Source organism: Telopea speciosissima, chromosome 8 (assembly GCF_018873765.1).
Source record: "Telopea speciosissima isolate NSW1024214 ecotype Mountain lineage chromosome 8, Tspe_v1, whole genome shotgun sequence".
Lineage (NCBI taxonomy): Eukaryota > Viridiplantae > Streptophyta > Magnoliopsida > Proteales > Proteaceae > Telopea > Telopea speciosissima.
The window spans coordinates 39,447,363-39,519,451 of NC_057923.1; the positions used below are offsets into that span (position 1 = coordinate 39,447,363).

At 41.2% G+C, this 72,089-nt stretch overlaps 2 protein-coding genes and 1 long non-coding RNA gene across 6 annotated transcripts; 1 reads left to right on the forward strand and 2 right to left on the reverse strand.

The window, feature by feature from the left end:
• Positions 1–9,113: 9,113 nt before the first annotated feature.
• On the reverse strand, positions 9,114–31,617 carry LOC122671611 (topless-related protein 4-like). 4 transcript variants are annotated; one of them, XM_043868940.1, is made up of 25 exons: positions 31,134–31,617; positions 30,816–30,995; positions 30,590–30,703; positions 30,315–30,473; positions 30,027–30,198; positions 29,818–29,935; positions 29,204–29,319; positions 28,888–29,056; positions 28,617–28,726; positions 28,446–28,515; positions 28,206–28,279; positions 27,934–28,029; positions 27,760–27,855; positions 27,485–27,612; positions 27,118–27,352; positions 26,847–27,011; positions 26,684–26,776; positions 26,330–26,479; positions 14,728–14,838; positions 14,463–14,642; positions 14,252–14,380; positions 14,073–14,168; positions 10,656–10,844; positions 9,819–9,985; positions 9,114–9,736 (listed from the first exon to the last, which is right to left on the reverse strand). In XM_043868940.1, exons 1-25 carry the CDS (start codon positions 31,211–31,213, stop codon positions 9,538–9,540), a joined length of 3,396 nt encoding a protein of 1,131 aa, XP_043724875.1. In that variant the 5' UTR covers positions 31,214–31,617; the 3' UTR covers positions 9,114–9,537. The 4 variants fall into 4 exon arrangements, with proteins under 4 accessions (XP_043724875.1, XP_043724874.1, XP_043724873.1 ...); XM_043868939.1 differs by having other exon boundaries at positions 29,204–29,322; XM_043868938.1 differs by having other exon boundaries at positions 29,818–29,938.
• Positions 31,618–40,321: 8,704 nt separating this feature from the next.
• LOC122671612 lies at positions 40,322–40,750 on the reverse strand. Its single transcript, XR_006334369.1, has 3 exons — positions 40,738–40,750; positions 40,516–40,529; positions 40,322–40,332 (listed from the first exon to the last, which is right to left on the reverse strand). It is a non-coding gene; the product is annotated as an uncharacterized LOC122671612 (long non-coding RNA).
• Positions 40,751–65,299: 24,549 nt separating this feature from the next.
• LOC122670765 (cystinosin homolog) lies at positions 65,300–66,460 on the forward strand. Its single transcript, XM_043867745.1, has 3 exons — positions 65,300–65,417; positions 65,516–65,640; positions 66,366–66,460. Exons 1-3 carry the CDS (start codon positions 65,328–65,330, stop codon positions 66,424–66,426), a joined length of 276 nt encoding a protein of 91 aa, XP_043723680.1. The 5' UTR covers positions 65,300–65,327; the 3' UTR covers positions 66,427–66,460.
• The last annotated feature ends 5,629 nt before the right edge of the window (positions 66,461–72,089 follow it).

The window sequence follows — 72,089 nt, forward strand, 5'->3', positions numbered from 1 at the left end:
CAGCCTGACAGCATTCTGGTCGATTGGACTGGTTGATCCAGATCGACCAGAGTAGATGGACCAGTCTTGGTAGTTGCAGAAAACTGAAGAATTTTAGGGGTTCTCATGTGGTTCCACCCTAAATGTCCTAGTGGAACAATAATAAAGGTTTCCAAATGATCATTCTATGCTTTGGCTCTAAGGATCAACTCCGGTTGATTGGACTGGCCCAACCGAATCGACCAGAGTGGATCAACTAGTCACAAAGATTACAGCAAGGCTGAAGGGATCATGGTGGATGTATGAAGTTTATCCTAACTGTCCTCAAAGACAATTTTCAGGGTCTCAAACGAAATTCTGGCTTCAAGGACCAACTCTGGTCGGTAGGACTGGTCCATCCAGATCGATCAGAGTGGCTCAATCAGACCATGCACAACACAGAAATTTGAAAGGTTTCTGGGAAATTTTGCATGGTTCCATTCACAAGTTCAGGGATGATGATCTATTAACTTAAACAGCATAAATTATGGTATAATTAACTCTAAATGGTGGGGGTTTGATGATCCATCTTGTGATCCATCATGCATGTATGAGATTTGAGTTCCTAGCATGTCATTTCTGACATGCAAGGGTTTAGGTGACCCAAACATAATCTAAAACAGAACTTAACATAATTCCATGTTTAGGAAGAGTTGAGATGAGAATTTAGAGTAGGATGGATCATGCAAGAAGGGATTGGGTTCCAATTCCTTGAGTCCTAAACCAATCTACATGTAGACATGGAAGATAGATAACTTCATAGCTTTAATTTGGTCTAGAATCCATAAGCTTAGAATTTGGTTTTGAGGTTTCCATAAGCTTGATTCTAGGCCAAGGTTTCTAGGCTTTAATTTGGTCTAGAATCCATAGCTTTAATTCTAAAAAACCAAACAAGTCCTCGTGATTGTTGTAGATATCCATAAGCTTTGTATTGAGAGTGACAGTCTATTGGTTATTAACTTAATCATCACTTCAGGTCTATTCCAAAGAGGATTTCTAATATTATTTCAGATTTTCAATCCTCATGTAATCGCTTTAGCTAGATTTTTTTCAACACACCTTTAAGAAAGGTAATTTTGTTACAGATTCTCGTGCTTTGGCTAGAGCTGCATCTCAATTCTTTGTAACTTGAGATCTCCATCCTCATGGATTTATATATCTTTTCATGTATTTGGATGCTTGTGGGACGTTCTTCCCCATGATGTTTAATGAAAGTTAATTATTACTAAAAAAAAATTATATGAAGCCCCAAAACCTTTTTTTACAAGTCGAGGCCATTCTACAGCTATCCATGTGGTGAATGATTTTTGGATTCTAGACCTGTTATTTTCCTTTTTCTTTTGGCAGATGAGATGCCCATTGTAAATTGGATCCGTTAATAGAGATTAACAACTCTAAAATTCATCTTAGATGAAAAATCTAATTTTTCCCCTACTGGAGTTTAATAATATAGATTGTTCAAAACCATTTTAAATAATTTCAGAAACTCAACAAATATAATGCATAAACTAGATGGTTAAAGGGATCTGGTCTTTTCTTCTCTAATTTTTGTTGTTGCCAATATATTCTCTCAAAGGGCGCCCCTTGTCTCTTGATTGTTATCCATGCATAGCAGAATTACTAAGCTCATATCCACTCAAGAATTGGTGGCCTCACAAGAGACTTTTTTTGTCACCCCCACCTTACAATGTCTCATGAAACTTTGAAATTGTTTGTGCATAGGATGTGGTAGAGAGTTATTCGAATAGGTGGAGTATTATATGATTGTTTCATAGTTATTTATTCAACATTGTACGTGGGTGAGTCTTAGTAGGAGTAATTATTGAGTCCTAGTAAGGAATTATTCTACTAGTGGGTTGAGTAGTTTTAACTACTGGTACTTGTATTTGTATTGAATAATTAAAGGAGAATAGATAAACTTGAAAGGATAAACAATGCTCTAACGAGTAGGAGTTAAGCTTCCTCAATTAAGCCAAAGACGTCATAGCTTCATCCATAAAGCTATTTATCCATTTTCCCCTATTTTATCTCGTTCCTTTTTTACCCTATTTTCTCTCCTTCTAATTTTATCTTTCCTCCCTACCGTGCATGCATCACTTGGTATCAGAGCTAGGCATGTAAGCTCTTGCATTTATCCAGTTTTTCATGTGTCCTTACTCAAACAAAAAGAGAGGTGCTAACCAGCAAGTTCAAGGGGAATTGCCAACGGTGCAAGACAAAGACGATAACTCTTCTTCCACATCCAAAGGCTGTTTTAGAGGAAATAAAGATTTTACGCCAGCAATTTTCTACGTTTGACCTTTAAAGAGGAAGGAATGTTATGTGCAGAGAGTTATTTGGATAAGTGGAGTATCATATTTATTCAATATTGTATGTGGAGTGAGTCTTAATAAGAGTAGTTATTGAGTCCTAGTGGGAAGATATTCTAATAGTGGCTTAAGTAGTTTTAACAACTTGTAATTTTTATTTATATTGGATAGTTAAAGGAGAATATATAGTTTTGAAGGATAAACAATGCTTTAACGAGTAGGATATAGGCTTCCTCAATTAATCTAAAGACGTCATAGCTTCGTCTCTAAAGCTATTTATCCAATTTCCCCCTATGTTATCATCTTCCTTTTCTACTCTATTTTCTCTCCTAATCTTATCTTCTCTCCCTACTGTGCATGCATCATTATTGTTACGTTCATATGTAGTAGAGAGACCCTATAGGTAGTTATCAACTTATGTTAGTTGTAATATAGGAAGTTATCCAATAATGAGAAAAATGGGTTTAGTTATTAGAAGTAGATAGTTATTATAAATTATCTTGATTGTGTTGTGTAATCTTTAAATAGTTTACAAATGATTAATGAAGAAGACTTTTGTATCCCTAAATTATCTCTAAAAGATATGAGATAGGCTTCCTCACCCAAGCCAGGATGCAAGGCTTTAGGCGACTATTTATCCCATCCATTGTAAGATGTGTTTCGCGTAGGGCATGATAACTTGATCTCATCCTCACCTTCCTTTGGCTTATCATTGGCACTCTAAAGTAATTAGTATTTTTTCCATTAAAAGATATTTGGGGCTAGTTGTGAGGTGAAATGACGAATGGCAAGGAATCGCCATGTGGTCTCTACCTCGTACCCTCTTCGGAGAGAGAAGAGAAAGATGATGAAAGGTGAAAGTGAATGTCGGGAGTCGCCACCTAGAGGAGAGTCTAGGACCCAAAAATGTAATGTAATGGCACTCATGTTATACCCTTTTAGGGACAATTGGTCTGTTGATCCGGGTACGGGTCAAGTTACGGTCCGGGGAAGGTATTAGGCACCCCAGTCCGTCCGGACTTGTCGGTCTTTCTATTGCTAGGCAAAATTGGGTAAGGTCATAATATGCTCTGAAAAGGAATGTAAAGTACAAAAAAAAAAAATTTGTAAGAAAGTAGAATACAAGGGAAAGTGGAGAAACACATACCCGAAGGTTCGACTGCAAGGCAACAGTTTGTATACAGAAAAAGTAAGGAGATGACTCAAAACCTATGGGACCTAGGCATGGTTGACACTAAGCTAAACAGGATAAGATGATGAACATATAGAATCAAATATAGTAGTTCAATGCATGTACATGGGGAGCATGGAAATTGAAAGTAAAACAACATGAAAGCATGTGTGCATAGCGTGTATGCATGATGGAGTCTTAGACTATAGGGGGTGGGGATCATAAGAGGATGCATGCATGAAGTAAAATCTGCATCATTAAAAGAGGATAAATGAATATAAAAAGGAAGAAATAGGGGTGTGATCACCATCTAAAAAGATGGGATCACACTCCTCTTGGAGATGCAAAATGAAGATTAAGAGATTAATATCAAAACTTGATTAAAGTATAAAGAGAAAGGATCTCCTACCTAGTTAAAAGACAACATGACCGAAGATGTAGAGGTTTCCCTTTTGTAACTCAAGAGATTTGTACGTTGAGCAAGTATCACCACTTGTGGTAGTTTCTTTTGTCTCTTTGTAAGAGAACACTTTGTCTAAGCCGAGATCATCGGGTGGATGTCTTGAGGCTTTGAATCTTAAAGCTTCAAGTGGGTATTGTAACACTCAAAAGGTGGGAGAGGCAACAGGCTAAGGCTAAGTGAGGGCCAAAGGCTAAGGACTCAAAGCAAGAGAGTGGGGGATGGAATTGGGGCAAACAAGCACCAAAGAAGGACTGTGTCAAGTTCATGTAACCATCCCTAACATGAGAGGGGTGTGTGCACTCCCAAATTTGTGTAGGGATCCTAGGTTCGATCCGGATCGTCGAAAGGGGTTGTCTTTGCATCAACAATGGGTGTAAAGTCAAGGTAAGAGCCAATGGGGTTTGGGCATATGTTTAGTTACCTTAGGGGATGTTTCTTAGGGCCTAAGGGAAGCCATTATATACATCCAAGGTGCCAAAAATAGGCTTGGTCACGAAAGGAATTGAAATCGAAGCTTAACATGGCAAGTTTTGGCTTCTTGGATTTGCACAGATTCGACAGTGAAATTGCCCGAGTCGAAATCAAAGAGGGGTAAGATCGACATCGAGTAACTATCGATGAACAACACTCGACATCGAGGAAAATGGATCGGCTATCAAATTTTAAATCCTAAATGTCAAAGTAGGATAGACGGTGGGGATGTTTTGCTCGACAGTCAAAGAATAAATCCTTATCCATTGACAAGAAATGTCATCAGGCGAAACAACTTGGAATTACCTCCGCTAAGATTTGGAATCCAAGTGGAATTATTTTAAATTTTATTTGTAACTTGGATGCTCTGAAAAATCAGTTCATAGAAATTTGTCTTGAGGAAAAGATCAAATTTAAGGGGAAATGGATTGTTACATGCACACGTGATGAAAGGACACCATTGACAGTTATCAACTTATGTTAAGTATAGTATGGGGAGTTATTTGATAATGGAAAACATAAGTTTAGTTAATAGAAGTGGGATAGTTATTAGAAGTTATCTTAAGTGTGCTATGTAATCTTTAAATAATTTAAAAATAATTAATGAAAAAGACTTTGAATCCATAAATTATCTCTAAAAGAGATGAAGTAGGCTTCCTCAACCAAGCCAGGACGTAGAGCTTTAACTGTAATGCTAACCCCATGTTTTCCCTTATATCTTTTCTATATCCCCCCTTATTTTCTCTCCTCCCTCTCTTCTGCTCATATCAGAACTACAACTACTTGAGAGAGACCAAAAAAAGAGAGGGGTGGAGGGAGGGGATATGGATCCTCTGTGGACTAGGGTTAAGCAGCCATCGTGTTGAGCTCAACTCATGGGCAGCCACGTGGATTTGATGCAGATACCAATGGTTGGTAGACGGACGCAATTCAAAATTCAAAATTACCGCTCAAAATTCAAAAATGCCGAACCACCATCTACCCAACCATTGGACTTGCATCAAATCCATGTGGACATGTGAGTTGAGTGCAAAACAACGGCCGCTCAACCCCAGGCTGCAAAAGATCCAAATCCAGGGGGAGGAGGAAGAGAATGTGCTTAAAGCATAAGTGAAGACAAGAGAGTCAAACCCGTGATTTCCAGCAACAAAATGCTCTTCCCTCAAAGGCTATTGAAAAAATATAATTGTTGTTTTTTTGGTGAGAAAAAAGAAAACATATAATTAATTAGCAAGATATACATCAGGATTCTTAGTACAAAATGATTGTTTTCCAAAGAGAGTACAAAAATCTATGTGTTGCATTGTCCTCAGAGAGAAACCACTCTCTTTGGATCCATTGATTTGGATGAGATCTCTTTTGGTTCCTGATTATGTTCAATCTACCCCTTATGTTGTTTACAATTTCAATTAGAACGAGGGGGTCATCTGAACGAGTCATTGCTTTTAACTCCAAAAAATTGAACATTTAGGAAGTAGATGTGATGGCCAGGATTCTGTAGGAGTTAGTAGCATCGTTGGGACTTCTTTGTGGTAACACCATAACTCAGATATTAAGTAACAATCAATGTTACTTCTCTGTGGTAACACCATAACTCAGATATTAAGTAACAAGTTTCTCTTACTTGGCTAAATCTTGCTATAATTCCAGCTATCTCTGTCTCCACTTCGTTCTTTAGATTCTCAAAACCTGCAGCTATCAGCAAAACATGTCCTCGAAACAAAATGCAATAAGCCCAAGCAGATGATACTAATGTTGGGTTAGCAACTCCTGCGCATATCAAATATGTAGTGATCATAACAGGGAATGGAGAGATTAACTAAATACTAGTCAATAGATAAGCATGATTCTGAGAGATTAAAATCCATAGAATATTGATGAGGGGGAAATGTTAAGATTACACAACCAGTGGTTCACCTGCTTAAGAACAAACCTAGGATCCGATTTAATAGATCCGACAGATTTTGTTCCAAGAATCCTAAATAAAGTAACAAGTTAAAATTAACACCAGAAAGAACTAAGTAGACTTAAGTTTGTCAAGAGAACCAGATGATAGAAAAGAGTCACAAAAGTTGATTAAAGATGATTGAGAGATGCATTCCACTCGCAGTCCCAGAGGACCAGCAGCCCAACTTCATTTAGACCAATCACAGGTGAAGAAAATATGCCAGATCAACTAAGTATGAATACCACAAAGAGTACAGTGTGGCTCAACCGGAATCCACTTGGACAGGATTGCTTTGACTGGGATTCCTGCATGTAAGACACGCCAAAAAAATAATTTAAATTTAGGATGTAATTTCAATTTCCAAAAGAAACTCCACCATCTAGAGAGAGTACATCTCCATAGTTCTAGATTGTCGGTTATATGAACAGAAGAGATCACATCAATTAAATTAAAAGGGAGGACCGATTGAATTAAGTCAAGATTCCAACACTTATTAACAATCAAGTCACTCACAAGAGAAGATGGAGAAAAATTGGGATGAGAAAAGGATAAGGGAAGGTTCGGCAAAGAAAGGATCCAAGGATCATCCCAAATGAAAATTTGAAGATCCATTACCAACATAAGCTTGAACCATTTGTTTAAGGGTAAGGACGACATGAGCAATGCTATTCGAGGTCCATGACCCTCCTTTTTTTTTTTTTTTTGAGAACTTTTGGGTTAAAGGGTGATAACTGAGGGAACTACCTAGCTTTAAGACCTTTACCTAAATAGAGGTATTATTGTCAGTCAAGAGTTTCCACCCAAGTCTCAGAATGAGAGCCTTGTCATGGGTAGCACCCTTTCACAAACCCAGACCCCTATCACCAAGAGGAGCCCAGCTGATGAGATGAGCTTTTCTAGAATTACCATAATTGCCAATCCAAAAGTTAGAGCAAACAGAGTCAAGATTTTTGCAAATTTCTTTGGGAAAAGGAAACAAGACATAAGATAGGAAGGGATGGCAAAGAACAGATTGAATAAGAACTTTGTAGCCTGCAAACGAAAGGAGGCTCCCTTTCCAGGAAGAGAGACGAGATTTGACTCTTTGGACAATACAATCAAGATCTTTGACTTTGGATCTTGAGGGAAAAAGCCTGGTTCCTAGATAAGGAGAGTGAATCGCCATTTCCTTAATGCCAATTAAGGAGCAGAATCTTCTTCCATCCGAAATAGAGAAAATTTTGCTGAAAAAGATTTCATTCTTATCGAGATTAATATGTTGACCAGATAAATTAGAGAAAATGCCCAAAATACGTTTGATAGTTAGAATATCACTCTTAGTAGCTTCTACAGAAAATAAAAGTGTCATCGGCAAAAAGCAGGTGAGAGATTTCAGGGGCGAATCTAGCAACTTTAATGCCCCTAAACAGATCAAGGTCTCTGTAGGTGAAAAATAATCGGGAAAGAACTTCCATGATCGCCAGAAACAAATAAGGGCTCAAAGGGCACCCTTGGCGTATACCCTTAGAAGGTGTGAAAAAAACCATAAGGGCTACCCTCCAATTTTATCAAGAAAGAGGTGGAAAAAATTAAATTCCCAATCAATGCACACCAAAATTCACCAAAACCAAGGAATTTGAAAATGGTAGTGATCAGGCCCCATTTAACTTTATCATATGTCTTAGACATCAATTTTAATGGCAAAAAAACCAAGCTTTCCTTTCTTGTTGTGAAGGTAATGAAAAATTTCCTAGGCAATAATGATATTATCAAAGATTTGTCGTCCAAGAATAAAGGCAGATTCGAAGGGAGATATGAAAAAAGAAAGGTGAGGTTTCAATCTATTGGTCAGGATTTTGACAAAGATTTTATAAGAAATATTATTGCAAAGAAGAGTATGATTGCAATCAGGAGGGAGAGAGTAAGAAATAAAAAAGCAGTTGACAAAGCAAGAAAGATCAGTAGAGATGAAGTTCCAAAATTTTTAATAAAAATAAGCTTGAAAACCATCAATGCATGGGTCTTTGTAAGAACCCTTTGTAAGAACCCACAGAAAATATAACTTGATAAATCTCCTCCAAGGAAGGGGGAGAGCACAAGCCAGGTCGGACATCACTGGACAAAATAGGATCAAACAGACATTCAATAAAGGCAGGATCGAGAGGTTTGGAAGAGGTAAAGATGGAGGTCACATAACATTGGCAATTTCTTTAATGTCAGAGGTAACGCAACCCTGAGTCATCCATGATAGAAAGAATTTTTCTTTTTCTTAGATTGAACCTAACAAAGGAATGGTAACATTTGACCCTCTCCAGACCCTGCTAAACGTGGGAGTCTTGTGCACTGGGTACAGCAATGAAGTATAATTATTCCCGCGCCCAAAAGAGGAGAGAGGTGGATAACAATGGGTTGCGGTGTAATCAGTAATAACACAAGGGCTTAGGTCTGGTCAATTGTCATCATACCGTCATCTGCCCACAATATTTTCAACGCAAGTTATAGTTCAAACTTATGAAAAACCTGCCGTTGCCTACAAATCAATGATGATTTAAGAGCATCCCCTCATCCAAGATGAACGAATCTCTTGAAATGCACCATTGTTCATGGAAGAAGTAAGGTGATACATCGCGAAAATATGCTGAGATGAAAGAATCTAGTTCTGAAACACGAAACGAAAACCTCATGGTACAAACAACAAAATAGGGGATGTAAAGAAAGAAGAGGGAAAGATCCAATGACACACATTCATCAATGTTGAGAAAAAAAATAAATTATATAAACCAAATATCTATTTCAGTATACATGAGAATAAAAGGCCCCGACGGACCAATTTTCATCCCAAACCTTGATTGGCACTTGAACACGGCAAATTTCCAGATTCAAACCCAGATCCCCAGCCTCCCCTGAACTATATGCCTCAGACACATTTACATCATTTGACAATACTTTTCATTTCCGATCCCATCAGTATAAAGTGGAATCCTACAATGAATAACACTCACTGAAGATGATGTTAACCGAGCTACCTTTCACCTGGCAGCATCCTGTCATAATGTATTCTACATTCTACTGTACCGACATCCTCCAGCTTCCCCCAGCTTCCCCGTAAAACAAAATGGGGACACAGCTTAGTGAGATAATTCAAGCTGTCATTGGTCAATGCCATTAGCCTTCACTGTTACCTTGATGGTCGATCTGAACCAACCATACCAGAAGCAATACTAGGTCCCGCACCATTTTCTGGAGGTGGCATGGTTCCCCATTTTCCTTCTGCCTCCAGCGGCTCTAGAACATAGACTCCACCATCAGTCAGTCCCAACGCGAACTGATTGGGTTCTATAGGATGAGCCGCGACAACAAGTGGATACAACCTCGAGCTGTTAATAACACCATTACATGATTAGGTGGGAAAAATGACACTCATATGTTCATGCAGCCATCAACAGTGAGCATACGTACCTGGGATTAGAAGGCAGATAAGCGGAGGGACTGATCCGACACTTTAATCTGAGTGTAGTGGCAACAAAAACCCCAACACTTCCATCTTCAAAGCTTGAATATATTGACTGGCTATCACAGGAATATGTAGCATGTGTGATAAGACCACCTGGTTCTTTGGGGGACCACTGATGGAAAACAAATTTAATAATCAGATACAAGAAAACCTACTTAAAAAAATACATGTACAAAAAGAAGAAAGAAAAATCGCCATTCCCACATGACATGATCTTTGATGATAATGTAGGCTTCCCATGCAAGGGTTTAAGCCTAGCCTAGTGGTTCTCTTCAATAAACCAATCTGATGTAATGGTTTTTTACCACTTACAGAATAGGTTTTTCTTCGTGATATATTTTTCCTGACACAGAAAAACCTTTCAAATGGTTTTAATACAGCTAGGCATGGCACCATAAACTAACAGGTACCAATTTCCTTCCATGACAATACAAATTCCAGGAAAGTAATATGGGAATTAAAGCTAGCTCCTGCGGATGCTCCATTAAGGTGACAAGAAAATTCCCATAGCAAGTAATGACTCTGGGTTTATATACCTGACCCGGAGCCATGCTTAACAACCAAAATCAGAGCCACCTCGGGAGGGGGGGAGGTATTCATGCAATTGCCTGATATTTTGAGCCATACTATCAGACCTAACACGGGATACATATGCCATGACACATGGACAATGCACAATGTGAGACATTATGATGGCACAAATATTACTGAAAACAATATTAGTGCGAAGGAAACCAACATGAACATCCTAAACTATAAATGTTGAAGTATATTCATCATACCTGCCCAAGGCACTCGAATTTAGATACATCATATATGGCTATCTGTGTTTCATGGACAACGAGTAAGTGTATCTGATCTTGGTGAAATTGGACACGGGTCTCTGCAAGAGGAGATGGCACATGCCCATTTGGAATCTGCAAGAATTTACTAGCTTGCCTCTCCCATTTATCGGTGCTCCAAACACAAATCTGCAAAAGGAATGAAAGATGGATTACTTAAAAATACACACCTGAATTTGCAAATAATTGGTTAATTTCTCTGATTTTCAGTGGAAGAGGGAGGAGGATTGATGCATTAACAAAGCAAATGATTCAACAATTTACAATTTTCAGCTTACATAGAAAAAACATCAGCCCACCACGAAAATAAAAAAAGCTTGCATTTCAACTTCTTTGTACAAAGAGTACAAATTCACCAAACCCATCGAGGCATACAAAATGACTCCCAAGACACAGTTAGGTATTGGCATTAAGCACAAAAGAATTGAATCGTAGTCACACCCATTCAAAAGGAAAGTTACAAAGGTAAAGTAAAAAGGATTTAAGGCAGACAGAATTCACTAATTTTCATTTTTTTTTATTTCTTTTCTTATCATGGGAGGGGAGTTTACGCCAATAACAAATGCAGCACAAGCAAATTCAAAAGGAAAATTATAAAATAGGAGTACACAAATTTCCAAGTGATGTAATGGGCCCTACCAATCTGTCAACAACTCACCTTGCAGAAGGCAAACTTAAATAGATAGTAGTAGAAAACAATATGAGCTTGCATACATACTAAATTTGCTTTCCTCAGGTGTTTTAAGTTACCATCATAGAGGCCATTTCCTGTTGACGCAGGTGCAATGCCTTGGACCGACCCAAACCCATTTGGGTATCCATGTGAAGATGAACCGGATCCAATTGGGTTTTTGGTCGGTAGGATATTTAATTTATTTATTTATTAGGGTTTTGATTAGTTGGGGTTTTATCTTCTAATCTTTTATTTTAAATGGGCTACTTAGTGGTAGAGTCTTTTCCATACTCTAGTTTTAATAGGTTAATTAATAGTAGAGTTGATTTAGGAATTTAATTTTCAGTTTTAGATTACAATTAGGAGTTTTAATTTTCTTTAAATACCAGTTTGTAACCACGCAAGTGGCAGATTTGAATGAATAAAAGTTGAGTTTGGTTACCAGATTGGTACAAATCAGGTTGTGCGACCTCTTCTCTCTCCTGGTATTTCTTCTTCTTCTTCCCTCTAGTTTCTCTTCTTTCCTTCTGTTACTGTTCTGCCCGACAGTACCAGCAGTGTCCTTTATTGGCTACGATCTCTCTTCTTCAGTTGTTCTTCTTCCTTCTTATTCTCAGCAGGTTATCCCTCCTTTAACCTGGACGGTCAAACAGAGCTAATCCCATCGATTAGAAATTCTTCACTGATTTGGCCTGAAACTTGGATCATATATTAATCCTCTCTGGGCAATTCAACCTTCAAACCCGTGGCTCAAACCCTTCCCCACCTTGAACTCCATTGTGCATCAGATTTGCACCTCCATTGGTACTGCCAGATACAGATTCAGATTTAGGGATCATACTCTGGAATTGCGATTTAGGTGAGTTAATACCTGGATTTTAGAGGTGCTATATTTGTGCATCGATTTCTAAAATCCCCTGTTGATTGGGTTCATATAAGGGGTTCCGTCCTTCTAAACGATTCTGATTTCCACCACTGTTCATGTTAGATTCGTGAGGTTGAAGACGATGGTCTTCTTCACTCAGTTTATTGCTTTAATTTAATCCTCCACTTTCCATTAATACACTTCGCCTTAACTAAAATTCTGTTTTGTCCTTATTTTACTTTTGATTCCAAGATTGCCCCTCATTATAAATCCTCCACTCACGTACAGTTTTGCTTTTGTTAGTTGATTCCCTTTAATTACAAAACTGCCATTGCATTATACACTCCTGTTTATTTACAATTCTGCCAGCCCTTTTATGAACTTCAACTTATTACAAAATTGCCATCCTCCTTTAGACATTGAATTATTGACTATTCTGCCACTAGAACTTGGATTTGAGTGTTACCTTGCTTGGGTGGGCCGTAAGCAACCCGATAAAGGGTTATTCCAACCAGGGTTTGCATCACCTATCTAGTAGGACAACCTATTACTTAAACTAGGCCAACTACAAATATTACCTTTCTCCTATAATCTAAGTAAAACAAATTCACTAGCCAGGTAATGTAATTCTAGATTGGTAGGAGACCAACTTGAAGCCAATCAACCAAGATCTGATCTGAATAGGTGAATCGGTTAGGTCAAAATAGTGTTTTTGGTCAAATTAGGATTAGGGTTTGGGTAGGGTTAGGGTTTGATGTGTTGGTTATGTCAAGTTGGTGTAGGGAGTCTATCAGTGAAGGTCCTGAGACGTTCTGATGGATGGAAATGTGTAAACTTGAAGCGGCAGCAAACTAGGTTTAGGGTTTCAGGTTTTTGAAAAGTGGAAGTTGAGGGGATCTAGGGTTTAGAGTGAGGGGATTGAAACCAGGTTTAGATCGAGTGTTCCTTAGGGGGAATAGAGCACTCGGCCAGCTTTGGGTGAGGTTCTGATGGTTAGGATGGGCTGGGCAGAATCTAGGGTTTTGGGGTTTTGGATCGAGTATTCCAAAAGGAGTAGGGGAGTAATCGATCCAAATTTGGACAGATTGTGATGGTGGGTTTGGTCTGTGCAGGTTTTAGGTTATGGGAAACTTAAAAACAAACAGGGGAATGCCAGCATAGTTCGAGAACTAGCGAGATCTCGGCCGAGTTTCTCGGTTTTTCGAAATCCCGAGACAAGACTGCCTACGAGTCTCAAAATGTCAATATCTCGCTGAGATCTCGGTTTGACATAGGAAAATGCCCATCTAGGATTTCTGTTTTCATTGTTTGAACATCTGATATCGATTTACTGGTTCTGGAATTCTGTTCAAGTGTCCTAGCTTCAGTAGGATCCTTCCATTTCTCAGAACCAGACATCGGAACCTGATCAGGTTTTACAGAGTTATAATCGGTCCATTATTAGCCTTCAACCAGACTTTGAAACAAATCAGGCTTGCCATAATGCTGTTATCAGTTTTCTCTTATTTCTGGTCATTCCTTAATGCCTGTGATTCTAATTTTCAGTCGATTTTCTAAACCTTATTGCATAGGTGGTTAGAACTCCATTAGAAAGACCCAGTAAACCCAACCCCATGTATACACACATTGATATTCTATGTATAAACACAGATATTCTATATTTTATGCTGCTGGTCCCAAGCCCGGATAAAGGAGGAGGGTTGGTGCGTCAGGTCAGCAGCCGCCACTGCAAAAACTTTAGCCAAACCCTTTTGCAAATACAGATATTCTATGAATAAATACAAAGAAATAGACAAACTTAATTGCATAATTTGCATACCTGAGCATCAGCTCCTGATGATACAAGCACATTTAGAGCGTGAGAGAAGGCAAGTCCAGTTATTCTCTTCTGATGACCTTTGAGCTTGCTTTTAACCTGTAGAAATTACGAAAACAGGATGACAATACTTCCAGTTTCCAAGTCACCAAGTTTAGGCAGCAGTTCAAAAGGAGGATTACCTCATCAACCCGAACATTGTAGATTTGAATTGACGAATCATCCATGCCTATGGCAATGACGTTATTATCCTGTGGATGGAAAGCAAGAAAAGTTGCTGCTGGAGGTGGAGGCATGAATGTTGTCATTGTCTGCGCCAGAAGTGTAGACTAACCACTGTTAAAATCCATTATACTGGGAAGAAAGGACCAGGTATATGTGAACCAAACTCACCTTGAAAGTCATCATATTGAAGAGTGAAATTTTCCCACCTGATGCTGACATAACATAAGAATCATTCTTTGAAAGTGCAAAGCATGGAACAGCATCTTCAGCAGTTGTATTATTAATCTCATTGGTCATTAATATTCCGCTTGAAGGTTGCCACAATTGGGGGGCTACACTAGCAGTTGCCTATGAAAGACAAAGCAATTGATATAATCAAGTCCATGGGAAATGAGAAGATTGAAGGGAACTGAGAATACAACTAAACAAATACCTTCCCTGACGGATTCCGTTCACTTTTTGGCCATTTCCAAAGCTTGTGTACAGCATTTGATGCTAATGCCAATATAGCAAGTCCTGAATTAGTATAAATCAACCTAGAAACCTGCAAAGATTGATAGAAAGGGTGAAAACTGGAAAGAAAAAAGAACAAGAGACTCAATCAAAAGTTACTTCAAGTTCGACAGAAATTTACAATCATATACTCTAATTTTAATAAGTTATTTAGCATGCTGTCAAGATAACAATATGTCTAGCAAGCTAGGACAAAGTGTCACACATACAGGAAGATCTAGAAACAACTTCTATCATGATCAATATGAAGTATAGACCATAAACCGCGGGGCAACCTTTTTTGACTTCTGTCTTTAACAACGATGGTGACGGTTGCCTATGAAATCTAGTTGATGCATATCTTTGTGCAAGCCACACATAAATGTAGTCAAAACAAAATATAGCATAGGTGACATTAAATTGGATCCCTCATCCATTCTGCAATCATTAAGCCTTCTACTAAATTACTTCGTCATTTTCTCTCTCTCGCTTCAACCATGTAATTCAAGGACTTTCTATTTTTGCAACACAACCATGAAGTAAACCTGTGGTAGAGATGATGTAGATAAATCACTTGGGGATTATTTTAGTGGAAATAAGCTTTGGATTGGGTTATGTAGGTGTTGCGTTTTTTATCCCATGGGTTTATTTTGTAATTGGCCAATTTATGGCCTAAAATATGGGTAGAAAATAGGAAAACAGGATTTACTTCCTCAGTTTAGTTCATAGTTGTCATGGCGTCATATCGTTGGAGAAGTAGGCATATCGACCGATATGGCCTCCATGTCGTCGCCATGGCGCCGCCATGGACGTACCACGACATATGGCCATATCGGGCGACATGGTTGTTTCAAATTATAAAACTTAATTTTTTAACAATAGTTTTTTTAACCATTTTTTATTTTAATGTTTTTTCCTCAATATAAAAAAAATTAAAAAAACATCAAACAGAAAACAGTAATACACTATTGACTAATACACAATCACATATTCACATCAGTAATTTTTTTTATTTATTTAGATGGGTTGTTTATTAGCTTTATTCACTCAATATAAATTACGTTCTTGTAATTGTTTTTTTGTTTTGTTACTTTTGTAGTCACTTTCATATGAATCATATCTCAACTCTCATGATTTTTCAACTTTATTATCAGCAAGACTATTGCTACAATTATTTGATAATCCCTGATTTCATATACACTAATGAATATTACACTTTCATGAATTAAACCATAGTAGACTAGTAGTACACTTTCATGTTAATTTTTTATGTTATAGGGTATATATTATAGCATACTAAATGACATTAAAAATAGAGAAAATAAAAAATAAAACATGGTCGATATAATCGCCATGGCAATGGCAATGGCAATGCCATGGCGGGCGACATGTCGATATATCGACATGACACCCCTCCACCGACTTGGATCGCCGTGACGACGTGACAACTATGGTTTAGTTACAGTCCTATTTTGAGTTTGTTTTCTTTATTATTTCATTTTCTTAGTCAATTTATGTTACCTTCTCAGTTAAGGATAGGGTTAGGCCTTTCCTTTTTAGTGTCTAAGTCTTTTTTTGAGTGTTCTATATAAGTTTGTGTTGAATTCCGTGAATACTGGCTTGAGTCAGAGTGACTACAGCCATCTTTATTTATAATAAAGAGAAGAATATTCTGGAATGAGTGCAAGGACAGAAATACCCTTATAACTATTCTACCCTTGAACCCATATTACCACACTCCCCCTCAAGTTGGTGCATACATATCAAACATGCCCAACTTGCTAACGATAGGAAAAAATAATTTATTGCTAATCCCTTTGGTAAGGTTACCAGCCATCTGTTCACTAGATTGGATAAACGGAATACAAATTATTCCCTGTTCCAATTTCTCTTTGATGAAGTGCCGGTCAATCTCAACATGTCTTGAAGAAGCCCCTTGAGCCAGAGAAGTTCACAAATACCCTATGTCATAGCTCGAAATTCAGCTTCAGCACTAGATCGAGCTGCAACAGCTTGCTTTTTGCTTCTCCAAGTAGTTAGGTTCCCTCCAACAAATGTGCAACATCCGGATGTTGACTTCCTATCATCAGGACTGCTAACCCAATCTGCATCAACGTATGCTTCTATCCGGAGATGGTTATGTGACAAATACAAGACTCCTTTTCTAGGAGAGGACTCGAGGTAACGGAGTATTATGTATGCTGCTTCCAAGTGCAAAGAGTGAGGATCATGCATGTACTGACTGACAACACTCATAGTAAATGTGATGTCTGGCCAAGTATGTGAGAGGTATATCAATTGGCCAACTAACCTCTAATAGCTACCCTTGTCCACTTGGTCACCTTCCTTACTCTTCAAATGTGTGTTGGGCTCAAGAGGGGTGTCTACAGGTTTACACCCAAGCATCCCTGTTGTACTCAATAAATCCAGGGTATATTTTCTTTGGGAAAGAGATATGCCTTTAGCTGAATAGGCAACCTCAATCCCTAGAAAATATCTTAGTCTCCCCAAATCTTTGACTTCAAATTCGGTGCCCAAATATGCCTTCAGATTCTGGATCTCCTGTGCATCACTACCTGTGATCACTATGTCATCAACATAGACAATCAAAATGGTCACTTGCTGTCCCACTCTTTTAACAAACAATGTATGATCAGCATTGCTCTGTTTATACCCATAAGCAACCATAGCCTTATGGAATCGGCCAAACCAAGCCCTTGGTGACTGCTTCAGACCATACAGAGCTTTCTTCAGCTTGCACACCTTTCCCCGAGTCTCTGAAGAGGTAAAATCAGGAGGTATCTCCATGTAAACATCTTCCAAATCTCCATGTAGGAATGCATTCTTCACATCAATTTGTTGGAGTTCCCATCCTCGATTCACAACACAAGAGATGATAACCCGCACAGTATTCATCTTTGCTATAGGAGCAAAGGTCTCTTGATAGTCAATTCCTTGGGTTTGAGTAAACCCTGTAGCAACGAGTCTCGCTTTGTATCTTTCCACTGAGCCATCAGCCTTGTGCTTCACAACAAAGACCCATTTACAACCTACCGGTTTCTTTCCTAGTGGAGGACTTACCAAATCCCAGGTCTGATTTTTCTCAAGGGCAATCATTTCTTCATTCATCGCATCCTTCCATTTTTGTTCAGCTATTGCTTCCTGCCAATTGTTAGGGATGGAAACAGAGGATAAAGAAGATATGAAAGCATGGAAAATAAGAGTCAAAGAGTTGTATGACACAAAATTGGAAATAGGACGTGTACAACTCCTTTTTGGTTTCCGAATAGCAATGGGTAAATCAAGACTAGGATCAGGAGGTGGCTTACCAGAAGCATGACTAGGAGCAAGACTTGGAGCAGGAGTAGGTGTCGATTGTATAAGGTCGGTGGTGGTGGTCTCTTTATACCGAGGACCATCCAAAGGAAAATTAGTTCCCCGAGGTGTAAGTCTGCACATTAGTCTTCACAATATTCTCCCCCTGCACATGTTGCTCAATCTGACCCACTTCTTGTTCCTAACTTCTAACTCCATCTTCTAGTTCAACAAAGACATCCTCCATAGTAGGTATCTCAATGTCCAGAGGAGCAATCAGTAGGACCTCTTCACCACTTAGATTCTCCCCCTGCAGAGGTACCGGCTGTCTAAAGTAAGCCTCAGACTCTCGGAAGACGACATCCATAGTGACAAACACCTTTCGTGTAGGAGGATGATAGTACTTATACCCTTTTTGGGTAGCAGAGTAACCCAGAAAAATGCACCGCAGTCCTTTGGGATCAAACTTGTTGTGTACATGGTGATTCCTGGCAAACACGACACAGCCAAAGACCTTTGGAGGCACAACAAAAGTTGATTTTCCAACCAATATGTCCAAGGGACAGTGGCCACCTAAGACTCGAGAGGGAAGCCGATTGATAAGATAGGTGGCTATAAGAACAGCATCACCCCAAAAGCGTGGAGGAACAGCCATAGTAAACATAAGAGAACAAGCAACCTCCAAGAGATGTCTGTTCTTGTGTTCAGCCACTCCATTCTGAGCAGGAGTGTCAACCCAAGAAGTCTGGTGTATGATTCCATGGCTGTCCAAAGAGGAGCGATAGGCACCATCCATATACTCTTTTCCATTGTTTGAGCAGAGAATCTTCACCTTGGCATCGAACTGGGTCTGGACCATTTTATGGAATAGAGTGAAACAAGTGAAGACGTCACTTTTACTATGCATCAAATACACCCAAGTTGTCCGACTAAAACAGTCAATGAAAGTGACAAACCATCTAAATCCAGAAGTAGAAATACAGCGGGCAGGGCCCCACACATTAGAATGTATCAAACAAAAAGGCACATTGCTTCGATTATCAAAAATAGGAAAAATACTTCTAGTTTGCTTTGCCAAAGTACACTCATCATAAGAAAAATTATGTTTATTACACCGTTTCACTAGACTAGGAAATAAAGTAGATAAAACTCCTATAGGAGGATGGCCCAAACGACGATGCCAATTATTCAACTCAAGTAGTGCAAAATCAAAATCAGAAGATGCCGGCTGAGTTGTTAAAGCTGTCCGGGAAATGTCAAGCACGTACAGACCACCAACCACGTTACCACATGCAATCACATTGTCCGTTGCCAAGTCCTGAAACAAACTATAGGTTGGAAAAAATGTTACTTTGCAGTTTAAATCCTTAGTTAAGCTACTAATGGAAAACAAATTAGTAGTATACTTTGGAACATGTAAGATAGAGGAAAATATTTGGAAAAAACAGATGAAGAACCTTGTTATGTCCAGGAAGAGGAAAATATTTGGAAAAAACAGATGAAGAACCTGTCATATGGTTGGTTGCGCCTGAGTCAATTACCCAAGAATCAAGCATAACCGAGGTGCATTTCCCACCAAATGAAATACCTGTGGAAGAAGAAGAATTTGGGTTGGTAGGCAGAGATGAAGCCGAGGCAGCCATGGAAGGAGATACTGATGCCGAAGAAGATGTGTCCAATCGATTCACCATATCCCGAAGATTTTGCAATTCAGCCATAACTTGGGAAAGAGATTGATCAAGCTGGTAGTCAGAAGTTGCCTGATGAGCACGGGTGTTACTAGGCCGATTGTAACCACCCTTCCCACGCCCGCGAGTCTCTGCAGGGCGACCATGAAGCTTCCAACAGCGATCTTGGGTATGCCACTCATTCCTACAGTGATCGCATTTAATGGCAGGGCCATCACCAGATGTCCGATCAATACTCACAGACCGGGAAGAATTCCCTCGGGAAGTCTGTGAACCAGAGATAAGAGCCGATCATTCCTGAGTAACAAGATGAACCATGGTTGTACGCCTACTGTCCTTAGCCGAGAGAATCGTATATGCCTGCTCCAAAGATGGAAGTGGGTCGCGGTTCAAAATATTGGCACAGATCTGATCAAACTCAATATTAAGGCCGACCAAAAAATCAAAAACACGTAAGCCATCTTCCCACTTACGGAAGGCCGTGGCATCACCATCGCAGGTGGCGGTGAAAGTGCCCAGAAAGTCCAACTGCTGCCACATAGTACACATGGTATTGTAATACTGAGACAGAGACAACTCCAACTGCTTGGTAGAGTGAATTTTCTGACGAAACTCCTAACATTGGGCAGCATTCCCAACCTGAGAATAGGTGTCCTTGGCTGTTTTCCAAATCTTCGCAGCCGAATCAAGAAGGAGATAACGCCCGGCAATATCTTAGTCCATGGAATTGACCAGATATGACATAACCAAGAAATTGAAGTTCATCTATCGATCTTGTGCAGAACCAGTTTCATTAGGCCTGACCTGAGTGCCCGTGATGTAGCCAAAAAGGCCACGGGAACCAATCGCAAATAAGCAAGAGTGAGACCTTAACAAATAATTATTTCCATCCAACTTGATGGGATTCACCGGAAACGGAATGAAGTCACGTTGCAACGAACCATCAGAACCAGATGAAGCAGAAGTGATCTTAGAGTTGTCAGGCATGATGACGGGTAAAAAAAAAAGATATAAATCCCCCCAAAAATATTTAGAACATAAGGAGGAAAGGTAAAAAACCCTCAATGGGAGTCAACTCACCACCAAGGGGGATTTAGGAAAAAGGCAGCAAGAGAAAAAGCCTCTCGCGCGAAGGAAGAAGTTGGCGAGAGGGCTGCGGGACTGGTGGATTGTGGCTAGGGGTGTCAATGCCTAACCCAAACCGATTAACCCGGCCCGACCCGACCCGAATAAGACCAAACCACACCGGACCGATCTCTTATTGGATCGGATTCGGTTTAGGGGTTCAGGGATCATGCGGTTTCGGTTTGGTTCAATCTAACTCGACGGTGCACCGGTGAACCCGACCGAAAGTCCCGACCCCGAACCAAACCGACCCGATCCGGTACTACAACCTAAATGCCCCAAAGGTCTAAACGCTAATCGACTTTCAGTCTTTCCCTTTCACTCTCAGCGCCTCAGCGGCACAGGCACTCAAGCCTCAAGCTGAGTCTCGACTCTCAACTCTCGACTCTCACGGCACCGAACCTCATCCTCAACTCTCAACTCTCGACTCTCAGCGGCACCGGTTGATGCTACAGCAACAGTTTTAAGTCTGAAGTACAAAATTATGGAGGACAGATCTCTACTTCCCCGTCGTCAGTGGCTTGTGAGTCATGGACTCACCAATGCGTGACGAAAGTCCAATTAATGATTACATTATTAATGATGATGATCAAGAAGAGACGAAGTTCTATCTTCTGATTGCAGATCCGAACCCTCAATCCAGTTTAACTCTGAATCTGTTCATTATGAAGACTGGAGTTAAGAAATCAATGGTAGTGGATCCTGATGATGACCCCAGAATCTTGCATCAATATGCACTTGACATTGGCTTAATTGATTATGATGATAATGTCTACCACTTTACTGATGACAATGATCGAAGCCTCCCATTACTCACCACATTTCGTGATTTGGGCATCCAAACAGGTGATTCACTTTACTTGTTTCTTAGAGAAGAACATGATGATGATGATGATGATTAACTTAATCAGTTCATTACCTATTAACCTTATTATTATTATTATTATTATTAGTTTTTAAGTGTTTAAGTGGATGTTGAATGGACTTTTAAGTGGATGTTGACTTGGAGTTTTATTTGAAAATCTTGTTGGGTTCCATATGATATGAACTTTTATCAAATCTTCAAATGTTGTTCTTATAGTTTCTCTCATATTCTATTGATTTAACATACTTACATAGTGTTACAGTTCTTGTGATAGTTTCTCTCATATCCTTTGTGAGTGATGACCCAACCAATTGTATCCATAGGCATAGAGGATCCATTTGAATAGGATGATTGGGACTTGGAAGCATTAATGCCAAGATGTATTGTATTTGATCTAATGAAATATTTTAAGCAGTTGACAAGAGAAAGAGAAGAAAAATAAGTACTAACTGAATCCTACTAGTTTAAAAAACCGGTACTGAACTGAATCCAAACCGATATCAACCTGTTATCGTAAACCGAAATCGACATGAAACCAAACCGCAGCAAAGCAGAAACCGAACATTTCTTATTGGATTGGTTTCGGTTTCTCTAAAAGCCACACCGAAACCGAAAAGCCCGTACCGAAACCGGACCGAACCGACCCATTGACACCCCTAGTTGTGGCGGAAGGTGGCAGGTAGGCTGTCGGGGCTTGGCGGAGGTTTTGGGAGGTTGTCGGAGTTGAGAGGAGGTGGCAGGAGGTGGGGAAGGGCTGGCGGCGCTTGGCGGAGGAGAGCCTGGTGGAGGTTGGCGGAGGTGGCAGGAGGTGGTGGAGGACCTGTCGGAGGTTGGGTGAGATGCCTAGCCTGAGATAGCCATTCCCTTCCCCATCCCTTCCATCAGTTCTTGATTCCAAATTATAATTGAGTTTAAGAGTGCTACAAGCTGCTGTGATTTCTTTCAATTGATTGTCACATCGATTTCTTGAAGCTATTACATCAAGATCATTGCTGCTTCAACAGGTGACAAATTTGTGGTTTTTTTTTATTTGTTACTTCAACCAAGGAAATTGTTCCTTCATTTGAGTTTCCATTGTTCTCTTGTTTTCCCTTATTTTTAGTTTCCATTGTTCTCTTGGTTCCCTCGTATGATTTTTGTTTCCATTGCTCTCTGTCTTGTTCTTTGGAGATTTCTTTTTTATCCTGCCTGGGATTAGACCTATTCAGGTACTAGTCTTACATTAAGAGGGTGATTCAGCATTGGCGATAAAGTGGTTGTCTCGAGATAACCAAGTCCCATATAGGCTGGTACATCTGATTCAGAGGAAAAAATATCTATGCAATCATGTGCTTAATCATTTTATTCGAGAGCTACACACTCCTCAGCAGATGCCTTGGCTAGGGGACGGGGTCACAGGGCGGAGGGAAGAGAGATCATGTACATAGGGCCATACCCAGTTTTATTAAGTGAGTCAAATCTTGTCTGTAGATGGTCCGTAGAGAAGCAGATTTTGTATGTTATCTGTTTTTATACAAATTGCGAATACAGATCTCTTGGCTATTGGCAAATAGAATTTATGTTAGTTCATAAAAAAAAAAATTACGATTATGAAAGAGGTCTCGAAAACTCGGCTCATTACATAGGTTAAACCTCAATTTCAATTACATTGAGCTGGGCCTACGGCTAGGCCATGACCCTTAGGACTAGCCCATTCACACCCCAAAGAAACTAAATAAATACTAGCTAGGGTATTACTTCCGCTCTTCTCCTCAAAGACATTGACTCTTACACGATCATCAAAGACAACCAAAATAACTAAATCTTTCCTCAATGAATATGCAACTAATCCAACCAGAAAATCTTTACTTCCACACGTCTCCCCAAAGACATCGACACTTTCCACGATCATCAAAGATGACCAAAAATAACTAAATCTTTCCTCAATGAATATGCAACTAATCAAACCAGAACGTCTTTCCCTCAATTCTTACCTCCAACTAAGGGAACGGGCCTTCTCTCACAGACTTAGTCTTTCATAAGTTACCTTCCAACAGTAGTAATCCAAAAACAAATCACAAATAAGTCCCAAAAGTAGGAAAGAGCAACTAGCTGAGCAACACATTCATCTCTTTTATGATATCATGTTTCCTTCAAACATCTCATCTGGAAAAAGAAAAGAACACCTACGCAATTCATCCAAGCAACTAATACTTGGGGTCTAGTCAAACTCATTTAAGGTCAATATCCTTAAAGGGTCATCTGGAATGTCTTATCTTTTCTCCAGAAACAAAAACTCGAGGTGAACACTTCTTATTAGTCAAAAATAAATAAAGGGAGAGGGTTCCCCAGATCAACAGTATGGGGAGGGGGGCATTGTTGTCACGGTGTCTAGGTGACCCAAGGCATTGGAGGGGCCTGGACACAAGGCGACCAAGGCTACAACTTGACAACTATTGGGGGAAAATTTGCATGCCACGACAATGGTGGTGTGGATAACAGTATCATCCACATGGGGCCCACATGCTCAGAGTAGGAGAGAAAATAATAAAGACTCCATGTGAAAAAGAAATAGTACCCTGGCGTTGTGGGAAAGTTTTTCCCATAAATAAATAAACCAATGGAATGATAATCACTAAAAAATCTTCCTTTTCAAGCAATTAAGGCACTACACATGTTTTCAGACCCACTAAGTACTTCCATTTACAGCTCATATTGAGTGCCACGTCATGCATGGGCCAGCAATGCATTTCCCCAATATATGCATGGCAAAAACATTCCAACCTATAAAATGTATTCCGCAAATAGGCAATTGGTCTGACACTAGATTGAGCAACGTGGACAAATTATTACCCGTCATATATGCTACATAACAAAAACTTGATTAAAATGACCAAAAGGGGGCGGGGGGAAAGGGCAGAAAGGGGAAGAAAAGGTTTTAGAACACCATCCCACAAGATTATGGTGAGCAAAAAATCAAAATGGGATGGAATAATATCAATCAGAGTGGGGAGAGAGAAATAAAGAGGGCTGTTACACTATAAATCAGAGAGGCAATGTCAATTGATAATCAAACAAGGAAATCATCCCAAATCGACATCAGTTATTGATCCATGCCAAAATATATCCTTAGTTCAATCCCCAGAAGTAGATCATAAAGTGATTATGATGGTTAGACAACCAGACCTGAGAAAAAAACTGCCAATTACCTGCCCCAGTTGCACTTTCAACTAATGGCCACAGACCAAAGCAGCGACCAAGGCACCAAATTTGTTCCACCACACCCACTTCCCATATGATAATATAAAGATGCAACTGAAATGGGCATCTAACTTAACAAGTTGCAACTATGAGATTTTAAATCATAACAAAGAGTAATTTCTAGTGGTTCACGCCAAATGGGTGGGTTGTTTTTGCAGCCAACGAAAGCCAAACCCAAAAAACTACAGCCTGTCCACTACCCAACGCCAACTAAGTCCCATTTAATTAACTGAACTCACTGATCGACTCAGGCTGGTTAGGTTGGGCTTGGAATATAGCAATACAATCTCAACATAATTTCAACGAGATCTAGACCAGTTTGCTCACACTTAGTGATACACCACTACACCAAGTACAAGTCCTTTATGCACTGGCACACTTGCACAAAAGAGCTTCCCAGTACACGAGGCTCCCACTACTGCAGGGTCTGGGAAGGGCAAATGTACGCAGCCTTATAACATAATATGCAAAATAGCTCACTAGGCTGGTCTGTATGCACTTCCCTGATGGACCAACACAAGCCCATTCCATCCTTGAATAAGGTGGTTTTCTACCAAATCGAACCCATGGGCTGAAATGCTAGTAAAACTGAATCTAACGTTGCATTGGACCAATAGGTTCAAGTTGAAAACTATTCAAGTTGCATCAGTTAGGATGTCAAGAGACAAAAACTTTCCATCTCCCCCAGGGCAGCGGGAAATAGGCAAAGAGGAAATGCTATTAGAGAGACAAGAAGAGTATACAATGGAATGGTAAGCAATAGTTCAACCAAACCCATCATTTCCTGTCTATTCCAAAAATTGGGTTCAAACATCCAAGATATAGATAAGTCCTTGATCCATTTGAAAATAAAAATCAATCTCCCAGGGTTTATCTGCAAGTAAGTACCAGCACATAGCACGACTTGCCGTACCAGTAACAAAAATACACAACACATGCAGACAAGAGCAAACCACACACATAGCACACAGGCACAATGTTTTAGTTCATCTACCATGAAACCATTAAGTAAACTAATTAGTACAATTGTTTAGCCTTTGTATGCCCCATTTCTTGAAACAATTACATAAGCATAACCCATTTTATCTTGAAACAAAATTACACTGCTACAGCTCCCCACGAATATCTAATTCGCAATAACAAAAGAATTGCACTTCTCATCAACAAAATGAGGACAGACAAATTCAGAAACATACTATGTTGAAAAGTGAGTTTTCCTTGTTGGCCTTATTACCCAACAGCCATAGGAGATTCTAAATAAAACAATTTCATTCAGTTACTTTAAAAGCTAGTACATGGAGAAGATATACCTTTGCTGCCATCAAGCTATCAGAAAGCCTCAACGAACGACACTGAGATTGTTCATTGATTTCAGTCAACTTCCAAATCTTAGGCTTCTCTATAGAATCCTCTACAACTCTGGGTGGTTTCACATCAGACAAACCCCGACTCTCTCCATTCTAAAGAAAATTCAGAGGCAGTTAATAATTGGCTACATAAATGTTGCAAAATTCCCTCAAGTTTACTATAAGTCAAAACAAGAACATGATGTAAATATAACACAGTAGAATTCAACAAATTATGTGTTGATTCCATTAAGTTAATAGATACAGATAACAAATTCAGAAGCTTTTTTCAAGAAGTATTCAAAGATATTAGCTTACCAGTCCAACTATTGCCATTGTTGGAGGACCTCGATCTACAACACCAACATTTGTGCCAGTTGTTGTAGGACCAAATGTGTTGAGTGTAGGTGCCTGCATTGTAACTCATTCAGTTAACAAGCAAGGTCTAAACTTTAGGTATAAAGTTTCTTGATTAAATTACCTTCACAATAGAACCAGAAGCAACTCTTGAAGTGTCAAATGGACGATTCTCAAGGGTATGTAGCAATCGAAGCCCATCTGCATTTGCTAGAATTTTGATACCATTTTCGTTTGTTGAAACAGCCAATAGTGTCCCTTCCTTGTTGAACCGAACATTCGGAGATTGCTAAGGATATGTACAAGATAAGATTGGTTAGAGACACAGATGAAACTTCTTCAGTTAAAAGTGGCAACATACTAAAAAAGTGCAACCCCCCCTGACTATTATTTACCGGTAAACCACCATCTCCATCAGTTGTTGTCAAGAGGTTGACATTGTCCATGTCCCAAAATTTAATCATAGATTCATCACCCGCAGCCAAAAAACGATTCTTAGTGGTATCAAACTGCACAACAGCTGCAGATCGCTTCCCAACACCATGATATGTCCGTTTCACAGCCCCTTCACTTTCGTTCCATTCCACAATGTATGATTCCCCATCTTTACTTGTCCCACAAGAGAAAAGCCTAAGAATTACATTGATCATGCAGACAGATGCTTCAGTTTAAGGTACCACAAATTGAAGAATCCAACGTGTCATCATTCAGGTGACAAAAGTGAACAAGAATAACTAAAAAATACTTATATCATATGTAAACCTTGTCCCATCAGCACTGTAGGCCATCCTCATACATGCATGTCCTGGTGCATCATAGTCAACTCTTGAACCCAAGTTATCATACAACCAGGCCTTAATCTTCCCATCCAATGCTGTTGAGAAGATAAACTGAAAGAGAGAAGACCAGTAGGGTTTGAAACAATCTGAACATTTAGGACAGATTTATTGAGCAGAAAAGGCTAAATGGCCATAAAAATAGCAGAGCAAAGTAATTTATGGCTTTGCATGAATAATTACAGAAGATGATGATGATACCTGAATGTTTTCCTTATAATGGGGGCATACAGAATAAACAGGTGATTCATGACCTTCAAAAGTATAGAGCTTTGAACCGTTGACTGCATCCCATACCTGCATCCACATTGAGCTTCAATAACAAACGACTCGAGCTCAGCTCTCACATCAAAAGCCATGGTCAACAAAACAAACCTTGATAGCCTTGTCATCTCCACACGTTATAATGCACAATTGCTTATTTGGGTGTGAAAAGGCAAGATCATTAACACTACCAACATGAGCATCGATCTGTACAACCACAAAATTTAATGACAAATTAGACAACAATTATGTAAAAAATATTATTACCTACAAGCAGGGAGAGTTGGGAAAGAAGCCAAATGAAAATTTTCCATTGATTGCTATGAATAAAATTTGATGGACCACCCATGTAGACAGATACAGAATAGTTTTAAGGAACAAACCTCCAGGTGCTGCCGCAGCTCATCACCACCATTGTAGGAATACACATGCACAATATGCTTGGAGTATGCAACCCCTGAAGTGGAGAAAGAGAAAGTGGGGAGCAGAGTTAACAGTGAAAGCCATGCCCTCTTATTTAAAAATACTTAATGTCATGTGCTTCAGCATTCTATACCCAAGTTTTTAGCATATAAACACGTATAGAAAATTATTTAAACAATAACATTCTCCTGCATACATACCAAAAAGAGTCCCATCAGGACACCACATCACACGGTTGACAGACATAGAGGCTTCCTTAGCCCGAATTGCCTGTATAAATAAGAGAAGAATGTGATTCACCTCAATGGTTGGAAGTTTTAAGAAGCATTAAACAGAAAATTTGTCACCACAGAATTATTTGGAAGCTATACCTGCAGACCCACTGAACATTCTGCAATGTCCCAAACCTTAAAATTTCTGAGAACAAGCCTTTCCCTGCTACCAACCTCCCACACCATAATGTCACCAACGGATGTTCCAACTGAGATTGAAATCCAAGCAATAATCAAAATATGGAGATAATGTGCAGCTTTTCCCCAATATTCAATATCCACCCCCCTCCCCCGCCAAAAAAAAAAAAAAAAGGAAAAGAACTCCATGCAGAAACAGGAACAAAAAATGTTTCAGGCAGCAAGTGATAACCAAGAAGTAGCGTCTGCTGAATTGGGTGGAAATCCATGCTCCTGACAACAGAGCCTTGATTTAAAGTCATAACAACAGTCTTAGGCAAGTCATCTGGAGAGTATAAGCTCTGGGCATGACTCTGGCTGGTGAATTGAATAGGCAAAATATTTACAGGCAGATTATTAACCTACAAAGAGTATCACAACAAGAAAGAGAAATGAGATATCTCAGAATCAATGGCTCCAAAAGAGTACTAGTAGAATTCAAAAGTCCACAATAGTTTACACAAAGAATATAAAGAAGAAATTGTGAGCCTAGAATAAAATGTGAGTACCTCATCAGGCATTCCCAAAGGTCTCGACCTCTTTAACACATGCTCAGAATCAGCTGTTTGATAATCCACAGCCAGGTTGTTGGTAGGAGGAGTTCTAGGACGCTTTAGGATAGCTGCTGCTGTGATAAACAAATAAACAGACTAAGTGCACAATTCAATAAACTTTGCTGAAGTTAAAAGTTGAGATGCCAACGTGGGAAGTCATAGGATTCTAAATAAACTCAAAGTCTAAACGAAAAAGTACTAGAGCATCCCCAAAGACAGGTTTCACTCAGTCGGGCACAAAAAAAAATCATCAAAGCTCTTCACATATCTCTTTTCTCTAATCTTTTTTTTTTTTCCACATATTAAATTATAGTTTTAGCAAATTCACATCTATTTGCGCATACATATTGTCTTATATTGAATATTTTATGAGCTGATAATTATGCAACAAGAAAACTGTCAGAGACATCAAACTAGCAACAAAAGAGATGTATCTACATATTAATTATGGTGGGGAAAGAATGAAAGAAACTTCTGAGAGGTGTGACCCAACTCACATGATTAGAAGCACATCAAACTACAGGTTCAGGAACAGTGAGTTCACAATGAAGAGTTTCTATAATATTTACCTGCACTATTAGGAGTAGTTAAGCCTATTGCCCCAGCAGAAACTGTGGGATGGGGTACAGGGGATGGATTAGCCATCCATGCAATAGAAGTTGGATGAGGTGTTGGTGTGGCCTGAAACTGCTGAGAAAAGGAACACCAAGTCAACTTTTATGAATAGAAATTGTTAGTTGCTTATAACAAAGAGAAGTTGTTCCTTAATTTCGCTTACACCATGAACACTCAGTTGTGGGAAACCTCCTGCTTTTGGAATGGACCCCATAATTGGGGCAGGGGATGGAGCTCGAGCCCCATTTGGTTGTCCACAACTATGATCCACAAAGAGGGTCTTTATGTCGGGGTTAGGCCGTGGATTCTTGCAAAGCTGGTGTTGCCAATTTAAACTGCAAAGAGGCACATAGAAACGCAGCTAAACAATCATCATCTCAGCCCTCACGGAGAACTCTATCTCAACAAGTAGATGACAGAGAACATAATAAAAATTTGTAGTAATTAGCACCTCTGATTGATTAGAGTCCTTAATCTAGAGTTCTTCAGGCTGGGAAACTGAAGCTTATCACGGAAAAGGGGATTTGCCTCAATCAACTTTTTGAGCTCAGCAAGCATTATACCCCTGGCAGACTTAGTATCTCCATACTTAGAAAGCTGTTCGTTCTCCCTGCAAGTAAGACACTTCCCCTCAGAACTCCAATAAAAACAAATAACCGGTTCTACTTGTCACTTACCACTAACTGACGCAAACCAGGTAATTAAGGTTGTAATGTTCTCACATACCTGAAGTTCTCCAATGTGAGAAGCTGCGTTATTTCCTTGAAAAGATCCTCATTAAAAGCCGAGAATACTTTTAAGTCCTTCACCAGAATCTCTACAGCTTTTGAACGATCGTGCCTTCGAACATGTTAATAAAACAAACAACCAATAAAAAGGGGAATTTAAACCCACTAACAGATAAATAACTAAAAATAAAAAAGAAAACCAATAATACCAAGCCAACACCTACTTGTCTAGGGCTTCAAGGTATTTCTGCTTCCGGATCTCAAAGAAGATCTTCATCGAGTATCTGTTATCATCCACCTTCGTAAATCCAGAAAGATACTTTTCTACCTCGTCCCATTCCCCGTTTGTAACGGCATCCTCAAAATACTTCATATTGAAGAAAAAGCCAGACTCTTGCTCCAATCTTATGTAAGAAAAAAACAAACCAACAAAACAATTCATCAAATGCTCCCAAATTTCAAGCCAAAAGGTTGAGAGACATTGAAATTCAAAGTCTCAGGAAAAACAAAAAAAACCATAATCACAAAATACCGATCCTTACTTGTGAACAGTTTCCTTGAATTTCTCTTCGTCAAGAAACTGAAGTATCAAAAATACCAGCTCTCTGCTAAGAGAAGACATGTTCGTCTCCACCGAGAAGAACCGAAACCGTCTAACAAATCAAAGCCCTCTCGGATCGATGAAATCCGAGCGAGAACAGACTAGAGCAAACCCTTTGGAGCAAACACTGATCAAAATAGGGTTTTAACTCTCTTACAAATTCAGTTCTTAGAAAACAATTAAACCAACACTGCAACAACCACAATCACACCAGACGAAAAAATTGTACCTAATCGATTGACAGAGAAGGAGACAGAAAGAGAAATGGAGAGAGAAAGAAAAGAATAAACAGATCGGACCCAAGAATTGCAGGAGACGAGAACAATGAAGAAGACGACGATAGGTCCTTTTAAATAGTCTTTTTTCTCTCTCTAAGACTTTCTTTTTCCTTCTCTCTACAAAAACGGAATTGAAAGAGATGAGGAATACCAAAACAGTGTGTGAGAAGAGGGGCTAACAAACAAAATTAAATACTCGAAATGAAAGCGAGATTTTCTGTATACAAGGAAAAAGGTGATAAGTCACTGTCCCTATGATAATCACACGTACGTATCACATTAACTATGATAAGCCAATTGTCCGATGATAAGATGACTGACTTATATGATGTTATTAAAACGCCGGAGACTGGGTTAACCGGCGAGATTCGCGGGAACTTCGAGGAGAAGCTACCGGGTGTTCTTTCCCAAGCCCCAAAGCTTTTATCAAAAAGCCCGTGTGAACTGATGACGACTTTACATGAGCATATATACCATGCTTGTATATGTATCATTCTGAGTACACCCTACCCCACAGCATCATGATTAATTCTGTTCACGTGCATCGAGTGGTTTAGAATGAATCCGAACTATTATGAGATGCTGGATTGTCGTATCGAAGAGGCAAGTTATTTAATACGATAGCACGCGAGATACGATATTGAATCTGAATATTTAGAATTTGGAAAAAAAATAAAAAGGTACAGAAAAGAGGGTATAGGAAATGAATGGGAAGGAGGTAGTAGGGCTCACGTAAGTTCGTGAGGTATGACTTCACGGTTATGTGGTCCCTCAGACTTCTGGCTGCTACGCTTAATAATTCTTGTTCCATTTCTTTCTCTTTTTTCAACAGAAAAGCATTTCTTTTGAGCAATGTTACAGTGTAGCTCATCTGTACCATAACCTAAAAGAGCCATCGTATTTAGTCCAGTCTTTTACGTGTCAAACATATAGTCCATCAGACCATCATCCATAATACTGCTCGGTTGTAGCGAGTGTTGTGTTGTGACACTTTCGAAAGTTGCCTTCTCTGACTTTTCTTTTTATTTTATTTTTTGTCAGTGGAAGGGTGGGGCCATGGCAGAGCCACAGTCTTATTGGCCACGTGTTAAAGTTAAGGGTGTTTTGGTATTTCTATCTTAAAGCTGTTTTTTTCTCTTAATTTATATCCTAATCCAAAAGCAATGTCCCCCTGAGGTTTGGCGTAATTATGAAAACATCCTTTAGTTTTGAAAAAATCTGTGTGCCCTATGAGGTTCTTAACAGTTAATATCCCCATTCCGTTAGTCTAAGATTAACACCGTTAGAATTAAGAGAAAAATTAACCAAATTGCCCTCATCTTCCTCAAATTAGTTTTTCAAAATCTACAACTCATCTTTCCCAAACTTGCACATAACTTCCCTTTCTCCTTCCATTTCTGAAACCTAATCTAATTAAAACCCTCAATCCATTTTCCCTTTATCTGTATAAGTTTTTGACTTATTAGTTATGGTCCAATCCTACTGAGAGCAAGATTCTAGAAAAAAAATCTAAGAATAGCAAATCGATAGCAGATTTCAGAGGAATTCAAATCAATAATCAAACATGATCAGTGCAGCAACAAACTCAACAGAAACAATAGAATGCTAATTAGAAACCAGATTCCAGAATTCAATCCAAACAGAGAATTAAGATAAATTGGAAGTATGATTCTATGAAATCAAAAGAAAGATCCAAAAATAGAACTTGAAAATCAAACTCCAACTGAGAAATTTAGAAATCTTACTTGGAATAGCATCTTGAACTATTTCTATGATAAGAATTTTGTAAGAACATAATTGAAAGAGGAGGAACAAGAGTGAACAGAAATTAGAGTTCCCAGCATCTTGAACTATTTCTATGATAAGAATTTTGTAAGAACATAATTGAAAGAGGAGGAACAAGAGTGAACAGAAATTGGAGTTCTGTGCAACGGTTGAGAATTCTCAAGAAACAGTACCTCCAAATAAAATCGGGTTGCCTGTGAAACTACAATCTCCACTAGTGTTTAGCAACTCTCCAAAAGATGAAGTGACTTTCTTTACGTATTCAACTTGCGAGTAAGTCGAGTTTAGAGAAATCAATTCTTTCAGTTGTCAGTTAGGAAGAAGGGTCTGATGGTTTTGGTGGCGATGGGGGAAGGGGCAATCGTAGTGGGGCATTTTCCCCAACCCTAATTTATTACTGCGATTTTCATTAGAATTTGCTCAACAATTTTTTGGTTTTTTTTTTTTCCCAAACCTTAGAAAAAATAGAAGATGGATTTGGTTTTGAGGGTTTTTAATTATAATAGGTTTCAGAAATGGAAGGAGAAAGGGAAGTCATGTGCAGGGTTTGGGAAAATAATTTGGGAAAGATGAGGGCAATTTGGTTAATTTTTCTCTTAATTTTAATGTTATTAGTCCTAGACTAACAGAATGAGAGTATATGTTTACTGTTAAGAATCTTAGGGGGAATACGTAGAATTTTTCAAAATTGAGAGATACTTTTTATTATTACATCAAACCTCAGGGGTACATGAAAAAAACCTGTTTTTTTTTAATGAAATCCAAAAGCAATGTTGGTCGTATGTTATATCTCCGGAGACAGTCCCGCGCGTGGACCAGCAACTGAACTTTGGGTTCTAAAAAGTATCACTTAAGTGTTAGTTTTGTTTCTATAAAACGCGCAGCAAAATCGCCTAATGCTGGTGGTGGGAGCCATTATAAGGCTGATGGAAGGAAATCTAATGTATGGTTAGATCATGTCTTTCTGTCTCACCCATGAGCATTTAATGCCCATAACGGTACAAGATGGGTCCCTTCAACTCAAAGATACATGATAGATCGTGTTGAGTGAGTAAATCACAGTTTGGGTGAGCGCGTGGTACTAATGCTCTTTCCAAATATAGAATAAAAAACAAAGTATTAAAATCTCTTACACTCACTATTAAAATAGCCAGTAATATTGACCCATTTGTGATCAGCTTTTTTGACTAAAAAAGTTCAAAAAATATTTTACTTTTTGAAAGCGAAAATGTAAGAGATTAAAATCCATACGAAAACTGTTTACCCTAGAATTTAGATTCGATCTCTTAAGATTATTTTTCAACGCCAGCAAATGATGAGTGATTGTGGTGGTGGTAACAGTCACTCTCCTTGAAAAGGATTAATAAATCAGAGGAAAGGAGGCAAGGAACAACTGTCACCATAAGCAATGCAAGCAATTCTATCATTCCATGTAAGTTGGTGGAAATCATTTTCATTGTAAAAGATACAACACCACTTGCCATGAAATGCTTGTGTCCACGTCATGGACATAAGGATAAAATATTAATAAAATTGTTTTTATTAATATTTAGACGTAAAATTGTCCAATCTTGACCAATACAGGGCAAGGGTGTCAATTCAGTGCGGATTAGGGTATTTGGTTTGGATCCGGATCGGTTTTAATTAGTGGCAGTGGGATTCAAATCTGGATCAAGTCCCGGATCAGTTCTAAAATTGAATAGTCATGGTCGATTCGGTTTGGATCTGGTTACAATTGGATTCTTATATTCGGTTCTTATCTGATACTACATCCGGTTACTATATCAAAAAAACAAGCTCATGGGAAGAGAAAGAGAGAGACCAGTACTGCTATACCTTCAATACCTAGTGTTGTAGCCTTTGCTTGCCTTGGAACAATACAAGAGAACTGGAAGGATGATCCCACAAACTCTACCTTCAGCCTTAACTGTGTTCGTTTAGGACTCTTGAGCACAAAAGAAGCTTAGAGAGAGATTAACTTCAACTTGCATGGAGGTTGAAATTGTAAGATTGTTGAAGATGGAGAATCAACTATGAAGCCACTACAACACTGCTAGAGACGGAGAAGATGAAGCAGTAAAGAGAAAGAAGAGAAGAATTGAAGAATTACAGAAGAAGTCGTGATCGTGAAGAAATTTGTATTTAGTAAGACGTAAGGACGTACTAAGGAGTAAGAGAGTCTAAGGCTTTAAGGCACTAAGGGTTAACTGTCAACTTAGAGTCTTAAACCATTAAAACTCTAAACCTAATAAACTATTAGGATTTTAAGTTAACTTTTAAGGTGGGTATTCGGTTTATATTCGGTTAGATCCGTCGGTTTAGTGGGTAGATCCAGATCTGAACCAAACCAAATTATAAAGACATTTTCAGATACAAGACTTAACCATATTAAATTCGGTTCAGATCGGTTTAGGTTATTCGGTCAGGATCCGGATTCGGTACCTGGTTCCTAGTTACTCATTGACACCCTTAATACAGGCCAATCCAGATCGATATTGATATCGATTACTAAAACTTTGGTCCTCATAGAGAAAATTGATGATTAGAGCTGTGACTATGGTTGGTAGAATCTTTAAACTCTTACTTTGTTAAGAAAATCCAAAGTTATTAAGGCTTTTGTTGATATAGAGATGCCAGACAACATTCAAATTTCAAAATGGCGACCCTCCTTTCTTTTAATTCCCTAAAATTTGAAAAGTAATTTTCACTGATTAAATGGTTGAAGCTTTGCCTAAAGGAGCTATTATTCGGAAAGAAATATCATGCCATGGCTAAGGATAATATTTGGAAAAGAAATATCCAATTTATTGTTGATGACTCTTGCTCTAAGATTGAGGATCCAAGAGAAATAGCCAACGCTTTTATCTCTCTTCTTATCCGTATTTACACTTCTTCAAACCCTCTGGATGTTGAGTTTGTGGAATGCCTGTTTGATCCCATTATTGAGGAGAATATCATTGCCCATCTGTGTAGAGTTTCTAATACTGAGGAAGTAAGAATTGTTGTCTTTTCGATGAGACCATTTAAGGCTCCTAGTATTGATGGATTCCAAGCTTGTTTTTACCATAAAATTTGGGACCTTGTTAGTATGGATGTTGTGTATTTTGCAGCCATTTTTCCTTGGTTACTCGCTTGCTGGGGGCATCAATCATACCTTATTGTGCCTTATTCCTAAAAAGGATGAGGTTGTTATAGACATAGAATTTTGCCACCCCCTCAACGATGATGACAATAGGATACAAACAGACATCGATATCTCTTTCAAGAAGGACTCTTGCCCCTGCATCCAAGCCATATTACCCGCATCCCTAAAAATGATTTGAAAGACCTTTTTACCAAATGCTGAAGGAGGTACTGCTCACCTTCCCCGACCACGGCAGTCCAAAAAAACCTATAAAAACCCAAAAAGCCCAAGACCCGAGGTCTGGTGGAATACCAAAACCGTGGTGCCGTGAGTGACCAGATTACCCCTATAAATAGAGTTGACTCCCACCCTCATTTTTCAAGGAAAAAAGCCCTAAGGACTGCTTCCACCCCCATTTTTCTCCTATTTTGCTCCTTTTGAGCCTTCCCACAACTATTTTAGCCCCCTCTTTTTGCTAGCTTTGATCATCAGGGATAGGTAGCTTCTTCGATTACCCTACCTAAAGATTTTTTTGGTTCGAAGTCTTGCTTTCCTTCAATCCTTGCCCCACATTTAGCCCATATACAACCGTTGCTATGTCCAAATACAAGTAACGAAACCCCATATATAGCTGTTACTGTGCCCAAAGTTTGAATAGCAAAATCCTTTTTACATAGCCATTACTCTGTCCGACAAGAGAGAAGTAAGCCGATCGTTCATCTCCACCTGAGCCGTGGGACATCATATATTTCATATTTGGTACATTTTTCTTTATTTCTTTTGTTTCTTGACAGGTATTTGTCTCTTTCTTTCTTATTATTGTTACAATGTTGACCATTAAAGTAGTCCACTTTAGTGTACATAATAAATTATTTTTATGTTCAATACATCATAATCTAGCATTGCATGCTGGTATAGGATGTGTTATTAAGGAGAATTTTTTGAATCTAGCATCTAGTAGAAAGACTGATTTAACCAGGCGAGATGAGATGCTAATACCTTCCCACACTTGTAACCTGACTACTTACCCATAATCTCTGACCAGACCATATGGAATAATGTAGCCCTTTTCGCTTACCCCGGATGGGGCTACACCCATTGGATCCTAGGCCCAAATCCTTATTTTAATTTATGAAATATGACCCCAATCTCTTATGTTGATACATCGATATGTGATGCCATCCACAAGCCCTCGTCGCCAAGGAGCCACAGAAACCTAACGGATTCCGCCCGCAAGGCGGAGAAACCCGCATCCAAATGCCACAGTACCTACAGCTGTGAATGTCACTGAGTTTAGATCCATTAGTTTATGTAATGTGGTGTATAAATTTTTAGCTAAGCTAGTTGCTAATAGATTAAAAGGTTTTCTTTCGTCTTTTATTTCCCCTTGTCAAAGTGCTTTTATCCCTGGAAGGGAAATAACGGATAACATTGTTATTGCTCAAGAGATTTTTCATTTCCTCAATCATAAAAAAGGAAAAGGGGGTTTTGTGGTCATCACACTTGATATGGCCAAAGCGTATGATAGATTAGAATGGTATCTAATTACATGTTTTTAGATTTTTAGGTTTTGGGGAGTCTTGGTGTGAGCTGATTTACAATTTAATTTCCTCTCCTACTTTTTCTATTAAACTTCAGGATAGTCCATTTGGGTTCATTCCCGCTTCTAGAGGGATCAAGCAAGGATGCCCCCTTAGCCCCTACTTATTTATCTATTCAATGGAAGTCCTTTCTAGACTTCTCAATGCTTATAGAGAGCTGGGAATGTTTAGGGGCATTAAAGTGGCAAGAAATGCCTTCAAAATTTCTCATTTATTTTTTTGCTGGCGACACATTCATTTTCTGTCGTGCGAATTCAGAATATTTGTTAACAATTAAAGTTGTTCTTGATCTTTTTCATGATGTTTCTGGTTAAGAGATGAACCTTTCTAAAAGTGGAATCTACTTTAGTAGAAATGTTTCTACTGTAGATAAGAGAACTATGTTCCATTATTGGCACCAAGGAGATGGATTCCAAATCCACTTATTAGGGAATGAATTTGTTTCACTCTAGATCTAAATCAAAGGATCCAGGAAAAATTATTAGTCGAATGAAAAGCAAATTATCTGTTTAGAAGTCTAACCATCTGTCTTTTGCAGGTAGAAAAATTCTTATTCAATCTGTTCTGGCTTGTTTTCCTACGTATACTATGTCTTGTTTTCTTTTTCCTAGAAAAATCTGCAAGGCTATTGATTCAATTTGCCTACAATTCTAGAATGGTTCTATATCGCAATCTAAAAACCTTTGCTTCATTGCTTGGAACAAGGTTTGCACTCCTGTTGCTTCAGGAAATCTTCTGCGGTCCCTTCGAGTGCCATAACTTGCAAAAGGACCAAGGAGTGACAACGGAGAACCGGTGTGGTTCCGGCCTAGGACTCTCCGATGCCAAAGTCAGATCTCTCTGCGCAAACAGATGAGTGAATAAAACTCAAGTTGGGTGTAGGGGTAGAGTACCTTCCCTTATATAGTAGTGCCTGGCGGTGAGGAGAGTCCCAGTTGATGTAGAGTAGCCTTCGTGATTGATAGAGTCCCTGGGTAGCAGGGTTAATTTTTGATAGGCCGCCTCCCTACGAGAGGGAGTGTTCTGGCGATGTTAGGATCCTTGGTGGATAGACCTTGGCCCATGGTGATTGGCTTTTAGTGTTTGAGTCCGTTGTGGGTACGTTGACTGATAGGCGGTGGCCTAGAGTCCTAGAGGTAGCGTACATCTTGCAATTGGAGGCAGGGCCTAGAGTCCGTTGTGTCTGTCCATGTGCACAGGGTCCGCTCCAAAAGAGGGGGTTCGCCCAAGGGGAGCTTGCTTAGGGGGAGTTCCCCCAAATGGGGGAGCTCGCCCAAGGGGGAGTTCCCCCAAGTGGGGGAGCTCGCCCAAGGGGGAGTTCCCCCAAGTGGGGGAGCTCACCCAAGGGGGGGTTCGCCCAATTGGGGGGTGTTCACCCTGCCTTGCCTGGTCCATCCACGTGGTGGTCTCCGATTGGTTAGCTTTATCATTTGCCCCCCACTCTCTTGGAGTGGAACGCTCAAGAGAGTATTTCTTAAGCTTGTCTACCCCTCAAGGGGTTCTCGATGAATAATCTTCTCATCAGGGTCCTACTTGTAAATTATTTGAGGAGGGAGAGGTTGAGGGTTCAAACCTCTCCTCTTTCACCTTGCTTTCTTCCTTCTTTTCACTTTTTCTCTTCTCTTGCTTTTCTCTTCTTCTCTCTCTTGCTTTTCTCTTTCTCTCTCTCTTGCTTTGCTTTTGGCCTTCACTTTTTGTTGCCCACAAGGTGTGTGTCCTTTGTTGGCAAAGGGTGATGTGACATCCTCTTGTTTGTTGGTTACCATTTCTTGGCTTCTTCTAGCTCTTGGGCCATGGTTAGTCTCATGGCACATGTGGCTTGGTGCTTGGTCATTGCTCCGCGCACATGCCCATCCTTAGTTCGTGCCTAGCTTGCCTTGACCATCCTTTGCGTGGTGCTTGATTGACACACGTCGTCGCGCTCGTCCTCGATTGATGCCGTTCAAGACCCATGGGTTCCCTGTCCGACGTCCTTGCCCGTTCGCGTGTCGTTACCCGTTAGCGCCCCCGGTCCCTGCCCTTGGCCCTTGCTTGTCAGGGTGTGCTTGCCCATTTGCGTCATTGGGGTCCTCGCTCCTTTGGGCGTCTTTGTCCCCTCGCGTCCTTCCAGCGATCCTCACCCGCTTGGGCGTCCTCAATCCATTCCCACTTGGGTGTCCTCGATCCACTCCTACTTGGGTGTCCTCGGTCCACTCCCACTTGGGTGTCCTCGATCGACTCCTACTTGGGTGTCCCCGATCCTTGATCAGCGCCCGTAGGCTTTGATCCACACCTAGTTGTGCTCGATCCTCGACCCTTGGCGGGGTCCGCACCCTTGGCTGGTCCGCGGCCCTTGGTCGTGGCCAAACAACCCTTCATTTCTTTCTTCTTTTTTTTTTTTCAGTCTTTCTTCTCTCCTTTCTCTTTCCAAGGGTTGGCGTCCATTTGGGCGTGGACCCTTGTCCCTTTTTTTTTTTTTTTTTTTAGTCGAATTGGTTTTTGGCCATAGACACGTCTTTATTCAAACCTTGATCTCGATCCCTCGCGAACTTCGACCTCGGACCTCAGACCTCGAATCTCGACCTCGAACTTTGACCTCAAACCTCGAACGTCATCCCCGGACTTCGACCTCGAATATCGTCCATGTCCATGGCCTGTCGCCTATGGCCCTTAGCTGTGGTAAATTTTATTTTTTTTGTTGGTATTGATTTGAATTGGTCTTTGGCCACGAACACATCTTTACTCGAACCTTGACCTCGACCTCTCGCGAACTTCGACCTCAGACCTCAGACCTCGAACCTCATCCTCAAACCTCAACCTCGAACCTCGCCCATTCTCATGGGCTGTCGCCGACGGTCCTCGACCGTGGCAAATTTTTTTTTTTTTTTTTGGTACCTTTCCTCATGAGTTTGTTTGTTGGTTGTTGCAGCTTGCTTTCCACTCTCCTGGGTCTGTGGCTTGACGTTGGGGGACTACTACTCAAGTAAGTAGCCTTCCTTGCCATTGTCCATGATGTCTAGCAAATCTGACTCCGCCACTGTTGTGGTTGAGTCCTCGGATGGACCCTCTCCAAGGTTGTCTTCTTTTGTAGACACTCTCCCCCATTACCTCCTCCCAGACCTACTTCTAATGACGGGGACGGTGTCGTTGATGGTCCTGGCCCAGATGGTAGTCCTCCTAGAGATGATGGCTGCCTTTATGAGGTTTCCTTCTCCCACAACATTCTTTCTGGATTTCTGTGGTTGGACCCTCGCTCCTTTGTGTATTGCTCTTCGTCACTCGTATATGGCCGATAGGCCTTGGTAGTCATCCAACTTCGTTGGCCTTGCACCTTAAGCCTTGATAGTTCTCGGACTTTGGTGGTTTGTAAACCTTGGTGGTCTGTGGACCATGGTGGCCTTATGCCTTGGTGGTCTGGAGACCTTGGTGGCCTTACGCCTTGATGGTCAGCGGACCTTGGTGGCGTTGCACCTTGGTGGCCAACGGGCCTTGGTGGCATAACGCCTTGGTGGTCAACGGACCTTGGTGGCATAACGCCTTGGTGGCCAGCGGGCCTTGGTGGCATAACGCCTTGGTGGTCAACGGACCTTGGTGGCATAACGCCTTGGTGGTCAACGGACCTTGGTGGCATAACGCCTTGGTGGCCAGCGGGCCTTGTTGGCATAATGCCTTGGTGGTCAACGGACCTTGGTGGCATAATGCCTTGGTAGCCAACGGGGCTTGGTACGGTGGCAGTGATTCAACTTGAGTAGTAGAAGATGAGTATTTTGAAACCAAATCTTTACTTCAAATGAGAAAATTTTTCAAATTATCCTTGAAATAGTACTGCCATCTACTGCAACTTCTACTACTGTTGGTGCTGTGCTGTTGCTGTTACTTCTACTGATAGTATTTCTTTAGGTGCTCTAAGTTCCAGGCACGGTCTACCTTCTTACCCCCCGGAGTTTTCAAGAGGTATGCCCCTGGACGTATCTGCTTGGAAACTATGTAAGGTCCTTCCTAATTTGCTGATAGCTTCCCTTCCTTCCATGGCTGTGATGCACTTGCTCTTCTTAGGACTAGGTCCTCCTGGTGGAATAGTCGTTCTCACACCCTGGCATTGTAGTACTTGGTTGTTCGTTACTGATATGCCACGTTCCTTAGCAACGCCTTCTCACGTACCTCGTCCAGGAAGTCCAGGTTTGCGCGTAGTCTATCTGTATATGTTCTTTCATTGAAGTGCAGTACCCTGTGAGACATGGCTAGGACTTCCATCGGTGCCAATGCTTCTGTGCCATATGCTAAGCCAAATGGGCTCTCCCTTGTGGGTGTCCGCACTGTGGTATGATACGCCTATAGGACGCTTAGTAGCTCCTCGACCCACTTCCCTTTGGCTCCTTCTAATCTTTTCTTTATTCCATCTAGTAGGGTTCGGTTTATGACCTCCACCTGACCATTGGCCTGTGGGTAGGCTACCAAAACAGGCCGATAGTCAATGTTGTAGCTCTGACAGAAGGTTCTGAACTTGGGGTTGTTGAATTGCTTACCGTTGTCGGAGACTATGATCTTTGGCACGCCGAACCTATAGATGATGTCGTCATGGATGAACTTCTCCATTTCATTCTCTGTGATCTTGGCCAATGGTTTGGCCTCTACCCACTTGGTGAAGTTGTCAATGGCGACCACTAAGTACTTTCGGTTGCCTGATGCTGCTGTGAAGTCCCATAAGATGTCGACCCCCCACATGGCAAAGGGAATGGGGTTGAGGATCGATGTCAGCTTGGTGACGGGTAGATGGGATACTAGAGCGAACAACTGACATTGCTCGCAGGCCTTGATGTACTAGATGGCTTCCTCTTGCATTCTCGGCCAGTAGAGCCCCTGGCGGAGGATTTTATAGGCTAGGTGTCTTCCTCCCATGTGGCTTCCATAGATCCCCTCATGTACCTCTGCTAGAGCATATTGGGCTCCCTGGGTCCTAGGCACCCTAGTGCATGGTGCTGTTGCCCCCCTCTTGTATAGTACTCCGTCCAGCACGGTGTACTTTGTAGCTCTCATCCTTATCTTCCTTGCTTCGACCTTGTCTTCTGGTAAGACGTCGTTCTATAGGTAGTTGAGTATGGGGTCCATCCAGCTAGGCCCCTCCTCGATTTCATTGACCTGCTTCTCCTGGTATGAGGGTTCATGCAATATCTCCATGTACATTGCACTGGCCAGGTTTCTGAGTTCGTCATTGGCTAGCCTGGACAACACGTCGGTAGTGGCATTCTCGATTCTGGAAACTCGAATCATCTCAAACTTCATGAACCCCTCGATCAATTCTCAAGCACGTGCTAAGTATGACACCACTCGATCGTCCTTCACCTCGTACTCTCCATTCACCTGGTTCACTACAAGTTAGGAGTCACTCCGGATGGATAGGTGTGTGACTTAAATGGCCTTAGCCACCCGGAGTCTAGCGAGTAGTGCCTCGTACTCTACTTCATTATTGGATGCTGGGAAGGCAAATCGTAGAGCATATTGGATTCGAAATCATTCAGGGCTGGTGAGTATGAATCCAGCTCCGCTTCCTGTGGCATTACTCGAACCATCCATGAACATCTCCCATGACCCTTGGTCTTGATCTTTTGGTTCCTCTGCTTGTGGTTCTGTCTCTGGTAAGGTGCATTCGGTGATGAAGTCTGCCAAGGCTTGGCCTTTGATGGGAGTTTTGGGTTGGAACCTGATGTCATGTTCGCTTAGTTCAACCGCCCAGACGATCAACCGTCCGGAGATGTCTGGCTTGTGCAGTACCTTCTTTAATGGTAGGTCAGTAAGGACCATGATGGTATGGGCTTGGAAGTAAGGTCTTAGCTTCCTGGTCATGATCACCAGTGCATACGCTACCTTCTCAATCCTTGTGTACCTAGTCTCTGCATCAATTAAGACATGGCTGACATAGTAGATGGGTCTCTGTATCTTGCCCTCTTCTTTTAGTAGCACTGCGCTCACTGCTACGGGTGTCACAGCCAAATAGATCTGCAACTCTTAGTTGGGTTCTGAGCGCCCAAGTAATGGTGGATTCTCGAGGTACACCTTCAGCTCTTCAAACACTCTTTGGCATTCTTCTGTCCATGCAAAGTCTTTAGGACTTCGGAGGTTCTTTAATGTCTTGAAGAATGGCAAGCACTTGTCTCCCGACTGTGACACAAATCTTGAAAGGGCAGCAATCCTTCCATTCAATCTCTGTATTTTTCTAACTGTCCGAGGTGGTGCCATCTCTTGAATGGCCTTGATCTTGGATGGGTTGGCTTCTATCCCCTGCACCGAGACCATGAACCCTAGGAATTTTTCTGACGTCACCCCGAAGGTGCACTTTGCAGGATTTAGCTTCATCTGGTTCCTTCTCAGTACAGCGAACACTTCTTCCAGGTCGGTCAGATGTTGGTGAGCTTGGACGCTTTTCATAAGCATGTCATCTACGTATACCTCCATGTTGCACCCAATCTGGTCTTCGAACATTTTGTTGACCATCCTCTAGTAGGTGGCCCCTGCATTCTTCAATCCGAATGGCATGACACGATAGTAGTAGTTCTCCTTATCCATTCGGAAGGCGGTGTAAGACTCGTCATCTTCATGCATGAGGATCTGGTTGTAGCGGGAGTAGGCATCCATGAAACTCAGTATCTCATGTCCAGCGGTGGTATCGATCAATAAATTGATCCTGGGTAGTGGGTACTCGTCCTTTGGGCACGTCTTGTTCAAGTCAGTGTAGTCGACGCACATTCTCCACTTCCCATTAGGCTTGGGTACCATGACCACGTTTGCGAGCCAGGTAGGGAACTTCTCTTCCCTGATGAACCCTACTCGGCTCAACTTTTCGACCTCTTCCTTTATGGCTACCTGTCGATCGAGGATAAAATTTCTTCTCTTCTGCTGGACGGGCTTCCTTGTTGGGTCTACATGCAGTCTGTGCTATGCTATGGATCTGGGTATGCCTGGCATGTCTGCAGTCGACCATGCAAAGACATCCATGTTAGTCTGGAGGAGGTGCCCCAACTCTTCTTTCTGCTCATTGCTCAATAATGAGCCAACCTGAAGGACCTTGGAGGGGTCGTCTTTACTGAGTGGCCAGGGGATGAGGTCCTCCACCGGTCTTCCTCTCTTCTTTGTCAGTTCATCTCTCTGGTCGCTGACCAGGTTCTCTATGCAAAGTGTCGTCCCTCATGTGTTGCCATTGTTCTTCTTCACAAAGGTGGCATAGCAGTCTCTAGCTTTCTTCTGGTTACCTCGGACTTCACCCACTCCATTGTCAGTGGGGAACTTCATCTTTAGGTGGAGCAGAGATACGACACCTCTAAGGGCTATTAGAGATGGTCGCCCTAGGAGGCTGTTGAATGACACTACGGATTTGACGACCATGAAGTTCACCATGATGGTCACTTATCGAGGGTGTTCTCCAAATGTGATGGGTAGCTCTATGGTGCCTTTGATGGAGGCGGTGGCTCCTGAAAACCCATGGAGGTAGGTAGGCTCTGGCTTGAGTTGGTCATCTCTAAACCCGAACTGGCGGTAGGCTTCCAGTGAGAGCACATCCACGGATGCCCCTGTATCTATCAACACCCTGTGCATAGGTCGATTAGCTATTTCCACGTGTACTACCAGGGCATCCTCATGTGGAAAGCTGACACCTTCCAAGTCATCATCCGAGAAGGAGATCACCGTCTCGGACTTGGCTACCTTGCTTAGCTTCTCCACTACTCCCACGAACCTGGCATGGGCTTTAGCCTTCCTAGTAGACTCCTGCCCTGGTCCTCTTAGTATGGTAAGGATGGGGGCTCCCTTGGTGCCACTACGCTCAGCTACATCTCTTCGCTCCTCTGGGCGATCTCTCTCTCGGTCTGTCCTTCTTTCTTCCCTTCTGGGTTCTTCTCTTTCTCAGTCACGACCTCTATCTCCTTGGCCTGATCGACCATCACGTCTCCCCTTCACATACTTGTTCAAACTCCCTGCTTTCACAAGGCCTTCTATCTCCCTCTTCAGTTGGTAGCATTCTTCTGTGTCATGCCTATAGTCCTTGTGGAAGAGACAGTACTTATTGGGGTTGTGCTTCTCAGGTCCTGCTAGCATGGGTCATGGCCATCGAATTAGGTCACGGCCCTAGATCTGCATGAGGATCTGCGACCTGGTAGTGTTTAGGGGTGTGAACTCTGGCCTGCTTCCTCGTTCACTCCTTTTTAGGCGACGATCTCCCCTTCCTGAGGTGCAGTCACCCTTGTCTTATCGACGCTCAGTCCTCGACCTCTTGCTCTCTTTGTGGTCGTCCATCGTCGACCTCTTGTTGTCCTGGGGCTTGGCTTTAAGCGCTTTCTTCCGTGCTTGTACTATCTCTGCCATGTTAGCGAACTCGTTACAGCACTCCAGGAGCTCCCTCATGGTCTTGGTCTCATGACGGGCCAAGTCTTTGATCAACTCCAGGTCCCAGATTCCCCCAACCAAGGCTGCATGCTGGGTTTGGTCATCCAAGTCTCGGACCTCCAGGGATTCCTTGGTGAACTTGCTGATATACTCCCTAAGGGATTCCCCAGGGTTCTATATCACGTTCAGTAGATTGACCGTGGTCTTCTTATGCTTGACACTACTCTGGAAGCGGGTCAGGAACTATTTGCATAGCTCTGCAAACGAACCTATCAACCTCGGACGTAGTCGGGAGAACCATGAAGTCGTCACACCTTTGAGGGATGTAGGGAACGCTCGACAGGAGACCACGTCTGATCCTCCATATAGGGTCATCATCCCGTTGAAGTAGTTGATATGGTCATTAAGGTCCGTGGTTCCACTGTAGAGTTCAAAGGTGGGTAACCTGAACCTGGATGGGAGTGCGGCTGACATGATCTTCTCTGAGAATGGATGTTGCCCGGGTATTGAATGTGTCTCACCTTTGGTCTGCTTCTTCAGTCCTTCCAACTTCTTGTCCAACTCTCGGAGTCTCTTGTCTAGCTCCTCATCTCGCGATGGTCTCTCCCGCTTGGTTGGTTGCTCGCTGTGACCCCGTTCTCTTTCTCTCCTTGAAGTGTCCTCCCACCTTGAGTATTAGCGGGACGGGGAAGGATCAGGTCGTGATGAGGCTTGACATGAACGTGAGGGGCTATCACCCCCATCGGAGTGGCTCTGCCTTAGCATATAACTTCCCCCTAGCCAACCTTAGAATACTGATCTCCTGATCGAGCCCTCTGGACTTGGTGCCACAGTTTGGTGTTATGGTGTTCTCCCACAATCAGACTGTACTGGGAGGTCTGTTGTTCTCCTTGGGAGTTGGGATGGCTCTCCCTGCTATCTAGTGTGCCTCTTGGACCTGTCACCCCTAGGAGTTGACCTCTCTGGGTTCTCCTCCCGTCTACGACGGTGGTTTACCGCTCTCTGCCTTAGGTACTCACGGAAGAGTCGTTGGTCATCGAGGATCTGACGCTGTAAGTTATTGATTTGACCCACAGTTGTCAGTGCATTAGGGTCAGGTACCACCTCCACCACCACTTCTTTGTTGGGTTCACCCACTGCGACTTGATCATCGACTGGGATTTCCCTCTCCAGAGAGACGTGGTCATTGGCTAGGGTTGTAAACGGATCGGATTCGGCTCAGATAGTGCTATATCTGCATCCGCATCCGATTAGCTATCGGACGGATTCGGATAGTGCTAAATGGATATGGACATGGATACGGATCGGATATTTTATCTGTTTACATGTAAATATAGCTTTTCGGATAGCTATAGCCTATCCGTATCCACATTCGTTTAGCTTTCGGACGGATTCGGATAGTGCTAAATGGATACGGACATGGATACGAAAATGGATTTTGGCTATTCATTTACACCCCTATCATTGGCTCTGCAACGTGAGCTCTTTGGAGGAGGTGATGCGTTCCCCTCCCTCGCAGCATTGTTGGTGGAGGGAGCGGCCTTCTAGCCTCGCGGTGCCATGATTGAACAGGTATGAAAACAAGCTAGTAAAGGTAATGGCTAGCGTCGTTCTCACAGACGACACCAATCTGTTGTGTCAGGAAATCGTCTGCGGTCCCTTCAAGTGCCGTAACCTGCAAAAGGACCAAGGAGTGACAACTGAGAACCGATGTGGTTCCGGCCTAGGACTCTCCGATGCCAAAGTCAGATCTCTCTGCGAAAATAGATGAGTGAATAAAACTCAAGATGGGTGTAGGGGTAGAGTACCTTCCCTTATATAGTAGTGCATGGCGGTGAGGAGAGTCCCAGTTGATGTAGAGTGGCCTTCGTGATTGTTAGAGTCCCTGGGTAGCAGGGTTCCTTTTTGATTGGCCGCCTCCCTGTGGGAGGGAGTGTTCTGGCGATGTTAGGATCCTTGGTGGATAGACCTCAGCCCATGGTGATAGGCTTTTAGTGTTTGAGTCCGTTGTGGGTACGTTGACTGATAAGCGGTGGCCTAGAGTCCTGGAGGTAGCGTACGTCTTGTAATTGGAGGCAGGGCCTAGAGTCTGTTGTGTCTGTCCATATGCACAGGGTTCGCACCAAAAGAGGGGGGTTCGCCCAAGGGGAGCTTGCTCAGGGGGAGTTCCCCCAAATGGGGAAGCTCACCTAACGGGAGTTCCCCCAAATGGGGGAACTAGCCCAAGGGGGAGTTCGCCCAAGTAGGGGAGCTCACCCAAGGGGGGGTTCACCCAAATGGGGGGTGTTCACCCTGCCTTGCCTGGTCTTGCCACGTGGTGGTCTCCTATTGGTTAGCTTTATTTGGGGTTCATCATTTGCCCCCCACTCTCTTGGAGTGGAACGCTCAAGAGAGTATTTCTTAAGCTTGTATACCCCTTAAGGGGTTCTCGGTGAATAATCTTCTCATCACGGTCCTACTTGTAAATTATTTGAGGAGGGAGAGGTTGAGGGTTTAAACCTCTTCTCTTTCACCTTGCTTTCTTCCTTCTTTTCACTTTTTCTCTTCTCTTGCTTTTCTCTTCTTCTCTCTCTTGCTTTTCTCTTTCTCTCTCTCTTGCTTTGCTTTTGGCCTTCACTTTTTGTTGCCCACAAGGTGTGTGTCCTTTGGTGGCAAAGGGTGATGTGACATCCTCTTGTTTGTTGGTTACTGTTTCTTGGCTTCTTCTAGTTCTTGGGCCCTGGTTAGTCTCATGGCACATGTGGCTTGGTGCTTGGTCGTTGCTTTGCGCACATGCCCATCCTTAGTTCGTGCCAAGCTTGCCTTGACCATCCTTTGTGTGGTGCTTGATTGACACACGTCGTGGCGCTCGTCCTCAATCGACACCGTTCACGACCCGTGGGTTCCCCGTCCGACGTCCTTGCCCATTCGCGTGTCGTTGCCCATTCGTGCCCGCGGCCCTTGCCCTTTCGGGCGTGCTTTCCCATTCGCGTCGTCGGGGTCCTCGCCCCTTTGGGCGTTCTCGTCCCCTCGCGTTCGTCCAGCGATCCTCACCCGCTTGGGCATCGTCGATCCATTCCCACTTGGGTGTCCTCGATCCACTCCTACTTGGGTGTCCTCGATCCTTGATCGGTGCCCGTAAGCTTTGATCCGTGCCTGGTTGTGCTCGATCCTCGACCCTTGGCTGGTCCGCGGCCCATGGGCGTGGCCAAACTACCCTTCTTTTCTTTCTTCTTTATTTTATTTTATTTTATATTTTTAGTCTTTCTTCTCTCCTTTCTCTTTCCAAGGGTCGGCGCCCGTTTGGGCGTGGACCCTTGTCCCTTTTTCTTTTTCTTTTTGTTTTTTTTTTTTTGAGTCGAATTGGTCTTTGGCCATAGACACGTCTTTATTCAAACCTTGATCTCGATCCCTCACGAACTTCGACCTTGGACCTCGGACCTCGAACCTCGTCCTCAGACTTTAACCTCGAATCTCGTCCATGTCCATGGCCTGTCGCCTATGGCCCTTAGCCGTGGCAAATTTTTTTTTTTTTGTTGGTATTGATTTGAATTGGTCTTCAACCACGAACACATATTTACTCGAACCTTGACCTCGACCTCTCACGAACTTCGACCTCAGACCTCGAACCTCGTCCTCGAACCTCAACCTCGAACCTCGTCCATGCTCATGGCCTGTCGCCTACGGTCCTTGGCCATGGCAAAATTTTTTTTTTTTTTTTTTTGGGTACCTTTCCTCATGGGTTTGCTTGTTGGTCGTTGCAGCTTGCTTTTCCACTCTCCTGGGTCTATGGCTTGACGTTGGGGGACTACTACTCAAGTAAGTAGCCTTCCTTGCCATTGTCCATGATGTCTAACGAATCTGACTCCGCCCCTGTTGTGGTTGAGTCCTCGGATGGACCCTCTCCAAGGTTGTCTTCTTTTGTAGACACTCTCCCCCACTGCCTCCTCCTAGACCTACTTCTAGTGACGGGAGGTGATGCGTTCCCCTCCCTCGTAGCATTGTTGGTGGAGGGAGCGGCCTTCTTACCTCGCGGGGCCATGATTGAACAGGTATGGAAACAAGCTAGTAAAGGTAATGGCTAGCATCATTCCCACAGACAGTGCCAATCTGTTGCGTCAGGAAATTGTCTACGGTCCCTTCGAGTGCCGTAACCTACAAAAGGACCAAGGAGTGACAACAAAGAATCGATGTAGTTTCGGCCTCGGACTCTCCAATGCCAAAGTCAGATCTCTCTGCGCAAATAGATGAGTGAATAAAACTCAAGATGGGTGTAGGGGTAGAGTACCTTCCCTTATATATTAGTGCCTGGCGGTGAGGAGAGTCCCAGTTGATGTAGAGTGGCCATCATGATTGATAGAGTCCCTGGGTAGCCGGGTTCCTTTTTGATTGGCCGCCTCCCTGCTGGAGGGAGTGTTCTGGCGATGTTAGGATCCTTGGTGGATAGACCTCGGACCATGGTGATAGGCTTTTAGTGTTTGAGTTCGTTGTGGGTACGTTGACTGATAGGCGGTGGCCTAGAGTCCTGGAGGTAGCGTACATCTTACAATTGGAGGCGGGGCCTAGAGTCTGTTGTGTCTGTCCATGTGCACAGGGTCTGCGCCAAAAGAGGGGGGTCGCCCAAGGGGAGCTTGCTCAGGGGGAGTTCCCTCAAATGGGGGAGCTCACCCAAGGGGAGTTCGCCCAAGTGGGGGAGCTCACCCAAGGGGGGGTTCACCCAAATGGGGGGTGTTCACCTTGCCTTGCCTAGTCCCGCCACGTGGTGGTGTTCGATTGGTTAGCTTTATTTGGGGTTCATCAACTCCAATCGAGATCGAGGGTTTGGGCTTTCGAAAAGTTGAAGTTCATAATAGAGCTTTAATTCTTAAGTTAGGATGGATACTTCTTAAATTAGCATATCTATTGGGAATGGTTCAAAATCATTTTTTTGTTTGACCCGTACGTGGATCACAAATAGACCTGATATTGTGTGTTATAGGAACAATTACTCTGATCCTAAGGTGCGAATTGATTTCTTTACTCGTGGTAATGTTTGGGATTTGAGGTTGCTTAGATCTTGTCTCCCTGATTTTATTGTTGAGTCTATTTTGTCAATTCCTATAACATCTGATTCTGACAGGTGGAAAATGCACTTTAGCCAAGGATGGAAAATTTACTACTAAATTGGTTACTAAATTTTTATTAACGTATACTCTAACTCATCTTTCTACACAAAACTCCTCGTGGTGGCAGTTTTTGTGGAAACTTCCAATTCACCCAAAATTTTTTATTTTTTTTTTGGCATGTGTTACATGCAGGTCTCTCGATCAAGGCTAACCTTTCGCAATGGTTACACATTGATTCTCATTGCGTTTTCTGTGGATCCAATATGGAATCGTATTGGCATCTTTTTCTATCATGTGAATGAATCAAACGGATATCGGCTGCAGGCCCTTTAGGATTGAAAACGGAATTACTTTCCACCTCATCATTGGGAAATCTCTGCATCTATATTTTTAATGCCCAGATTCTGGACAAGAAATCTCTCAAATGGTATTTTTTTCAGTAGTTATCACCACTTGTTAGTTTATTTGGACATTTAGAAATGAAGTTATGCATGGTTCCTTAAAACCAGATCCTAGTTGGGTTCTTGTTAATGTGTCACGGTGGGTCACTAACTTGAAGTTATATCCCCCACCTCTTAATCCCCCTGGTGATATGTATAATGATAATTGTGTAACTTATTCTAGTTGGATACCACAACTCCATGTATTATACTTTTCTATTTTGGTTTGCGCAGGAACTACTAACCCGGTTTTAAAAGGTTCTGGATGGAGTTATTTTTTTTTTGGTAGAGAGAAGCATTATTTGGGTGGCTGCAGGTTTTTGGAGCGAGGCCAACATGTTGATGCCATAATAACAAGTGTAGAAAAAGGGCTGAAACATGCTAATCTTTGGGATTTCATGTTTTGGAGGTGTGGTATGATTGTACAGCAGTGAACCAGTTACTCTCAGAACCAACTACAACATCCTGGCCCTGGCATCTGTTCCTGCAGCTAATTACTATTACAGACATTTCAAATGGAGTTTTCTTTAAATGTTTCTCACTCTGATATTCCTTTTGTTTTGTATGGCTTTGCTACTAAAGCCCTAATAGACTCTACTTCTTTTGAACTCTCTACAGATGATGTACAGAGCTTCTTCTCTAGTTAATGAATTTTTCTTTTTTTATATAAAAAATGAGCTATTATACCTTTTGAATTTAGGTTTTGCAAACCTTCCCCCCCCCTAAAAAAAACACACATTTGGCATCGTGAACCATAAATAAAAATTAAAATATTTATTCACATGAGTAATTAGGCTCTTGGGTTCATATGATTTTTGAGGTTAGCATTCTCCTTCCTATTTTCAAAATAAATACTCAAGACATTAAACTATTTCATACTTCAATGTCGATAGCCCCTTGCTTCAGTGGCTGGTGACATCATAGTATACACATGTAACTTGGGTTCAAGACTCCCCAATAGCAAAAAATACCACTTTTAAGTGTGGAAGGTTTCAGTGTAACTACGACACAATCTTATTCCTTAAATCCAAAATGAACTTGCTTAAGCGTTAAAAAGTGCATTTCCAAATGAGAGTTCACTATTGGATGCAACCTCATTACTCTTATGAATTTTTTTTTTTTTTGGGTGCTAGGCTACACACTGGTGTCAGATTAGGACTCATTGGTGTTGGACAAGTGTGTGTCCATCAAACCTGGTTCGGTCCGGTTCAACCCGGTTCACCTTTGTATTGAACATTTATACATTTTAGTTTGATATTATCACATGCGATATTAACTTTTTGAGCATTATGTGTCCCTAAGTTTTACTTAAAATGGTAGTCACGACTAGGGTTTGGGCTGGGCACCCTTTCATATGGTCGTCGCATTGGGTATGCCTAGACATGTGATGTCAGGGTACGAATGCGAGTGCTCACATGTTTGATGTGTGCATTGGCAAAGAATCTACTTTGTCGATTTCCTCATGTATTACTGCTAGATGTAGGAAGGGATAGAAATGTGTCACCGACACCCTGTACCTGAGGGAACCCTGTCACTGCAAAGTGTGATCGCATTCTTTGGTTCATCAATGACTGAGACTCAAGCGAGTCAAAGCCGGTGTTCTAGGAATACGTGAACACTTTGTGAGTGAAGGAGTTATCCAACACGGTTACCACTGCCCGATTGGGGAACACCAAGATAGAGACTGTCTGTGAATGGTCGGATCAGAATCTGGATCCAGTGCCGTTTTGGAAATGGTTTGGCAAAAATCTATTTTAGATAAAATGATACATTATTTATAATTATTTGAACAAAGTATTTTATCGAGTTTTGCGGGACCCGATCAGATGCACAGATGCTCTTATATGGACATGTACTATGGATTGGGGTTTGGCAGTACATGCCCTAGATTCCATAATGATGGTGTTGATTAGTGTGGGGGGTTGTATATGATAAATAGTTATCATATAGGGAGTTATTTGGAATTTGCTAATTTAATTGGTTCTTTATTTAATTAATGGAATTGGTGCTAATTGTAATTATCCATTAATAATTAAATAAAGTAGTTAATTAATACTTTCCCTATTAGATTCTGCTTCTTCCCCTTTTAGAAGTACTTTGAGTTTAAACAAAACTACCAAACTGAGAGAGAGAGAGACAGACTCTCACTGGGATTAAAGTAATCCACCCAGGGTTTAATTAAAACCCTAGATCTATAAAAGGATCAGAAAACGCAAGAGGGGGGCAGTGCTCCATGTTTCTGCCTGGTCCCCTCCTCTGCGTTTTGGTTTCTCTCTCCCTCTTTGAGGTCTCTTCTTCTTCTTCTAGTTTCTCTCATCTGTTTTGAGAGTTAGGCTTTGTGAAACCCTAGATCTGTGCTGAAGATTTTGAGAGCATCTGGGATTGGCTTGAAGAACCTTGGTAGCACCATTAGAGGTTCAGATCTGTTTGCTTGGAGCGCTCACTGGAGGAACAACCACTGTCTATTGGATGAGCAACACTTGAGGCTCACCAGGTTATCTCCCTCTTGTGATCTCTCTTCTTCTTCTTGCTTCTGTCACCTGTGTTTGAGAGTTAGGGTTTGTGAAACCCTAGATCTGTGCTGAGGAGTTTGAGGGCATCTGGGATTAGAGTGTAGAACCTTGGTAGCACCATTGGAGGTTCAGATCTGTTTGCTTGGAGCGCTCATTGGAGGAAGAACCACTGTCTATTGGAGGAGCAACACTTGAGGCTCACCAGGTTAGCAGTTCTTTATTAATTCCTTCAATTTATTGATTATTAATATTTATGGGATGCGAAAGAAACTCGAATTGATTTAATTCCACTACACATTCGAGTATGGGATGGATCCCTCTTGCCATGTGATGGACTAGAGATGAATTTCTCTATCCCTATTGTGATAATTAATTTTATGGGACGCAATAGGGAAGGAGAAACCCTAATAGGGATGCACCAGGGTTCCCATGGGCGACCATGGAAAACCCTAAAATTTAATGGGGCACCCATGGGACACCATGGGATAACCCAGGATGTGCAAAACCCTAATTTTGTAGTATATTGGTTTTCCTAGGGAACCATGGCTTGATCCCTGGACCGCTGTTTGACCAACAAGTAATACATGAGGGAATCGACAAAGTAGATTCTTCGCCAATGCACACATCAAACATGTGAGCACTCGCATTCGTACCCTGACATCACATGTCTAGGCATACCCAATGCGACGACCATATGATAAGGGTGCCCAACCCAAACCCTAGTCGTGACTACCATTTTAAGTAAAACTTAGGGACACATAATGCTAAAAAAGTTTATATCGCATGTGACAATATCAAACTAAAATGTATAAATGTTCAATACAAAGGTGAACCGGGTTTAACCGGACCAAACCAGGTTTGATGGACACACACTTGTCCAACAATCTCCCACTTGTACATCAAAGCCAATTCCCCATACATTTTAAACCCATGCCCTCCATGTATTTCTCAAACACTCCTGGTGACAAACCCTTTGTCATGGCATCAGACACATTTTCAGTTGTGTCCACTTTAGAGATACGCACGTTGCCCTGCTTGATAATCTCTCTGATGAGGTTCCGCTGCATTTGTTTGTTCCTCTGATGAGCCCTAGGCTCCTTAGCTTGTGCAATGGCCCCTCTGTTGTCACATAACAGGGGAATGGGGCCCTTGACAAGATCAGGGACTACTCCAGAAATGTTAGGAACTTCCTAACCCAAACACCTTATTAGCCACATCACATGATGCAAGGTGTTCATAAAAATAGGGATTGACTATAGATTTCTATTTTGTACTCCTCTATACAATGGCACCTCCACTCATTAGACTCGTAACGACTCACAAAACCTATTGCATAGCAAACGTCCAGCCTCGTACGCAAGATAGCATACATTTGACTTCCTACTGTTGAGGCATAGGGAATCCTCTTCATCTCTTCAATGTCCATCTGAGACTGAGGACATTGAGATCTGGAAAGACTGACTCCATGCCTGAAAGGAACACTTCCCCTCTTGGAGTTCTCCATACTAAATCTGACCAGGACTTTGTCTATATAGGTAGCCTGTGACAAGCCTAGCATCCTTTTTTGGCGATCTCTTACAAGTTTGATCCCAAGGATATAGCTAGCTTCACCAAGGTCTTTCATCGGAAACGTTGTGGATAACCACTGTTTTATAGATGAAAGGAATCCTACATCGTTACCAATCAGCAATATGTCATCTACGTATAAAACAAGAAAACATACTGCCCTCCCACTGATCTTCTTGTAAACGCATGGTTCATCCATGTTTTGATCAAAACCAAACGATTTGATTGATTGATCAAACTTGATGTTCCAGCTCCTGGAAGCTTGCTTCAGCCCATAAATGGACATCTGCAATTTGCACACCTTTCTTTCTTCCTCCAAGGAAGGGAACCCCTCTGGCTGTTCCATGTAGATTTCCTCTTGAATGAACCCATTTAGAAATGTAGTATGCACATCCATCTGCCAAATCTCATAATCAAAGTGTGCGGCGATAGCCAATAAAATCCTGATGGATTTCATCATCGCTACTGGTGAAAAGGTTTCCTCATAGTCTATACCCTCTTTCTGGGTACAACCCTTTGCCACCAGTCTCGCTTTGAATCTCTCGACCTTTCCATCTACGCCCTTCTTCCTCTTGAAGATGCATTTACATCCAATCGGCTTGACGCCAAGTGGTGGATCGACTAGAGTCCAGACCTTATTGGAATGCATCGAATCGATTTCAGAGCTCATTGCTTCCAGCCACCTAGTGGCATCAACATCCTTTAGAGCCTCAGAGTATGTCATCGGATCATCATCCGATTCAACCGATACCATGTGGAACTCTTCCACAGTTTCCTCTTCCATTAGAAGAGTAAGCCTGGTGGGTGGTCTAATAGTCCTCCCACTGCGTCGAGGTCCTTTAGGTGTTGGTGTTTCAGTGGGTATGTCAATTGGTCTCACTTCAGGAAGTGATGTTTTTGAGCCATCTGATAGCTCCTTAATGACTACTGGTTCGGACCTCTGGGTCATCATTTCTTCCTCCAGAAATGTGACGTGTTTGCTTACAATGATCTTTTGGTCAATCGGGTCATAGAAATAATAGCATATCGTGCCTTTGGGGTAGCCTGAGAAATAGCATCTCGAAGTTCTGGATTTCAACTTATCTGTCTGTTGCTTTCGCACATGTGCTATGCAACCCCATACCCTAAGGTGTTGAATACTAGGCTTTCACCCTTTCCACAACTCAAAGGGTGTCTTGGCTACAGACTTAGATGGAACCCTATTCAAGATATATATCGCCGTCTCTAAAGCGTACCCCCAGAAAGAAAGAGGCAGCTCACTATAAGTGAGCTTCGTCCGGACCATATCCAATAGGGTCCAATTGCGTCATTCGGATACACTATTTTGTTGTGGTGTACCTGGATTAGTTAGTTGACTAACTATTCCTTGTGATATGAGATGATCTTTAAATTCATCTGATAAATACTCCCCTCCACGATCTGATCGTAAGGACTTGACGCGTTTGTCGAGCTGTCTTTCGACCTCGGCTTGGAATTCTTTGAATTTATTAAAGGCTTCCGATTTCCTACACATCAAGTATATGTAACCATATCTAGAGTAATCATCGGTGAATGTGATAAAGTACTCATACCCATATCTTGCTTGTATGTTTATGGGTCCACACACGTCAGTATGTATCAACTCCAATAGATCTGTGGCTCTAGCACCTTTATTGCTTAAAGGGTTTCCTGGTCATTTTGCCCTGAAGGCATGACTCACAGGTGGGGAATGGTTCCACTCTCAAACTCTCTAAGGGCCCATCCCTTACCAATCTACTGATTCGGTCCAAATTAATGTGACCTAATCTTAGATGCCACAGGTATGTTGAGTTCACTGGAGCTGCTTTCCGTTTCAAATCAACATTTGAAACTACATTCATTCTAACAGGGCAATCTAGGAAATACAAACCACTTTGCATATATCCGGATGCCACAAAGGAATTATTAAAACGAATAATTAACTTAGAATTAAAGGAAAAACTATATGCGTCCAAAACAAGTTTTGAAACTGAGATTATCTTCCTCTTGAAAGAGGGTACATAATAGCAATCCTTTAAAACTAAACTAGCAGAACTAAATTTCAAAATAAAAGTTCCCACGGCCATCGCCATGGTCTCAGCTCCAGTACCCATTCGAAGATGCACCTCATTTCTTTCTAGGTTCTTTGTCTCCTTGAACCCCTGCAAATCATTACAAATGTGAATAGTGGATCCACTATCCACCAACCAAGAATTGGTCGGTTCAAAAGACAAATTAGACTCCTAAAGAACGTGAACATCACATGTACCTTCTTTAGCAGCCTCTGTTTCATTCGGCTTCTTGTCTTTCAAAGTTGCCAGGTAAGCACGACAGTTTCTTTTTCAGTGACCCTCCTTCTTGCAATAGAAGCACTTGCCTTTGCCTTTATTGCCAGACTTCCCACCCTTGGCTTTCAGGGTCTTGCCCTTACTTCCCTTTTTCTTCTTCTTCCCGTTTGAAGAAGGCTTTGCCTCAGTTGCATTGACCTCAGCCTTGTCCTTTTTCAAGGACGCTTCACCTCTACCAGTGCATTAGCAAGCTCGGTGAGCTCCATCTCCTTCTTGAACATCTTATAGGACATCCTAAAAGGTGCGTAGGTAGAAGTGAGTGATGCTAAGATTACATCAGTCTTGTATTGCAGGCTGAAATCAATCCCCATGGATTTCAATTTTTTAAACAGATTGATCATTTTCATTACATGATCCATCACTGGAGTCCCCTGGGACATCTTGGAGTTATGAATTTGACTCACCGCATCAGAATGTGCGTGTGTCAACTGCCTGTTGAACAATTCAGCAAGCTTATCCATTTTACCCCCAGCAGTGCGTATATCCTTGACTGAGTCTACAATTGACTTTTCCAACGATCCTAGGATATAGAGTGATGCCTTGGAATCCCTCATGAGGAACTCCTGCATCTCTTTATTTGCCTCAAAATCATTCGGGTCGGGTTAAGGAGGAACTTGTTCATCTAGAACTGTGTACAGTCCTTCAGCAGTCAGGAGCAACTTAATGCTCCGGTACCAATCGGCATAGTTAGTACCATTAAGTTTGTATTCGCTAATGAGTGTTAACAGGTTAGAATTAACGGCGGCCATCATATATTAATCTACACATGCACAAGTAAATAACCACATGCTAATTAATGACCATTGAAAATAATAAATTGAGCACACACATCAATGGTCTTTCATGATTTGGGTTTCCCTCATAACCCAAAAGATGAATTGGATACCTACAACCCTTGCATGCATAACTTACCCTGTCGAGAGTTATTATACACACTGTGGTAGTGTGGACTAAGCTGTCCGCCTCATGGGCTTCCAATATTTTTTGGCCACCTGGGTCCCATGTCCAGATCCTGTCGGCTGACACACACCCAAGTCATGCACTTACCTATTGCATTAGTTAGAATCATAGAATCATGAAAGATGGCCCACTGTCGCAGTGCCCTCTCACTATCCATACCCTAACGTATCTCGATAGAGGTAAATATAGATAAATGTAACAGTGCTCCTGGCAATGTCCTGTCGGCGTATGCGGGGCATATCACACAATCTCTACATTTATCTTCAATAGGAGGCCATGGACATGTCTACCGATTAAGACTAGTCCATATCATACATATATTATGATTAAAGAGGGATTAAGCAACTCTCACATACATATCATGGATGGAATAAAATAACATAATTAATCAACATTAACTAAGAGTGATTATGGGATGGCGGCATTTTTATCAGAAGCAATTAAAGAACCCTCCCAATAAAAATAAAACTAATAACTATGGGTGCATTTATCATGCCATGGATGCCAAACCTCGATCATCTTCTCCGCCCGATCATGTCTTCAAAGTAGGTGATTTGTGTCTTCATAAGCTTTGAGTGTCATATGTGGATCACCATCAACATGCCCTGGGAGTCCTAACTCCTCTAAAATTACAATGGAAACCTAGGAAAAATTCTATACACTTTCCTTTCCATAATAATAAAGAAACCCAGCATGGAGAAACCAACCCACCATTTGGGCTGCCCATGGGGTGGAGTACATTTGTTTATAAAAAAGATAGGGGGAGAGAGAGAGAAGCATCACATCCACCCATAACCCCATGTATCACATACATAAACAATCCATCAATTTATTAGAATGCCATCCCCATAATCACATCATAAAATAATTTCATGCATGGGCATTAAAGCAAGTGAACAAAAATTATAACATGGATTCATTCAATTATTGGACCACCACATCACATGTGATAACATGTATCCAAGCCCATGAATTAAAATCACAGTTTTAATTACAAGTGGGTGGAGGGAAGAATCCCTTCACCCATCTTCTTCCTCAAAAAAAAAAACATATTAAAAAATTCTGTTTTGAAAATATCTTTTTTTTTTTTTTTTTTTTTTTTTTTTTTTTTTTTAATGTTAAACTGGAGGGAAAACAGGGGGGTGCATGCAGCCCACATGCGCAGGCTGCAGGCACTCCCTACGCAGCCCGCAAGCCCAAGGCCCACGGGCAGCAGCCCATGGCCAAGCCCGTAAGCCTGCTGCCCATAGGCTTGTTGCCACGGCAGCAGCCTATAAGCTGTAGCCCACAGGCTTGCTGCCCGCAGGCAGCAGCCCGCAAAGGGAATGCACACATAGGCAGGCAATAGGGGGAGGGCGTGCGCAGAGGCTTGGCAGTGTGCGCTCCCCCCCCCCCCCCCACATATAAACATGATTAAAAAAATTTAAATTAATAAAATTAATAATCACTCCTTAATTGGATACATGCTTCAATAATTGAAATAAATAAAACAAACCAAATCCATCATCACATGGGTTGGTTGTTACACTAACAACCTTGTAACTACCCATGTGCACATGGGAAGGTTGTTACAACAACCATATTCTAACCACCCATGTGCCAACTTGCATCCCACTCATGATAATCATATTAACCATTAATTATTCAATATTCATGGGTGGGAAAGGTGGCTCTGATACCACACTGTTGGTCAAACAACGGTTCAGGGATCAAGCCATGGTTCCCTAGGGAAACCAATATACTACAAAATTAGGGTTTTGCACTCCCTGGGTTATCCCATGGTGTCCCATGGGTGCCCCATTAAATTTTAGGGTTTCCCATGGTCGCCCATGGGAACCCTGGTGCATCCCTATTAGTGTTTCTCCTTCCCTATTGCGTCCCATAAAATTAATTATCACAATAGGGACGGAGAAATTCATCTATAGTCCATCACAGGGCAAGAGGGATCCATCCCATGTCTCTCTCTCCCTCTTACGATCCATCGCATTCCCTCACAAAATCCCACCTCTTAATATCTTCTTTCACGAAATTAGTCAAAAACTTTTTTCGTTTCGCAATGGACGGATATTCCCACTCCCATTCTCAAATCCTAGCACTCATCCCACCTGGTTTCTTTCAACGATTGACAGATTCTCTGTTACGATCATAGGTAGATGGGTTATTGTGATGGGTTAGTCTATTAGGGGTAGATGGGTAATATTGTGTTGGGTTAGTCTACTAAGGGTAGTTGGGTAATTAGAGGGTAAATGGTTGTTATAAATTGAGGAACGAGGGTCATGTAAAGGTATCGAAGAATTAATCAAACTCTCTTTCCCTGTTTCTAGGAGGTTGCCCCCTCGAAGTGGCATTATCCCTTCCATTACAGCCAATTCCATTGCAGGCCGATATGTGTTCGTATCATTGGTGCTTTCGTTGAGAGACTTCCCCTACCAAATGGATCTATTCTCTCATTACAATAGCTTGGTTCGTTGTTTTCATTATTGGGAACAACATGATCCGACATCTCCGCTCATCAATTTTCTTAAGACTGCAATCGCCACCGAGCTCGAGCGGATCTACTATCTTGACATAGTGGAAGGCGCGTCGATTCCCAGGGAGCACGACGATGCACATGCCGACTCCACGGCCTTGGTTTCGGCTGCCCTAAACCAAACCCCACTGGTTTCGGGGCTCGTGGCATCAGATTCGGCTATCGGCGTCGGGGATGATGCCCACCCTCATACCGATTGCGTCGACCAGAAGCAGCCGGCGACGAAACAACCGACGCAAGAATCAATCGACCAATCTCCAATCGCTTCAACAATTGTTGAGTCACAACTCCGTTCCTTTGTCAGTCAGAATCCAACCGGACCACAGCTCATTCTTGCCGTTGAATCTTCCTGAATGCACAAAGTCGATCTGGAAATCACCGTCGGTACAGCTCTGCCTCATCATTTCACGGCAACGGAAAGGAGGCTCCAATCGGTTCATCTCACCCCCTGTTTTCTTTGGCCTTGTCGTCATACCAGAGGCGCATAGGATCGACAAGCTCCATCTTGAGAAGAAGCTCCCCAGCGTCATGAGCATCGGCCACAGCAAGCCTTTTGATCCTGGAGGAGTTCACTGCCAGTACTCACCTACGCAGGTCGACGATGCTACTGCTTACTTCGCATTAGTCGTTGCAGGCTTCAAGAAGAAGAAGGGTCGTCCCTCTCCTGTTTCCTTTGTTGATTTTCAATCTGGTTTGTCCCCAACTTCTTTTCCTGTGATCGAAGTGCATGCAGTTCAGGCGCTGAACCACCACCGTATGCTTGCCACTTGGGGAGGGGAGGATTGGAACTATCGGCCACCACCAGAGCCACCACCACCAATTGCCCTCTATGCACAGATGCACCGCATGGGCCTCTCAGCCACCGGTGGCTCTGTTTGCCCCTGGCTCTGTCCAGATGGGCTCGTACTTGCCTCCCCACGCTCCTATTTGTTGTCACAACGACTTCAGGGGATTTCGTCGATGAACCTGAACCTGAACCTCAGCTTGAATCGAGCGAACCTCATCGTCGTCGTCGTCGTCCGATTCGAAGAATTCGTATCTTGTCGGCAATTCCATATGTGCATCTGGTATTGATAGGAACCTCTTTGGTTAGCATCTGCTCGAAGTGTGACGACGTAATTACTTTTGGTAGAATGTTTGATGATATGTCGGAGAGAAATGTTGTCACAGGGAACGACAAGGTCTACAAAGGGGTTAACCTTTTCATAAAAAAAAAATAGAAAGGGGTTATCTTAGGAGGAACCGAGGTCGCTGTGAAGCAAAATTCCCACGAAATTGAACATGGAATTAGAGAGTTTTTAGCAGAGGTTTCAGGCTTGGGGCGATTGAATCACAGGAGTCTGATTGGATTGCTTGGTTGGCGCAAGAAAGATAAGTACAGATTAATCCTCATCTATGATTACATGGAAAATAGAAGCTTGGACAAAAGGGTTTTCGAATGTGATGCGAATTTGATGTTGGGTTGGGAAGAAAGATTAAGAGTTCTGCAAGATTTAACTTCAGTTGTGTTATACCTGCACGAAGGCTGGGAAGCTCGAGTTCTTCACAGAGACGTTAAAGCATGCGATGTATTGCTCGACAGAAACATGAATGGAAGGATAGGTGATTTCAGTCTTGCTCGAATGCACAACCATGGCGAAGCTGCCAACACTACCCGCCAACACTACCCGTGCTGTTGGCATTATGGATGAAGCTCTCGCACCTTGGCATTTTTTAATCGCTCATGCATTCACGCCATCTTTAAAAGCAGCTCTCAACGTGGCTGAAGCTCCCTCACCTTGGCATTTCCAATTTCTCTTATAAATGTTGGCTTCTGTTAATGAGGATTGTGGCGTACACTGTGATGAGCAGCTGAGTAATGATGAGTGTGGGGTATGGTGTGATGGGCAGCTGACTTTTGTTGAGAATTTAAATATTCTCCCCATCATCTTCAATGTTCAAGGAGAGCCCAATGTTAGATGGGTCTACACCAATATTAGATGGTTTTAACTGGGCTCAGAGAATGTTCCAAAACAACCTTGATGGGCTTAGGACCACTGGTCTCCAGGTCGACATGGGCTTCGGCTACTAGTACGACCCCCATGCTTTCACACCTATCCGTCTTCAGCGATTTGAACCACGGATGCACCACAGCTCCAGTTCAACAAGGCCCACCTCCGACCTTTCCTTCAGTTGCCGTTGGGTTCGTTTCGTTTTCGATCGTGGAAAACTATACTTGTGGGGTGTTGGTTCTATATAGCTGAACCTTGAGGACAAGGTTCTCTGAAGGGGTTGACAATGTTACGATCATAGGTAGATGGGTTATTGTGATGGGTTAGTCTATTAGGGATAGATGGGTAATATTGTGTTGGGTTAGTCTACTAAGGGTAGTTGGGTAATTAGAGGGTAGATGGTTGATATAAATTGAGGAACGAGGGTCATGTAGAGGTATCGAAGAATTAATCAAAATCTCTTTCCCTGTTTATCTTCTTCTTCTTTCCCTGTTTTTAGGAGGTTGCCCCCTCGAAGTGGCATTATCCCTTCCATTACAGCCAATTCCATTGCAGGCCGATACGTGTTCGTATCATTCTCCCACGAACATCCCCAAATCCCTAGCACTCATCCCTAAGGCCACAACTGCCACAAGTGCCTTTCTATGAAGAAAAAGGTCAATTGTGGGAAGTTTTGCAGTTTTTGTTTGCACAAAAAACATAAAAATAGTGGGCAGCTCTTGCTCTTGCAATTGCTCCGGAAAGCAGGAGCATCAACCTCTTCAGACGGTTTTGATTCGAATTTCCCCCACCGAGTGAGAGAATAAATGGCGTCGTGAATGGCGTCGTGGAATTCTCTTCCTCTCGAAATATCTGACAACGTTTTCGGTTGGATTGCTTTCTTCTCATGGTCTATTAGTTTCTATCCTCAGGTTATCCTGAATTTCAGAAGAAAAAGGTATTTTTATTCCTCTGTTCTGGCTTTTGTTGTGGTTTATTCTCTGCTTCTTTGTCTCTCTTTTTATTATATTTTCCTAATACGATTTTCTGATATGGGTGTTGTTTGAATTTTTGTTTCTGAAGTGTTGTGGGGTTGAATTTCGATTTCTTGGTCCTCAATTTCACGAAACACTCGTCGTATCTCATTTACGATGCGTCTCTTTTCTTTAGCCCTGTTATTCAGAGGCAATACCACGAGAATTATGGGTACAGAGAGGTTTGTGATTGAAAAAAGTTTTATGTTTCAAATGGGCTATGCGTTTCTAGCTGATTTTTATGATGAGGTTGATGATGATTGTGATTCTTGTAATGTTGTCGACTTTGAAACCCTCTTCGACTTGGTGAATTTATCTACATCTTCCTTATTTGATGTTGAAACCTATAATTCTGATTTCAGAATCCCTTAAACATTCATTCTACTTGTTTTTTCGCATTTGTTTGGAAATATGAGAAAAAGAGAATTAGTTTGTTCAACCAAATCAGTCTATCAGACGGTGGTCGATTTATGTGTTCTAGGGTTTTTTTGTATCTGTGCGTGTGTGTGATTGTTCACTGATTTCTTGGTGGTTGCTTTCTTGTTCGCAGATGATTCCAGTCGCTGCAAATGATGTGGCTTTCTCAGCACATGCTGTTCTACTGACGGCAATTACTTTGTTTCAAGTTCTCATCTATGATGTAAATGATTCTGTTCTTTGAATTAAGAGATGTGTTCTGTTTTTTTTTCCCCCTTGAAAAGAACAGAATACTTAATTACCTTGATGTGTCATTTACAGCGTGGAAATCAAAAGCTCTCAAAGACTTGTATCACAATCACATGTGCTGTCTGTGTTTCTGCTGCAGTCTGTGTGTTTGTAGCGGTGCCAAACCATTCATGGCTTTGGCTAATATCTGTCTTTAAGTGAGTTTAGTCTCCCACTAAAGCACACAATTTGAGCCCCCTTTTGTTTTGGTGAGACAAACATAATTTGATATTTTAAATTTAAATCTTCTGTGATCAATTGGGTAAAGTTATAAATCTGTAAGTTCTGTGACATTCATTGAAGATCTCAAGCTTGCTTAAAGTACTTCTAATATAGAGATTATCCCACTTCAGTTAAGGGAAAGAGAGTGAAAAGAACCAAAAAAATGAGATAAAAATTATTTTCATTTCACACATGTTTATTAATATTAGTAATGTTTATTGTTACTTATCTTTGTTGCTTTATCACATTAAGCCGATTTGATTTGTTTCTCTTATTTGGGAATTGTTTGCCTCACTTTTTCATTTTCTCTGCCAGAACCATAAATACCTTTGAGCTTCATTTTTTATGGAAGGAAATAAAGGAATAGGTTATAACTTGGAATACAGATGCATTTCTTCCTGAACTTCCATGTGAATGTTGAAATATCTAGCTGCTTTGGTGTGATCCTATGGTTGCTGTCAATAAATTGATGAACACCTTTTTAAAATCTTGCTGAAAAACTACAGTTTAGAATATCAAGTTTGAGTAATGGGCCAAAATAGATAATCTATTGCAATGGGTAACTTTTATTTGTTCAATTTATTTGAATCTTGCTTATGGAATTTTGATTGGTTTAATCGTAGATCGAGTTTAATCTTTTGACAATGCATTTTTGTTGCAGCACAATACAAGTCATCATGACAACCATCAAATACATTCCCCAGGTTAGAGTTACCTTATGATTTGTTCGGCATACCTTAAGGAACTCTCTGCTGTGTTTAATATATATATATATTCTGTTTCCCTTGACTTTTTAAATTTTTTGCATACATATAACTGATGCAGGCTGAGAAGATTCTGTATATCAGCACATTATAACCTTCATGGACCTTGGGCCTGAGGTTGGGTAAATTATAGGCCTCTTAATGGGCCATTTTATTGGCTAACGCCTAACAGTTGGGCGGGCATGAATAGGCTCATAACCAGGAAACTAATTTGTCATATGAGAAAGAACATATTTTCTGTCATGGTTCCCTCATGAATTTGTAGAGTTCAGAATATGGTCCATAATTAGAAATATGTTGTCCTTGGTTAGTGTTTTATGACTTAAGGTTTTGTTTCTATTTTAGTTTATTTTTGAGGATCTTTTTAACTGAGAAAGAGTTGTAGTTGTTTAAGAAACTATTTAGGATGTTTTCTCAGTGTGTAATTTAGTCTAGATAGGACTTACTTTTCCATTTTACATATACAAAGAAGAAGAAGGAGGGTGAGCATTTTAGTTGAATGATTATTCGAATGAATAAAAATGTTCCAAGATGCCCTATTCTATTCTCTTCTTTTGTTTTTTTTCAATGTTTAAGGGGGGGGGCGGTTTAGTAAGAACTTTAAATAGACTTCCCCTTATCATTTTCCCCCCCTAAATACTAGCCTTTATATAGACTTGACTTGGCCAGATTCTTACCATCAATTAAAATCCAAATAGATGAACCTTAGTCCAAGCTAATTCATTCCATCTCTTTTATAACTTTCTTAGTGACATGTGATTAACAGGATGTTGCTTTTTTTGATATGTAACTGAGAAACCTATCCACTTACAATTGGAATATGGCTAAAATTAATAACTAGATCCTAATGGATCCAAGAGTAGAGTCTTCTACTTGATTTTCAAAAAAAATTAATGGATATTTTCTTCAACTATTGCTGCTTTTGGCCTTTCTTCTCCACACTTCTTGAAGATAATTAATCTATTGGATTGCACATTAATGTTTACCTATACGTGAATGGATGTTGTTAATATATATAGTAGTTTATGTATTATTAGATATATATATACATTGATGGATTAGCCGACCCCATTAAGTTGGGATAAGGCTGAGTTTGTTTGTGTGTTTTGTTTATGTACATTGATGGATTGATGGATTTTTCTGAAAAATTATTTTCATGACTAATAATAAATTCCTTTATAAACTATTAGTGGGGAAATTTAAAATGGTTAGTTTTGTTTCTCTTTTCATATATATTGAACTTTTCTAATTTCAAGCTTTCTGGTGTTTAATGTCCAAGGGCATGTGATAGACTAATGTGACATTATTTATTCTCTTATGTTACTTATATACCTCACAACACACACTATATATATGATACTGGGAGTGGCCATAATATTCTTTTGATTCAAATGCCTGGGCATTATTGACATAGCAACTCTCTTTCTCCTTTCTTATGCTTGGATAGGGAAAATAAAAACTTAATGGGGACTGCCCGTTATGCCAGCTACAGACTCATCTGGGCATTGGTAAGTAAAAAGATTGGTTTGTTAGTTTGATTCAAGTTAAATATATGATTCCTAATTTTGTGCTGTTCTATCCAGAGCAAAGCCGGTTAGATGATTTGGAGTCCCTTCGTTATGTTTTGTTGTATTTTTTGAGAGGAAAGTAGGTTTTTTAATTTTTTGACCTGAAAATTTTTTAACAGGACCATTTTGTAAAATTTACTTATTCACCTGTGTGCTGTTAGGGTCTTTCCTTTAACCTTTGATTATTACATATCTCTATTTTTGAGTAATCAGCTTAGGCGGTTAGAATGTGATGGCCATGTGTTCTAATTGTAATGACCAATGTATGTTTCTTTGTAGCCTTCTACGGCAGGGTCTAAAAGCTGCCACAAGGAAGACCAAATCTTTAATTAATATTCTTAGTCCCTCCTCTTGTCTTGATGCATAAATGGATTTCGAGTTAATACATTTTCAGGTAAATGCTAAAGATATATGACAATGCTTTGTATTCAGCTTTCTGAATTAATGACTAATGGGTCAATAGTAAATGCTACTATGTATTTTGTCAAACAACTTATGTACTCTTATTCCAATAACATTGGTTAGTTAAACCCCTGCCTTTGTTTTGTAAGACCTTCTGAACTACCATTTGTTTCTCAGCTGATAAATTGAAAATAGTTTGCAGTTTACATTAGCACCTATTTAGGCCGGTCCATCTTATTTTAAAATAATAGAAAGTTATTTTAAACTTACAGTGCTTCTGGAGAAGATGATATGGGATTTTATATATTTTAGGGTGCAGATATATCTCGAATGTTCTAGGGCATTGGAGTATCTCAATGACCTTGTAGGCTTACTGATCCCTGTCTATTTCTTTCTTCCTGCAGAAGACCTAAAGCCCATGACTGCCAATGAAAGAAAGAAAGAAAGAAAGAAAGAAAAAGAACAACAGGGTATAGAAAGAAAATTTAGGCATTATCATAATTACTTTCAGATAAATGGATATAAATATGAAATATATCGATGAAAAAAAAACTCAAGGTCGTTACAATATTTTTTTTTTTAAAAAAGAGAAAAAAAAAGACACAAACAACAACAATTCGAAGTGGCGCTTTGCACCTCCTCAATTATAGCCAAGTTTAACGCCATTGGCATCCTCTGTTTTTTCTAGAACGCAACCTAGGGAGGACAAGGAGTTGAGGAGTTAGCCACAAAACGTCAAAATCAGGAATGGTATACTTCTTGTGAACTTGATGTCCGACACCCCAGTTCTATGGCTGGCTTTAGACCTTATGTACTATCTATACGATTAGTTTAGGCACAAATGAGTTTGCCTATGAGATAGAGGAGTAAGGGAGGGAAAGGGTTTGAGAAAGAGAAGAATTAATTACTCGGTTTTAGAGATAATTTTTTAGTTTCTTTGCTCCCTCTGAACTGTTTCGAACTTCAAAACTAGGTTGTAATAACTCTCTCTCTCTCTCTAACTTGGTACTCCATTTCTTAAGTTGCAAAAAAAAGTTCTACAATACTCTGGCACATAAGGAAACTTTGTTTTCAGGCTCCAGCTGCTGAGGACAATGATGATGACGTGGATCTTTTTGGGGAAGAGATAGGAGAGGGGAAAAAACCCGCTGAAGAACGTGCTGCAGCAATCAAAGCAGTTGGGAAGAAGAATGAATGTAAGTAATTATTTTATACGTTGTAGTCATTGGTCTGTTATAATTTCTCCTTTCTATTTCATCTTTTAAGTTCTCCCCACTCCCCTTTTTTCGTACTGTATGTTTGGTTTGCTTTGAAAAACTAAAACTGTTAAATTTTGCCCTCTTTCTCCCATTTTGTATATAATATATTTGCTTAAAATCATGTAAATGGGAAGTGAATAACATTTGGTAATGCAAATATGTGGGTGCTAGCTTTAACTAGGCAGATTGTTGTTTTGTATGTAAAACCTAAACTAAGTTTTCTTCTGTTCCTGTCATTAGTTGGAAAATCCTCTGTTTTGTTGGATATATAGCCCTGGGATGATGAAATATACAAGCAAAAACTTGAAGAAACAGTCAGAAGTGTTCAGACAGAAGGCTTACACTGGGGAGCATGTATGTTGTTTCCTTCTGTTCCATAATCCAGATGTCCAGTCTTTCCTATTGTTTTCTGTGTTGCTCCAAACTGTGCTTATGATTTTGGAAGCTACATTAGGAAAACTAATTGCCTTTTGTGTTGTCATTTACAACTAAGCTTGTGCCTGTTGGATACGCTATAAAGGAGTTGCAAATAATGATGACCATTATTCCAGTCTCCAGTTTGAATAATCTGTCTCTCTCTCTCTCTCTCCAGGTACAACAGATAGTGCACTAATAATGTTTGTGTCATGGTGGTTTCGATTTGAATGGACTACAAAGGCCTAACCAATTACCTTTATACATCCATAAATGCATTTCATGCAAGTCCAATAACCTGGTGCTGCTCCTTCAAGGACAATTGCTACCAATAAGGTTATGCATATCTTTACTACGAGGAGGAAATGTTGAAAGCATATTTCCACAGAATTTGTTTATGCATATTTGCTTAAAATCATGTATATTTTAAGCATATTTGTTTATCCAATTTGGTTATCCTTAGGTCTAGCCACAGATCGCTCTATTTTTAGGTCAAGGGTGACGAAAACCAAGTGGAATTGGAATCTATATTTGAGAAGTTGGAGAGGAAAAATGAGAATCGATGGAACCAAGTGGAACCTAAATCCAAAAATGATGAGAGAGAAAATAGGATTGGAGAGAGATTCGATTGGATTAGGTTTTTTGGCAAGAATGAAGAAACCCACCCCCTCTTCTCTGGGTTGGGAGGATCGCAGTCATGAGATTTTAGACATAATTGTTGATTGGTCCCTGCGAACCCTACCTCCCTCTGCTCTGGTTTGGGAGCACTGTTGCAAATCCGTAAGGAATGCCCTATGGGCAAAATGATAAGCTCACATCCTATAAGGGGTATACTAGTCATTTGAAGGCAAAATTAACCAACACTGTAACAGTTAACTAACGGAGTGGGGCTGACTGTAACAATTAACCTAAACTCTGGGGGTGCAGCTGTATAATTTAGAAACACTGGGGGTCGCTCTATATTTAATACAAACCTCAAGGGGTGGCAATGTAATTTTCCCTATATTTTAATTAAAGAGTAACTGCTATGGTGAACGTGTGGGCGATAACCCATGATGAAACTATCTGGTCAGAGCCCAATGAGTACAATCCTAAGCAATTCATGGCCGAAGACATAACCATAATCGAGTCTAGGAGAAGGGTAAACCTGTTAAGGTTATGGGTTTGGCAATCATTCAGCGCTGGTTGGCTCAATTGCTAACCAGTAAGATAAAAGGGAGTGCGAAAGCGAAAAACTGAATATTGACAATAATAAAGAAGATTTCGCCTTCCTTGACCTAAGACATTAAGTTGGCTAATGGATCTGCTACCTTGTGTCGAAGAGAGAGCTTCGCCTCTTTCCAATGCTACCATTATGGACATACCAAAGCCGGCCTCCCCAAATCTTGATCGATGGAGCCCCTCCTCTCCTGCCTCTTTTCTTTCTCTTTTACTTCCCTCCTTTCTTTTCCTTCATCTCCCATTTTCCCCCAAATGTGAGGTACCCAGCCCAAGGTCTTATTTAGGCCACTCCTTGGACCAAGTGAACCCAGCCAAACCCAAATCAATTCCTCACATGGTTGAATTTCTTTCAAGTTATTCCAATATTCATATTTAAATTTTAATAATAATAATTAAAATATTTATTTATATAACTTGCCCCCCCATTCTGTTACAGCTCACATCTAATTTATGAATTTCCTCTTGTCCATAGGAATTTGCAAGGACTTCATTTGTGTGAAATTTTTAAGGGTTGAAAATAATATCACGTAGATTGAAGGATAAAATGCTAATAATATGAGCCTCTCTCTCTCCAACATATGGCCATACGTGCATTTTCACGTGTGAGTTTACTAGTATTTATATATATATATATATATATACAGGGCGAGATAACTCAACCCCAAAAAGAAAGAAAAACTAAAACTGCACCACAAGCAAGACGGGGATAAACTCCTAACGAAAACAAAAAGGAGTCCCCAAGACAAAAAGCATTAAG

What these genes read in the sequence shown, in the direction of transcription:
- LOC122671611 (XM_043868936.1), bottom strand. Translation starts at nt 31,213, where the DNA reads ATGTCTTCTCTTAGCAGAGAGCTGGTATTTTTGATACTTCAGTTTCTT. An exon ending in CTTTGGGAATGCCTGATGAG is followed by an intron (nt 29,057 to 29,203) that starts GTACTCACATTT and finishes TACTCTTTGTAG; the next exon opens with GTTAATAATCTGCCTGTAAA. An exon ending in TCAATATGATGACTTTCAAG is followed by an intron (nt 14,381 to 14,462) that starts GTGAGTTTGGTT and finishes CTTCTGGCGCAG; the next exon opens with ACAATGACAACATTCATGCC.
- LOC122670765 (XM_043867745.1), top strand. Translation starts at nt 65,328, where the DNA reads ATGATTCCAGTCGCTGCAAATGATGTGGCTTTCTCAGCACATGCTGTT. An exon ending in TTCAAGTTCTCATCTATGAT is followed by an intron (nt 65,418 to 65,515) that starts GTAAATGATTCT and finishes TGTCATTTACAG; the next exon opens with CGTGGAAATCAAAAGCTCTC. An exon ending in TGGCTAATATCTGTCTTTAA is followed by an intron (nt 65,641 to 66,365) that starts GTGAGTTTAGTC and finishes TTTTTGTTGCAG; the next exon opens with CACAATACAAGTCATCATGA.